Source organism: Triticum aestivum, chromosome 5D, assembly GCF_018294505.1.
Source record: "Triticum aestivum cultivar Chinese Spring chromosome 5D, IWGSC CS RefSeq v2.1, whole genome shotgun sequence".
NCBI lineage: Eukaryota > Viridiplantae > Streptophyta > Magnoliopsida > Poales > Poaceae > Triticum > Triticum aestivum.
Window position 1 is genome coordinate 504296241 of NC_057808.1, and position 72089 is coordinate 504368329.

At 44.9% G+C, this 72089-nt stretch overlaps 2 protein-coding genes and 1 long non-coding RNA gene across 3 annotated transcripts; 2 read left to right on the forward strand and 1 right to left on the reverse strand.

The window, feature by feature from the left end:
• Positions 1 to 14159: 14159 nt before the first annotated feature.
• On the forward strand, positions 14160 to 17624 carry LOC123123250 (SEC12-like protein 1). Its single transcript, XM_044543729.1, has 10 exons — positions 14160 to 14431; positions 14525 to 14631; positions 15107 to 15239; positions 15511 to 15602; positions 15874 to 15973; positions 16077 to 16149; positions 16220 to 16340; positions 16827 to 16946; positions 17174 to 17244; positions 17337 to 17624. Exons 1-10 carry the CDS (start codon positions 14234 to 14236, stop codon positions 17423 to 17425), a joined length of 1104 nt encoding a protein of 367 aa, XP_044399664.1. The 5' UTR covers positions 14160 to 14233; the 3' UTR covers positions 17426 to 17624.
• A 169-nt stretch (positions 17625 to 17793) lies between these two features.
• LOC123123251 (uncharacterized) lies at positions 17794 to 20275 on the reverse strand. The gene is made up of 3 exons (XM_044543730.1): positions 19880 to 20275; positions 18314 to 18571; positions 17794 to 18126 (listed from the first exon to the last, which is right to left on the reverse strand). The coding sequence occupies exons 2-3, from the start codon at positions 18558 to 18560 to the stop codon at positions 18092 to 18094; spliced, it is 282 nt and encodes a 93-aa protein (XP_044399665.1). The 5' UTR covers positions 18561 to 18571; positions 19880 to 20275; the 3' UTR covers positions 17794 to 18091.
• A 305-nt stretch (positions 20276 to 20580) lies between these two features.
• LOC123123252 (uncharacterized) lies at positions 20581 to 23274 on the forward strand. Its single transcript, XR_006460568.1, has 3 exons — positions 20581 to 20920; positions 21003 to 21084; positions 22759 to 23274. It is a non-coding gene; the product is annotated as an uncharacterized lncRNA (long non-coding RNA).
• Positions 23275 to 72089: the final 48815 nt, after the last annotated feature.

The window sequence follows — 72089 nt, forward strand, 5'->3', positions numbered from 1 at the left end:
CTCGTTTTCCTCTCTGCCTTCGTCGCGGTGCACAATATTGACCACTCCTATATGACTAGCCGCTCTATCTACATGCGGGACATCATAGCATCCGGGCCCGCGTGCCATCCACCAAATCACAGCGAGGTGCTACAGTCGAAACTCACCGGTCACCCCGGTGTGGCCGTCATGACCCGTCATATCACAAAACCCACACCTTTACCAGCAGTGGTAAAGTGGCCTCGAAGTTGGACTGGACGAAGCAACCATCATTTCACTGGAACGCTCGTTGAAGCCCTTTCTCCCCTTTCTTGAAGAAACCTCACTCTGGGCTACTCACTTCTGCCATTTTTCTTCTGTACCGACGAAGGAAAGGTGGGCGAATCAGTGATGCTGCTATATTTTCATTCCAAGAATCTTCTTTTTGCGAAGCACCGACCGATTCTCACAACCTATTCTTTTCCCGTTTTCATTGCGATTGTGGTTTCCTTTTGATTGCTTTTTGTTTGTCAGTTCATTGATGGATCCTGGAGCACTAGGCAAAGAGTTGCCGGCGGACAACCCACTGGAGACAGCGATCTCCAGGAAGCGAGCACCGACCAACGAGTTAACCATGTTGGCGGGCCAACCCATGGAGACGAAGAACTCCAAGAAACAAGCACTGGCCAAAGAGTTGACGACGTTGGCAGACGAACTCCTCAAAGAAATTTGGAAGAACAGCAAGGGCCCCACCATGCCTACCCCAGAAACTCTGATGGCCACCTTTGCGCAGCTCAAGGCCGAGTTTGAGGAGATAGTCGCCGTTGAGAAGCAGTATTCCCCTGGCAAGGTGATGGCCCCCATCGAGGACGAGGAGATGGCCCCCGGAGGGATGGGATCCCCCGGTGAGCTGCACAAGGTAAAAAATGAAAGTTGTGGTTTTTGATTATTTGCAATGTGCTTGCTAATATGTTAGGGTTGTGCAGGTGCCGGTGGACGTCCTTGATGATTCCGATGTCGCGGCCCGTCCTGTGGACAATGCCCCAGAGATCGTTTTTGATGTCGCGGTCCGTCCTGTTGGCATCGCCCCGGAGATCGATTCCGATGCCACTGTCCATCCTGTGGACATCGCCCCAGAGATCGATTCTGATGTCGCGGTCAGTCCTGTGGACATCGCCCCAGAGATCGATTCCCATGCCGCTGTCCGTGTTGTGGTCATTGCCCGAGAGATCGATGACAAGAAATAGTTGGTCGCGCTAATCCTTCAGGGTAGTTTGCATTGCCCTGTGTTTAATTACCAGAACGATGCGTGTTATCAAACCATCTTAGGGCTAGTGCACTGTCTTGTGTGGGCGGTACTTGCTACTTTTGTTTGATAGTGAATCATGCGAACCCTCTCCGAGTTATGGAAACAGATGTATCTTCACCAGCTTTTGATGTAGTATATGGCATGCTTAGATGTAAGTTTGAACTATTTATCATATCAGTAGGGCTTATTTGATGATTCTTGGTGTTAGTAGGCTAGCTACTGTGCGAGCTATAGTACTTGCAAAACACTCACCGAAGAGAAATGTTGGGGCTGATGAGCTCGTGGAACACTTATACTGATCCGTCGTCGATCGGCCAATAGCCCAAGCTCCTAAAATTGTAGGTTTAGCGATCGATCAGACAATACTCGACACAGATACATTCAGGCCTCATTTGGTTCATAGGTTAGGAAAATCGTAGCAAAAGTATAGAGACGTACAACAAAAAATCATAGCAATACAGAGACGTCCCTCCGTTTCAAAATAGATGAGTCAACTTTGTACTACTAACTTTGAAACGGAGGGAGTACAGATCCTAGGCGGGCTAGTTTGGCCTAGTGGGTTTTGGTGATATGACGTGGTACAGTGCCGTCCAGTCTTCGCATGTGGTAGCAGTACTACGGGTAGAGTAAGTTTTCTTGAAGAAGCGGAATTCAATGAAGTCATGATGGTTCCTTCGTCCGACTAACTTACAGTGGGAAAGGTTGAGCCTGCGCTACGACCGGGGTGGACCAGGATAATTTTGTGCATGGCAGCTGGACCAGGATGGTCGACGTCCCACATGTCGGCGAATGAAAGTATTCTTTCCGATATAGTGGACGAGCAACGAGTATTCATTGTTTATTTTTGATGAAACCTATTGTATCCACTGTTACGACGGAGGAGTGTGAAACACGGCAGCCCAGTGAACTTGGCATGTGCACCACTCCCTCCTTCCCCATGTAATACTACCATAGTGTCGACTATAAGGTTACAACTTTTTCTCACTTTCTCTCTATCTATTTCCTCTCAAATGTTTTTTACCTTTCTTTTTTTAGACACAATTGTTTTTTATGTCTCTTTTTTAGAATTAGTTTTTTTATACCTAGGAGCACGTGTAGAGACGAGCTCCTACAGATCCCACTCCTTGACCTTGTCAATGCCTCTCTCTCCTCCACATAAGCGGGCTTGTCGAGAAGACAAGAGATGATCTCTTAGCACAATATGTTTCACCATGTTTTTAGGAATAACTAGTTATTTAAGATAAGGCTAAGTGATGATCCATTGTACACATGTTTTTTTGTCATCTCTAAATTACATGCAAGACTTATGATAAGACTATCTTATCAACCATTGTACGTGCCCTTTATAGCCCAGAATTTTACTGGTAGTACTTGCTATCAATGCGGGCAGCTGGCCTCTGAGGGGGGAGCGCGCGCGGGGAGGTGGTGGAGTGGGGGAGGGGTTCTGGTGGGCCAGGGCGGTAAGAAGCAGGCTGGGAAGCGGTGTGGACTCCCGCATGGCCCACCTCACATTATCACCACATATTTCTTAGAGTCCGTGCACGGCGGGCGGGCGATCTCTTCTCCCTCCCCCGTCTCTCTCCTCTCAGCCGACGCCCGCTGAGCGATTAGATTTCGGCTATCGACGGTTTATTCAATTGCAGTCCCACATGTCAGTGAAAATGCAAGACAACGCGTGTCCCCTCTGGTGAGCGGCGTGCGAGCCGGACTGTCGGGGGTGCAACGTGAACGCGACGCGTACGAGTTGTAAGTGTGCCGCCTTCTCCTTTTGAACTTGCAAAGCGTAACATTTTCGTGCGATCGATTGATAGAAATCCAGAACAAAATGACGAGGGCGGTGCTTTCCCGCGCGTTAGGCGGGCTAGTTTGAGTGATATGACGTGCTACAGTGCCGTCCACTTGCTCATTTTTTATGTAAGCAAGAGTCTACACTCTTACGTGGGAGGAGTGCGAAACATGGCGGATCTGATTTTGATCAAGGGATAACTGTTCCCTGCAAAATAATGGAGCACTGTTAGCAATTATAGCATGATAGTTAGGGCATCTCCAGCGCTGGCCCTCAAATTTACACCGGCATCTGTCCGAGGACACTGGTGGATGCCATCCAATGCTGCCCGCATACCTTTCAACAACTATATGAACTAACCAGACGAAATTCGTGCAAACAAAGCAAATTTCAAATTGACCGGATGAAATTTATTACATTTCGAGAACTTTTCCTATAAACTGGACGAAATTCATTACATATTTCGCACAAACCGTACTAAAACCTACTGTAAACCAAACCTAAACGATCGTCGGGCCCCGACCACCATGTCCGGCCTTGAACCCGAGAAAGGCCATTGCCTTTGCCTCCTCCTTATCCGCCTCGATAACCTCCTCCTCCGAAGCACAAGGTTATGTAGATTTCCGCCTCCACGTCGCCGTCAAGCGGCTAATCAGCCGCCGATTTTTATCCCACCAAGCTTGGTGTTGACTGAGTGGAGGAGCGGTGGCCTTCCTGGGACCAGAGTGGTGGCGACCTACCATGTACTACTCTTCCTCGCTGCCAGCTGCGCCCGCGCACGCGCGCCGGCTTCGTGGTCGTGGCGGCGGAGGGCGGCCGGGAGGGAGCCGGCGATCTCCTTCGTCTGCTCCTACGAGAGTACGTCCAAGAGAGCTTTGGAGCGCGCCCGGAGCGGAGCCACCGATGTCCTTCGTCTGCTCCTGCGACAGTACGTCCAAGAGAGCTTTGGAGTGCCTGGGAGCCATGGTTGGAGTGGTGCCAACAGAAGGAAGGGACCGGAGGAGAATGAGTGTGGGTCTTTGGCTATGGCTGGGAGCTGGGGCTCAAGTTAATATAGCGGGCGAATGGCAATGAGCCACGGCAGACGGATGGACGGCTGGCACCGGAGTAGGTTCGTCGGTAGCCGTGGTGTAACGCGGAGCAGTCGCTTGCACCGGGATGCCGCACAGGTGGCGCTCTCTCGGCCGTCGCGCTGCTGCAATGTCGGCGCCAGTGTGAGGGCGCGTCGGGCGTGAATGCGGACGCTGCTTCAGTGACTTAACCGCAGGTGCTTTGTCTCACTGACATGTGGGCCCAACGGGCATCAGGCCCGCATGTCAGTGACACACCAACTGCACCTGCAGTTAAGGCCGGTGAATGCGGCATTGACGTTCTGGAGAGATGGTGATCGTTTCAGGCGGTAAGCGCGCGCTAGCGATGGAAGGGGTTTCGGTAGGCCACGGCGGTCAGACACTGGCGTGGTGGTAAAATGTGAACTCATGGATGACGAGCCTTTGAAGCGTATGCGGCACGTATTGACAACCAGGCGTCCATGCAACCGCTCTTGTCACCAGCTAGCATTTGGCGACCACCATTAGACACCACACAACCATACATAACTTACGAATAATGGACGAATCGATCAGACACACACTCGTGTGCAGTGGCACTATGATCGGTTGCTCACGATAGTACATACTACTCCGCACCATAGTACCCTCTCTAGCTAGGCTGTTTTATAGTTTGTCATTGTGATGGACGATATACATGAGCAAGGCACTGAGTCACGAGTATGACCGTTGGTGTTAAGCCAGGTGAATACATGCTCGGTGTTCGCGGAGGCCTCCAGCAAACGTCTAAACAGTAATGTCACATACGCATAATTTTGGTTTTTATTTCTTTCTCCACTGACAGGTAGGCCCCCATAGATAGATAGATAAAGAACACGAGCTGATGAGGCGCATGCGGACTGTTTGACTGGTCAACCAGACAAATACGGAGCTATACGCTGAGCTAGTGACCGTATAATCAACATATCTCGTATACAATGATCAAAGTGAGCTATCAAGACAAGTTCAATGACCGCCAATGCATTTTACTCGGTAATAAATGACCAGGATTGAAGGGGAATCCAAATTTCCTTCGTCTTCTGTCCTTGAGCTCTTGACAAACCAATGCACTTTACGGTTGTCCGGCCACTCTACCCCAGAGCTGTCACCAAGCGTCGTTCATGCCACCGCGCCGCACACTAACCGGTAAGGAAGCGATGGCATCCCGCCGCGCCGAGTTCCTCGCCGCCCACGACCGCACACAAAATGGTAGGCAAGCGGTGGCTGTTGGGGAACGTAGTAATTTCAAAAAAATTCCTACGCACACGCAAGATCATGGTGATGCATAGCAACGAAAGGGGAGAGTGTTGTCCACGTACCCTCGTAGACCGACAGCGGAAGCATTATCACAACGCGGTTGATGTAGTCGTACGTCTTCACGATCCGACCGATCAAGTACCGAACGTACGGCACCTCCAAGTTCTACACACGTTCAGCTCGATGACGTCCCCCGAACTCCGATCCAGCCGAGTGTTGAGGGAGAGTTTCGTCAGCACGACGGCGTGGTGACGATGATGATGTTCCACCGACGCAGGGCTTCGCCTAAGCTCCGCGGTGGTATTATCGAGATGTAATCTGGTGGAGGGGGGCACCGCACACGGCTAAAATATCGTATATCAAGTGTGTTCTTAGGTGCCCCCCTTGCCCCCGTATATAAAGGAGCAAGGGGGAGGCCGGCTGCCCTAGACGCGCCAAGGAGAGAGGGGGAGTCCTCCTCCTAGTAGGAGTAGGACTCCCCTTTCCTAGTCCTACTAGGAAAGAAGGGGGGAAGGAAAGAGAGGGAGAGGGAGAGGGAAAGGGGGCTGCGCCCCCCTCTCCTAGTCCAACTAGGATTCCCCTTGGGAGGGGGCGCGCCACCTCCTGGCTGCTGCCCTCTCTCTCCCCTCAAGGCCCACTAAGGCCCAATACTTCCCCGGGGGGTTCCGGTAACCCTCCGGCACTCCGGTTTAATCCGAAACTTCTCCGGAACACTTCCGGTGTCCGAATATAGTCATCCAATATATCAATCTTTATGTCTCGACCATTTCGAGACTCCTCGTCATGTCCGTGATCACATCCGGGACTCCTAACAACCTTCGGTACATCAAATCACATAAACTCATAATATAACTGTCATCGTAACTTTAAGCGTGCGGACCCTTTGGGTTCGAGAACTATGTAGACATGACCGAGACACCTCTCCGGTCAATAACCAATAGCGGGACCTGGATGCCCATATTGGCTCCCACATATTCTACAAAGATCTTTATCGGTCAGACCGCATAACAACATACGTTGTTCCCTTTGTCATCGGTATGTTACTTGCCCGAGATTCGATCGTCGGTATCTCGATACCTAGTTCAATCTCGTTACCGGCAAGTCTCTTTACTTGTTCCATAATACATCGTCCCGCAACTAACTCATTAGTCACAATGCTTGCAAGGCTTATAGTGATGTGCATTACCGAGTGGGCCCAGAGATACCTCTCCGACAATCGGAGTGACAAATCCTAATCTCGAAATACGCCAACCCAACAAGTACCTTTGGAGACACCTGTAGAGCACCTTTATAATCACCCAGTTACGTTGTGACGTTTGGTAGCACACAAAGTGTTCCTCCGGTAAACGGGAGTTGCATAATCTCATAGTCAGAGGAACATGTATAAGTCATGAAGAAAGCAATAGGAACATACTAAACGATCGGGTGCTAAGCTAACGTAATGGGTCATGTCAATCACGTCATTCTCCTAATGAGGTGATCTTGTTAATCAAATGACAACTCATGTCTATGGCTAGGAAACATAACCATCTTTGATTAACGAGCTAGTCAAGTAGAGGCATGCTAGTGACACTCTTGTTTGTCTATGTATTCAAACATGTATTATGTTTCCGGTTAATTTTTTTTATACAATTCTAGCATGAATAATAAACATTTATCATGATATAAGGAAATATATAATACTTTATTATTGCCTCTAGGGCATATTTCCTTCAGTCTCCCACTTGCACTAGGGTCAATAATCTAGTTCACATCGCCATGTGATTTAACATCAATAATTCACATCACCATGTGATTAACACCCATAGTTCACATCTCTATGTGACCAACACTCAAAGGGTTTACTAGAGTCAATAATCTAGTTCACATCGCTATGTGATTAACACCAAAAGAGTACTAAGGTGTGATCATGTTTTGATTGTGAGATAATTTTAGTCAACGGGTCTGTCACATTCAGATCTGTAAGTATATTTGCAAATTTCTATGTCTGCAATGCTCTGCATGGAGCTACTCTAGCTAATTGCTCCCACTTTCAATATGTATCTAGACCGAGACTTAGAGTCATCTAGATTAGTGTCAAAACTTGCATCGACGTAACCCTTTACGACGAACCTTTTGTCACTTCCATAATCGAGAAACATGTCCTTATTCCACTAAGGATAATTTTGACCGCTGTCCAGTGATCTACTCCTAGATCAGTATTGTACTCCCTTGCCAAAATCAGTGTAGGGTATACAATAGATCTGGTACACAGCATGGCATACTTTATAGAACCTATGGCCAAGGCATAGGGAATGACTTTCATTCTCTTTCTATCTTCTGTCGTGGTCGGGTTTTGAGTCTTACTCAATTTCACACCTTGTAACACAGGCAAGAACTCTTTCTTTGACCGTTCTATTTTGAACTACTTCAAAATCTTGTTAAGGTATGTACTCATTGAAAAACTTATCAAGCGTCTTCATCTATCTCTATAGATCTTGATGCTCAATATGTAAGCAGCTTCATCGAGGTCTTTCTTTGAAAACTCCTTTCAAACACTTCTTTATGCTTTGCAGAATAATTCTACATTATTTCCGATCAACAATATGTCATTCACATATACTTATCAGAAATGTTGTAGTGCTCCCACTCACTTTCTTGTAAATACAGGCTTCACCGCAAGTCTGTATAAAACTATATCCTTTGATCAACTTATCAAAGCGTATATTCCAACTCCGAGATGCTTGCACCAGTCCATAGATGGATCGCTGGAGCTTGCATATTTTGTTAGCACTTTTAGGATTGACAAAACCTCCTGGTTGCATCATATACAACTCTTCTTTAATAAATCCATTAAGGAATGTAGTTTTGTTTATCCATTTGCCAGATTTCATAAAATGCGGCAATTGCTAACATGATTCAGACAGACTTTAAGCATAGATACGAGTGAGAAACTCTCTCATCGTAGTCAACACCTTGAACTTGTCGAAAACCTTTTGCGACAATTCTAGCTTTGTAGATAGTAACACTACTATCAGCGTCTGTCTTCCTCTTGAAGATCCATTAATCTCAATGGCTCGCCGATCATCGGGCAAGTCAACCAAAGTCCATACTTTGTTCTTCATACATGGATCTTATCTCAGATTTCATGGCCTCAAGCCATTTTGCGGAATCTGGGCTCATCATCGCTTCCTCATAGTTCGTAGGTTTGTCATGGTCTAGTAACATAACCTCCAGAACAGGATTACCGTACCACTCTGGTGCGGATCTTACTCTGGTTTACCTACGAGGTTTGGTAGTAACTTGATCTGAAGTTACATGATCATCATCATTAACTTCCTCACTAATTGGTGTAGGAGTCACAGGAACAGATTTCTGTGATGAACTACTTTCCAATAAGGGAGCAGGTACAGTTACCTCATCAAGTTCTACTTTCCTCCCACTCACTTCTTTCGAGAGAAACTCCTTCTCTGGAAAGGATCCATACTAAGCAACGAATGTCTTGCCTTCGGATCTGTGATAGAAGGTGTACCCAACTGTCTCCTTTGGGTATCCTATGAAGACACATTTCTCCGATTTGGGTTTGAGCTTATCAGGATGAAACTTTTTCACATAAGCATCGCAACCCCAAACTTTAAGAAACGACAACTTTGGTTTCTTGCTAAACCTCAGTTCATAAGGCGTCGTCTCAACGGATTTTGATGGTGCCCTATTTAATGTGAATGTAGCTGTCTCTAATGCATAACCCCAAAAACGATAGTGGTAGATCGGTAAGAGACATCATATATCGCACCATATCTAATAAAGTACGGTTACGATGTTCGGACACACCATTACACTGTGGTGTTCCAGGTGGCGTGAGTAGTGAAACTATTTCACATTGCTTTAACTGAAGGCCAAACTCGTAAGTCAAATATTTTACCTCTGCGATCATATCATAGAAACTTTTATTTTCTTGTTATGATGATTCTCCACTTCACTCTGAAATTCTTTAAACTTTTCAAATGTTTCAGACTTGTGTTTCATCAAGTAGATATACCCATATCTGCTCAAATCATCTGTGAAGGTCAGAAAATAATGATACCTGCTACGAGCCTCAATATTCATCGGACCACATACATCTGTATGTATGATTTCCAACAAATCTGTTGCTCTCTCCATAGTTCCGGAGAACGGCGTTTCAGTCATCTTGCCCATGAGGCACGGTTCGCAAGCATCAAGTGATTCCAAAATCCCATCAGTATGGAGTTTCTTCATGCGCTTTACACCAATATGACCTAAACGGCAGTGCCACAAATAAGTTGCACTATCATTATTAACTTTGCATCTTTTGGCTTCAATATTATGAATATGTGTATCACTACGATCGAGATCCAACAAACCATTTTCGTTGGTGTGTATGACCATAGAAGGTTTTTATTCATGTAAACCGTTTCCATTCCACAGTTGTAAAAGTTCTTCAACTAATGTCCTTAGGTACACATCAATGTCGTTGCCGGGTTGCTTAGGGCCTTGGATGAGAACTGGCATCATAATGAACTTCCGCTTCATGCACATCCAAGGAGGAAGGTTATACATACATAGAGTCATGGGCCAGGTGCTGTGATTGCTACTTTGCTCCCCGAAAGGATTAATGTCATCCGCGCTTAAACCAAACCATACGTTCCTTGGGTCACCTGCAAACTCAGCCCAGTACTTTCTCTCGATTTTTCTCCACTGCGACCCGTCAGCGGGTGCTCCCAACTTCCCGTCTTTCTTACGGTCCTCTCTGTTCCATCGCATCAACTTGGCATGCTCTTCGTTTTTGAACAGACGTTTCAACCGTGGTATTATAGGAGCATACCACATCACCTTCACAGGAACCCTCTTCCTGGGGGGCTCGTCGTCAACATCACCAGGGTCATCTCGTCTGATCTTATACCGCAATGCACCGCATACCAGGCATGCATTCAAATCCTCGTACGCACCGCGGTAGAGGATGCAGTCATTAGGGCATGCATGTATCTTCTGCACCTCCAATCCTAGAGGGCATACGACCTTCTTTGTTGCGTACGTACTGTCCGGAAATTCGTTATCCTTTGGAAGCTTCTTCTTCAATATTTTCAGTAGCTTCTCAAATCATTTGTCAGGCACATCATTCTCTGCCTTCCACTGCAGCAATTCCAGTACGGTACCGAGCTTTGTGTTGCCATCTTCGCAATTGGGGTACAACCCTTTTTGTGATCCTCTAACATGCGATCGAACTTCAGCTTCTCCTTTTGACTTTCGCATTGTGTCCTTGCATCGACAATGACCCGGCGGAGATCATCATCATCGGGCACATCGTCTGGTTACTCTTGATCTTCAGCAGCTTCCCCCGTTGCAGCATCACCGTATTCAGGGGGCACATAGTTTTCATCGTCCTCTTCTTCTTCGTTGTCTTCCATCATAACCCATATTTCTCCGTGCTTCGTCCAAACATTATAGTGTGGCATGAAACCCTTATAAAGCAGGTGGGTGTGAAGGATTTTCCGGTCAGAGTAAGACTTCGTATTCCCACATATAGGGCATGGACAACACATAAAACCATTCTGCTTGTTTTCCTCAGCCACTTCGAGAAAATTATGCAGGCCCTTAATGTACTCGAAGGTGTGTCTGTCACCGTACATCCATTGCCAGTTCATCTGCGTGCATTATATATAATTATGTGTGCCAAAAGTAAGAAAATTAGACAAGTATCTATCTAAAGTAAGAATTGTTTTTCTTTCAGAAAGAAGATAAGAACAAGAGGCTCACCACGGTGGTGCCGGCGACGAGATCGGCGCGGCGATTGACGGCGGTGAAGACGGGGACGGGACGTGACGGACCGCTAAACCTATGCAAATCTCGGGGGAAATGGAGCTTGGAGGTCGAGCTTCGAGAGGAGAAAACTTAACTAGTGTGGCTCGGGCATTTCATCGAACACCTCATGTGCATAGGAGGTGAGCTAGAGCACCCAAATGCCCTCCCCTCGCCGGCCAGAAAAAACAGAGCACTGTGGAGTGCTCTGCTGCGGCGAGGGGGTATAAATAGGCAACTCATTTGTCCCGGTTCGTGGCTGGAATTGGGACTAAAGCTCCCCCTTCTGCCCCGGTTCGAGCCACGAACCGGGACCAATGTATGTGGGCCAGGAGCGAGGCGCATTGGTCACGGTTCGTGCCAGGAACTGGGACAAATGGGTCCAGACGAACCGGGACCAATGCCCACGAGGCCCCGGCCGGCCCCCTAGGCTCACGAACCGGGACGTATGCCCCCATGGGTCCCGGTTCGTAACTGAACCGGGACTAATGGGCTGGCCAGGCCCCAACCAAAGCCCTGTTTTCTACTAGTGAGATGTGTCCAAGAAATGAGAGGCTAGTAAAATGGCGAAAGAAGAACATGTAACTAGGAACCATAGAGCTTTGTGGTGTGTCATGCTTAAGAATTTGAGGCGTTAAGGGAAATTGATGGGAACATCTAGGGATTCGATATTGTTCATGTGCTTCGGCCACTTTCCTCTTTCTCCAGTGATTAGTTGCGTATCAATCTTCAACAGCCCGCTTATCATCTTGATGTGATCATAGTATTTCTTCTGCGGCTGAGTATGTGAATGACTTTAGATCCTCCTTTTGATGTGGCCAACTAGCAAACCTCGCGTGGTGGCACACCCGCGTAATCCAACTCCACCAGTATCTGGATGTACTTCGGATGCCGAGAAAACAAAACATACACTATTTTGTGAGTCAATACATTTTTTGGAGCATTCCGTACATAAAGTTTGATATATCCCCTTTTATGCAATAATTTTTCTTCATACTTGCAAGTCAAACTGGAACAAATATTGTTTTGTAGAACTCTTATTTTAGGTTCAACTAAAGACTCGTTATTGTGACATTCAAACGAGAGGGTTCAGTTTACTAATGATAAGGGGCATATTGCATTTATCCTTCAAAGCAGAGGTTCGTCCTTTGTTGGTAACTCTTGCTATTAATTTAGAAGATCTATACCACATGGTGTGTGGTTAGCAACTTTGGATTTGATGAAATTGGGTTATTGTCTAATTGCTTTGCTGTAGAGTTAGAATAAAAACAAAATCCAACATGAATGGGGAAAAGTTAGAAGACCTAACATCAAGATGGACTAGGAAGATAAAGTGGTAAACATGTATGGTTCAACATAGTGGCAGCGCTACAAACAATAAATTTGGCGGGCCAGGCTAAAGGGGTTCCTAAATTGTTAACCATCATGCCCTAGTTTTACCCTAACATCGAAGCATTTTGGTCCTAGCTGGACTATGCCAATTTCCTAGTGCCCTCCAAAACTTATGGCGATCAGCGACGGGATGACGACTCTGCTAGACCGCCCTTTTCGGCCAAAATAGCCCTACTGGCGGTTATCATGGTGACCGGGCACTTATGATGACTCTGCTAGAGTTGCTCTCAGCGTTTTGCTCTTGGACTAGGCGGACCATGGCCTAGTTTTGCTTGTGTGTAGCTCTGTCGATGCTTCTGCATCATGCTGATCTTGGTTTTTAATTTATGTTTACTACATAATCAGAACTGGAAAGAAAAGAAAATTCATGCATACCTATAAACTCAGTCATGCATAGATTGATCAGATGAAAGAACCCTAATTAACTTTGGAATTTCTTATTCAAATTTATGTGACCGATAATGACTATGATTTTATTGACAAAATATTTTGAATTTGAAGATTTTTTTTCTTTCTAAATTTAGGTTTGCAGTTAACTTCCGAGTCAAATCCTGCAGGGTGGGAGTTTCTACACGATCATACTTTTGTTTAAACCTGTGCGAACTGGGGCTCATAGTTTTAGAAGGGTGCATGCTCACTAATAAAATGTTGGTTTCCATGAAAAAAGTGTTTATAAAGAAATTTTAGCGACTTAACCGTTGCATCGAGGTGGTACAACCACATTGAATACAAAGCCCCTCAAGCATCGAAAATAAGAAAAATGAGACGTTTGTTCAGTAGTGATGTACCTAGCTAGCCTCTCCTTTGGTTCTCTCTAAAGGTGATAATACCCTAGACTGGGCCGGGTTTTGGGCCAGGCTTAAGAAAGCGCATAGTGAAAATCCCGACCTTGGCCCATCCCGGCCCGAAACACATGAACAATGCCATTTGTCAACTAAAATAATATGTTATACTCCCCCCATCCATATTAATTGACGTTGGTTTAGTACAACTAGCATCAAGTTCTATTTTTGAATAAGAATAATATATCTTTGTTCATTTCGGGCTTTTGGGCTGGGCTTTAGACAGAAAAGTCAAGCCCAAGCCCAGCCCGGATGGCGGCCTTTCGGGTTGGGTTTGTCGGGCCATGCTGCCCATGACCAGGTTTAGTTCCTTTCATGTACCACTGCTGTTCCCCTAAAAAAAAATGTACCACTGCTGTAACCAGCTGGTAATGCTCAAAAAACAAAAAACGCTGGTGTCAATCACAAGACTCGGAAAAAAAAACTGGTGTCAATCGCAACAGCACGAATCCGCATCTAGGTGCTCACTCCAGCCTCCAACGCGAGAGCGAGAGACAATGCCAATCACCAGCCGAAATGAGCCCTTCCGGGCGCCGGCGGGACAGGAGGGATGCCAGCTTCAATCATGGCGGACTTTGCAGAGCGCTGAAATCGCCCTGGCGGCGGTGCCGGCCTGAGAATATCCCAGTGTCTGTCCCAAGATGAAACGATTCCCTTCCGTCGCACTCTCCGCCCGTACCAGACTCCTCCAAGGCGCACCCCGGCGGCACGACAAAGTTAACACTACAAGCACCAATTAAGAGCAGGCAGAGCTGGAGAAGCGCGTGCTGGAGTCAAAACTCTCGGCAGCTGTTGGTTGGCTCTGATGGCGAGCAACGGCGACGAGGCTACCGCAGGGGTGGTCGGGAAGGTGACCTGCGCGGCGTGGATAAAGCGGCCGGCCGTGTCCAGCAGCCGCAGTCTCCTCGTGGTGTACGGCCACGGCGCCACTGCCTCGTCCCCGCCGTTCCTCGACCTCCTCGCCTTCGACACCAGGGCGTGCGAGCTCGCCTCCGAGCCCCTGGTGAGCGAGCAGCCCGTGCGCGGGGTTTCGGCGCCTGCTGCTGCTACTGCTGCTACGGCCGTGTCTCTGACAGCGGGTTTAACGATTTTGCAGCTGAGGGTCGTGATGGGCGAGGAGGGAGCCGACGCGGACACGCCGCGCGCCATCGCCGTGCACCCCGCCGGCGACGAGTTCGTCTGCGCCACCGCCAAAGGCTGCAGGTGCGTACGTGCTCGTGGCATCTCTTTCTTGTACAGGTCTAACTGATGGCCAGCTTGGCTTGTACATTTTCATCAGAGCTTTTTATTTTCTTTTCTTGCTGACACTGTCAGGTTTAGAAATTGCTGAAATAAGCTTCCTATGTTTATTTACTATTGCGCCGCAAGTAAATTTACATCATCATTGTTACTAGATCCATTTCAAATGTACACTATCTCTATCATCTGGCAACTGTTCTTGTACATGCTCTGTCCTGCTGCTGCTGTTTTTGTACAATGCTTTGTTCTGCTGCATGATAAATATGTACCGAGAGAATACATTTTATGGCATTCTTCAGGCTTCAGGCTTCTACTGATAGCAGAAATGGAACAGTTTCCTTTTTTTCTTCCTGTACATCAACTACATTTCGATTCACCCTCTTTCACTCATATTCTCAAGTTCATCCGGGATAAGACATTCATTCTATCACATTTGCAGGCTGTTCAAGCTGGTCTATGATGACTTCTGTATCAACCTTGTTTCGAGAGATTCCTCGGCACTCCAATCAGTTGGGCCTCAGCGATGTTTGGCATTCAGTACTGATGGTACCAAGTTTGCTATTGGTGGTGAGGTATCAGGCCATCCCACCTTGCCTTTTCTTTTTCATGCATTTACTGTATACAAATTATCATGTATGCTACTCTTGTTAAATCTCTTTTGTTAAATCTCTTTTGTTCAGAGTTATGTAGCTTTTTCTGTAGGGAAAGTTATGTAACTTCAAGGGTTATTTATGACATGTTGTAATCTGCTGAACTATAAATTTACATTCTGGACTTTAGCTTCTGGAAACCACAAATTTGAGTTCTTAACTAAACTTTCCTATTTTTATTCCACTAAAACAGGATGGACATCTAAGAATATTTCACTGGCCAAGCCTCACTGTGCTTTTAGATGAACCTAAAGCTCATAAATCCTTCAGGGACATGGACATCAGGTGAATGAAACTATGAAAGTAGACGCCTTGTTTTTTAAAGAATGACCTTGCGTTAATTGGCAAATGATTATTACCTCGTGGATCAATAGGATCTGATGAACTGTACATACCAAAGCTGCTGGGTGTGTCTTGATAGTTTACTACAAACTTTTGCACAAGAGATCCTTGTTACTAATTAGGGCAGTTAGCCAATTTCTATTTGTTCATTAAATTACAAAGTAAGCTCTTTTTGGTAGCACATTTAATCCCGAAATGCCTCTTTCTCATGTAGCTTGGATTCAGCGTTTTTAGTATCAACTTCAACTGATGGTTCTGCAAGAATATGGAAGATTGATGAGGGAGCTCCACTCCTAAATCTGACAAGATCTTCGGTATAGTGTGCTAAAATCCATGTACTTTCCCCTTTATAATAACTGAAACTGAATTGCTTATTTGACCATACTGTTCACGATTCTTCCTGTAAATGATTTGCAGGATGAAAGGATTGAGTGTTGCCGCTTTTCTAGGGATGGGAAGAAACCTTTTCTGTTTTGCACACTTGTAAAAGGTAATCACGTCGATAAAGTCAAGAAATGCAACACCAGACAGACTTAATTGAATTTTTATTGATGAAATAGGAAATGATATCGTGACTATGGTTTTGAGCATAAGTAACTGGAAGAGAATTGGATACAAAAGACTCCTGCGAAAGCCCATTTCAACACTTTCAGTTAGCTTGGATGGCAAGTATCTCGCACTGTAAGTGGATGTGGTGGTGCATCTCATGTAATACTGGCTGCGACAGTACTTCTATATTTAGCATTTCTAGGCATACCTGCATCGCCGAAGTCTGAGGTATTCAGAATAGTTTTTACTTTCCAGAATTCAAACAATTTCTGAATCGTCGTTTCTCACACTTCTCAGATACAATCCATCTTGTTCTACATTTCAAAAGATGCAGCATTAGTACCTGGAGTGTGTCCAGTTGACTGAACAACATATTGGTTGGTCACCTCATAATGCCATTATCAGGCTCTGAAACAATCATTTTACTGAAAGGAATCACTTATCCGCTATTGTGCGTACATTTCGTAACAAAAAGAGCTTGTCCGCATGTCATACTACTTGTTCATTGTCCGACTTAATGTGCTTGTCTAGATCTGCTGAGCCTTCCGCGTCGACGCGACATCCTTCTTTTGGCTGTGAAGTGGTACTGACATGGATACATTTTTCATCTTTATCTAGAGGAAGCCGTGATGGCGACTGTTGTGTTGCCGATGTACAGAAGATGCAAGTTTCTCACCTGATCAAGAAGGTCCATCTTGGCTCCCCAATTTCCTCCATTGAATTTTGCCCTACTGAAAGGTAATGGTAACTACTGGTATTTCCTGTTACAAGAAGCGAGACAAACCTGAAATAATCACCGACTGTCTTCCTTTAGCACTGCCAAACTAGTGAAGTAGCAACTAGTTCAGCATTTGTTCATAGTGAAGTCAGAGTTATTCAGCTATTCACTTGGAAGAATCATCACTGGTTTATGGTCCAAGCTTGAATGAAAGAACTGAATGACCTATTGTTTGCTGATGTTGCAGGATTGTGATCTCCACCTCGCATCAATGGGGAGCAGAGATAACGAAGCTCGACGTCCCTGCCGACTGGAGAGGTACACACATACATGTTGCTGTAGATGGTGTTCTTGTATGTTGCACATAAGTATTTACCAAGATTTTCCGGTGTATGCTTTCCGCATTGCAGTTTGGCAAATCTGGCTGGTATTCTTGAGCCTCTTCGTGACGTCGGCGATCCTGTTCTACACGTTCTTCAAGCACACAAACCTGGTGTAACCCCATAGGGTGCACATTTCGGAGCAACGATCCTCTAGTGTCTGAATTCTGATGATCAGAGTCCATGCCTAACATTGATAATGTGCCTTATCCTCTGTTTTTTTTCTGACACAATGGCTCGTCCTCATGAGCCCTTGCATTGTATGACCAAATGGTTTTGTGTCTGAAATGATCATTGTTTTCTAGTATCGAACCCTAAGCAAGCACATTTTTGTAAACCAAGTGTTGAATTCTGTACATCATATACCATGTGCCTCCTGTGCTGTAATCTTTATGACTTCATTTCCACAGAAAATAGTATGCCCATGGCAATTCCACAAAATCAGCAAGTTGTGTTTCCACCTTGACGATGAACGTGCACGCATGTGTAACCAGATAAATCAAAGGCCCTTCCAGCTTACCACGGTTACACATATTCAGATAATTCTTATAAGATGACAAGTAGAGATGTGTTGCTGCCTGGTGTTTTCACCTTGCTTGCCTAATATAAAGTTGAAGCATCACACAGCTTGTACAACCAAACCAGGAACACAGGGACAAGGTTGTGTTTTCAATTAAACTGGGAAACATTGCTTGCTTTCGTCAGCAAGTTAAAACATATTCCAAAACAACAAAAACATGCTTATCTCTGTGATACAACTTAACAGCAACAGAAGGGTCTGAACATCATTTGCCCATTTCCCAGACAACACCGCCATCCTCTGCATGCAGCAATTTAACAAAAAAAGTAAGAGGATGCAAGAAAACACAATCGATGAAGCAAAATAGATATGCATAATGCAATTAATGATTTCCATGGTACAGTCCAAGATCTTGGATTTCCAGATAGATTAGTTTTCTTAAGGTAAGTGGTTCCTCTAGGATCCGGCCATGAAAGACAGGATTTACCTTTGATCTTTTTGTTGATCCAAACCTCAAGCAACATCCCTGCACCAACTCCAGCGGCGCAAACAGCACCGTAGATTGCCAGTGCAGAAGGCAAAGATCGTCGAGGCAGAAAGTAACACTCAGGTACTTGTCTTATTTTCTTCGGAAGGCGCTTCCTAACAACCGGCTGACTTGACTCAGTAACTGCACCACTCACTGTCTTCCAGTCTGCATTCTTCAGCATATCTTTAGAGTCTTCAGTACCCATCCTAAAATTGCCTGTACGCAAATGATAATCAGAATCTGTCACCATACAACATATGAAAGACACTCAAATAATAGCCATTATAATAAAAATACCATGCTCATTTAGATTGATGAAGAATATAAGCAATAGAGCAAAACCTCGGTTAGCACAAATACAGTGGCAAGTTAGTTGGATTAGCCTTTGCCAGTTGCACTAGACATACCGATACAACCAAATTATCAAGTGTACTAAAAGAAATGTGACAAGACTATGTCTTTAGGACATACACCATTTATCCTATCCAAGGGGTTACATGAAATGATGAAAATACCCCTCTACTCGTAAGCACAACTGAAGATGGATTCTTATATACATACAACAGAGAATGTGAATCCTTTCTAATCCCTCAGCAACAGGATTGGTAACCTAACAGCAAACAGAGCTTCAAGCATAATACAGCATTTGAATTGTAGCAGCTTCATCATTTATGAGAAAACACAAATGTTCTCACATGGAAACAACAAAAGATATCAAAATAATACAGTCCATGTTACATGAACACACAGGATTGCAAAGTCTGAAGGGTAAGAAAATCTAGAAAGCAACACACAACAAAACAAATTTTATCAACCTATCCAATCAGTTGCAGAATTTGATTCATCCATGTAGGATCACACCAAGGGTTAATGAACCATTGCCCATTGGGCTACTCGGATGTCTTGGAATTTTTTTCCGGAATACATGTATGCTATAGAGATGCAGCGCTACACTCAGTTCAAAATATTTTTTACTGGAAAATAAATGTGAACAAGTTCTTGTCCTTGCAAATCTCAAGCACCTTACAAAAAACATATTATTAGCTTACAAAAAAACATATTATAGGGAAAGTATTATTCAAATAGTAGATAAAAAAATTCTGCAGATCATCGGAAGTATTTTTTTTCCTGAATTTTCTTTATTACTTCTTTCTTTATGTTTTCTCTAATCAACCAGATAGGAATTTTGAACCCCCCCCAAACCCCCCCTTTTTGGCATTTTTCCTGAGGCAGCTCCCCCCTATACACACCCCCCCCCCCCCCTCCCCCGCTGCCAGGCCATCTCCCTGCCGCTGCCCGTCCCGCCGGGCATACCTTCCACCTATACCTGCGCCCCTGCAACCCTAGACCGTATCTGCCTACACCCACTACCGCACTATACCCTATACTAGACAGTATACTCTACTACCTCCTTGTATTGCTGCTTGGTGATACCCTGGCTGAGGAAAACGCTTATAAATCCGTGGAAATCCCACTAAATCCGCGATGTGGGACTAAAGTTTCCATTTTCCAGGTAGAGCTTACCCGTAGCGGCCGGCCGGCGTCTGCTCCCACTCAACCGCGAGTCCCGCTTCCGTCCGCCGTCGAGGAACCCGTGTCCGGCGTGGGGAGCGACGGCGACGCGCCGATGCGGGAGCCCCGCGCTCCTCCTCCTCCTCCCACGGTGGCCGCCGGCGGTCGTCCCTTCACCTGCTCACTGGCCTCGACTCGAAGTGATCCTATCCTACACTCGCGGTATGGCACGGCAAGGCTGGAAGGGAGGAGGAAGGAAGGGATGCGGCGGAGGAGGCTGCACTCCGGCGAGGGATTTGGGGAAGGAGACAGCCGGAGTTGAGATCGATGCACTTTTTTTTTAGGGAAGATCGATGCACCTCGGCCCATCTGTCTCCCCTATAACACGGCCGTGCAGATTGATGGATATGGGCCCATAGAAAATACGGGCCAGGTACTCCCACTGACGGCCCAGATTACATGTCAAGTGCGCTCGCGTGAAGCCGTGACCGTGAACGAGACGGACCAGGACCGCGTCCCTCTTATAACGGGCGAAACGCAACGGGCGACGGCAGCCGAGATCCGCGGCGGCGGCGCCTCGCCCGGAGAGCCGGGGCAGAGAGGGGTCGTGTCACACCCCACCCATTACATGGTGGTGTATGACAGGTGAGGTCCACCTGCTGCCGTGATGGACTTAGTAGTAGGTGTCCTGCGTGTGTGTGTGTGTGGTGCTTATATGCCCAACCCTCTGTTCTGAACTAGTCATCGAATTAATGAATGAACTGAGCTGCTCCAGCTCCTTCGTTCTCGGTCAATCCCTTTGCCATTTCCTATCTCTATCCTGTGATTCTTTAGCTACTGCTCGGGACATCACAGGTCGGGGATGCTAGGGATGCGGGCGAGCACCGCGGCAGCATCTCTACGGCGGATGGGCACGGAGCCACGGACGCGCACCTCTACGGCGACCCGAACGACGCCGCCATCCCGACGCTCCTCCGCTCCCGCTTCCACGCGCTCAAGCACCCCCTCGCCCTCATCTCTCAGGGCGTCGACGTCGCCCACCTCTCCCCGCAGGTCCGGCTAGCGTCCCCCTCCTCTCGTCTCATCTCACCCGGCGGATTCCGGCGACTGAATTGCGTGTGTGCCTGCGGTGCAGGCAGTCAAGAACGTGGCGGCGAGGTCGCTGAAGCTGAAGAAGCTCGTCTCGTCCACCTCTACCTGCTCCACTAGGCCGAGAGGTAAGCTCAGCCCGCCCCCCCCCCCCCCCCCCCCCCCCGCGCCCTCATCTGCACTCCTCCCTCTGCCTCGTGACAGGTCGCTGCGAAATCCAAATAGATTCATCTGCGATTTCTTCCTTGTGATTCGTCTGCAATCTCCTGTGAAAAACTTCCATCTGCGTTGAGCATAGTGCATGGAGTGAAAAACTCTGACAAAATTAAATTTGGCTGTCGGTAATCCTAGTTCTACTCCCACCTGAACAGACTTGATGTTCTGCACTTGGAGGTTAGATGTTGCAGTTGAGTTGTCTGAAAAAGTCTGAACCATATGCATTGTTTCTCTAGCAAAAAACTGCGCCTGTCCCCAGTATAGTGCAGCGAGCGTCGAGCTTTGCTTTGCTTTGCTTTGTGTGTGTGTGTGCGCGCGCGCGCGCGTGCACGGGAGGCTGATGGCACTGTCCGTGGCTATGGCTAACTACTGAGAATTCGTTAGGCCTCAGTTCTCACATACTAAACAAGAAAGAATTTACGAGCGTCAGTAAGCTCATAACCTCAGAATTATGCCAGTCTTTTTTTTTTTGCGAGGTAGAATTATGCCAGTCTTGTTTGAACTGAATCGACGAGCCTTATAAACTTGTCTGAACTGAACCTGAATCCCAAGTGCTTCCCTCTCCAATCTCTCTCTGGTTTTTTTCTTGGGGAACTTCGATGAGGCGGACGGGTTGTTGAGGTGATCTGTGAGTTGGGTAGGCTGGCGTGTACTTGATTTGGTGGTGTCTCACAGGACTTAGCTCGGTTTCTTGTTTGTTTCGAGTAGGCTTGGTTGTGGTGGTATTTGCAGTCGATAAGTAGTTCTTGCTTCATGAGATTCAGCTTAGTTTCTGTTTTCAAATATGGAGTAGTCTGGACAGAGCATTATATGTTATTTTCCTTTATTTTCAACTTTGGAGTACTTGTAGCAGGGCCGATGATATTTCACATTTAACGAGTGACACAGAGGACAATTAATAGCTCTGATTCGACCGTGGACCTGTGGTGCAGACTGTTCGTCTCTGCTGGTCCGGGTCTAACAATTTAAACTAAAAAGTCTGGATATTGTTTGGATAAACTTAATAACTAACGACGCTTTCATTTTATTGTCGCCCCTAACTGATGAACTATCAGTACTCCTTTCTGTTAACTAGCCAAGAGGTAGAGTTTGTGTCGGTACTTTTGAGTTGTGGCATTCAGTATTAATTGCGAAGAGAGCGCCTTCTCACCAGTGAGGCGGTTCTGCATGGACTATGTTTGGAATTACGTCTTTTGCCTACTGTGTACCACATGGTCAGTTCATCATCGGCTTCCTCGGCTCCGGCAATTTTCGTTTCGCTTACTTTCCTTCCCCCTTCTGAAGTATTATTAACTGGAGCGGTAGGCTATAGAAGTCACTCCAGTCTGAAGTCTGAACCATTGTCCAGTAATGCTTAGGTGATCCCAATATGAATTCAGAATTGAGAAACTGATGCGCTATCAGTAAAATCATTACAACCAACGTGGATTTAAACCGATGATTGCTTATTTAGATTAGCTAATTCTTCTTAGTCTCTCTTTCACAGACATCACATTTTAACCTCGCAACACGGTAAGAGGATTGTTGTCCATTCATCCTTTGCTGAAGACATTGTGATGTTGAATAGTTGAGTTACATTCATATAGGTGCTACTGCAAGGCTGGATTCAATTGGTGAATCCTACACTAGGAGCAGCGTCAGGCCACAACATTTGTGGACCGGGAATGCAAGACGGATCACCTCCATGTGGGCTGTTGTTGCAAGGTCACGATGCTGCACCAAAGCTAACTCAGTAGGAGTAATTTATTCCCGTCCAAATATTTATTATTGATCACTGCTGCTTCATCTGTCTATTCTCATTTAACTATAATATATTTACTGGCCTTTTGAATGTTTGGCTAATTCTTTTTATCTTTTGGGCCTTTACGGGAAGGAAAGATGAATTTAGAAGAGTTAAATTTAGAGTTATTGTAGTGTCTGCCCCGCAAGAACAAAAAGAGAATTAGTGCAGTGTCTCATGTCTGTTGGACCCAATCTAATTGTGCACACTAAATATACATGCATGCTGTAAGACATGGTCACATGGATGATTGGCATCTTTTGACAAAGGCATGTTAATTTACTGGAAAAATGCTACGGCACCTATGACTATGAGCGTAGATGTCCACTCGTGGTTTTGAGGACCAACTTAGGATGTGATCATTAGTGTTGCTTCACACCTGCTTGATATAACATAATGTTTATTGTTACTAAACTGAAAATCGACCTAAGCAATGTTAAGTGGATTTCATGGAATTATTAATAAGAAAATTACATAATCTGATGTAGTATATGTTAATTGATTGTTATTATTTTCGTTGCACCGCATGGGCATTTTGCTAGTCATATTTAAACAACTACAATTTCATATCATTTGATTCTTTTTCCTAAATTCATCTAAAATTTCCCTCCTTCCAATGATACTATTTTTATAAATTTGGAGCCCTTTGCATGTATTGTTTATTGATTGTGTGTTAAAAAAATTCTGGCTAGTAGAAAACCTTATTTTTGGAAGATTCAAGGATGTTCGAGGAGTGACCAAAAACATTGAAGACTTTGCGGAGCGAGGCAAGCAACCTACTTTGATCATGCTAAACCCATATTTGCATTACACACTTAGAATTATTTTTCATGCATAAAGTATTGTTTACTAGTATTGATATGCTAAGTAAAATTAGCTTGGGCTTAGCTTAGCTATGCCCTATGTGCTAGATATTGACACACCCCTTTGACATTCTTAATACCCCTTTTTTCTAACAATAGGACTACACCCATTGGTTACCAACAAATGTGATCTTGAGGAGATAATCAAAGCTATTCGGTGGATTATCAAATTTTAGGTCTAGTTGATGAGCATGATGATTATTAGGAACAATTTGGATTTTGTTAGGTGGTTGTGATCTTGAACCAAATTCCACGATGGATTATGAGATTTTAGGTGGATTTAGTTAGGTGATTGTGTTCCTTAGGAGATAGTAAAAAAATCTTTCATGGATTATGAGATTTTAGGTATAGTTGATGAGCATGATGATTATTATCATATTTATGGATAAACCGTTTTTTAATTTATCTTGGAACAATTTGGATTAAGTAGTTAGTCGTGATGTTGAATTGAGCTCTAGAGTGGATTTAGAGATTTTAGGGGAATTTAACTAGGTGGTTGTGATCCTGGGGAGATAGTCAAGGATATTTGATGGATTATGAGATTTTAAGTCTTGTAGGTAATCAAGATGATTATTATATTCATGGCTAAGCAGTTATTTAACTTGTCTTGAAAAAATTTGGATTTAGTTTATGATTTTGAATCAAAAATCACGATGGATTATGAGATTTTATGTGTATTTAGTTAAGTGATTGTGATCTTGAGGAGATAGTTAAAGATGCTTGGTGAAATATCTGATTTTAGGTCTGGTTGTATTGGTAGATAAGAAGATCATTAATTAATCTTGGAACAATTTGAATTTGGTTATGTCGTTGTGACCTTGAACCGAATTTTATGATGGATTATGAGATTTTAGGTGGATTCAGTTAGACGATTCTAATCTTGAGGAGATAGTCAAAGATGTTTGCTAGATTATAAAACTTTAGGCCTAGTTGATGAGCATGATGATTATTATATTGGTGGATAAACATATTTTTATCTTTGAACAATTTGGATTTAGTTAGGTGATTGTGACCTTGAATCGAATTTCCCGACGGATTATGAGATTTTAAGTGGATTTAGTATAATTTGAATTTGGATAATTGTGAACCCAATTTCAGGATGGATTATGAGATTTAGGTGAATTTAGTTAGGTGATTGTGATCTTGAGGAGGCAATCAAAGATGTTTAGTGGGTTATGAGATTTTAGGTCTAGTTGACGAGCATGATGATTATTATATTGGTCAATTGATGGATAAACAGGTCTTTAATTTGTCATGGAAGAATTTGGATTTAGTTACGTGATTGTGATCTTGACCCAAATTTCACAATGGATTATGAGATTTTAAATGAATTTAGTTAAGTTATTGTGATCTTGAGGAGATAGTCGAAGATGCTCGGTGGATTATGTGATTTTAGGTCTGATTGGTTATTGTGTTGATTGCTATATTGGTGGATAAGCAAATAATTAGTTAACATATTAAAATAATTTGGATTTAGTTAGGTGATTGCGATTTTGAGAAGATAGTCAAAGTTGTTCGATGGACTATGAGATTTTAGATGTATTTAGTTGGGTGATTGTGATCTTGAGAAGATAGTCAAAGTTGTTCATTGGATTATTAGATTTTAGTTCTAGTTGATGAGCATGATGATTATTGTATTGGTGGATAAATAGATCTTTAATCGATCTTAAAACAATTTAGATTTACTTAGGTGATTGTGATCTTGACCCAAGTTTTCATGGTGGATTATGGGATTTTAGATGGATTTAATTAGGTGATTTTAATTTTAAGGTGATAGACAAAGATGCTCAATTGACTATGAGATTTTAGGTCTGATTGGTGATCATGTTAAAGCAACTTTCTCAGCAGATGAGATTTTAGGTGGATTTAGTTAGGTGATTGTGATCTTGAGGAGATAGTCAACGATGCTTGGTGGATTATGCGCATCTTTAATTAGTCTTGAATCAATTTGGATTTAGTTAGGTGATTGTGATTTTGAACCAAACTTTACGATGGATTATGGTATTTTAGGTGGATCTAGTTTGGTGATTGTGATCTTGAAGAGAGAGAGTCAAATATCTTTGATGGATTATAAGATTTTTGGCCTAGTTAATGCGCATGATGATAGTCAAATATCTTCGATGGATTATAAGATTTTAGGCCTAGTTAATGAGCATGATGATATATTGGTGAATAAACAGATTTTTAATTTAGCTTGGAATAATTTTGATTTAGTTGTTAAGCTTCATGCACTAGCCAACACAATCGAAAGTTCGAACTAGTCGACAAGGCTAGGTAACCCACATAAACACATCAACACCACCTTTCACGTATGACGTGGGATGTCAACATGTGGATAGACTCAGAGATATGGATTGAGAGGTTTATACGTGGACAAGACGGGGGCAGGGCAGGAGCAATTTTTAAATAAATTGTGAAAGGCAGACCTTACCTCTGATACTAAATGGCTTCATTCACTAGTCAACTCAACGCAACCAAAAGTCCTAATTGATGGAAAGGGCTGGGTAATTCACATATACACTTCAACATTGGTTAGGAGATTATGGGATTTTAGGTGGATTTAGTTAGGTGACTGTGATCTTAAGGAGATAGTCAAAGATGTTCGGTGAATTATGAGATTATAGGCCTTATTGATAATCAATGTGATTGTTATATTGGTGGATAAACCAATCTCTAATTTATCTTGAAAAAATTGGATTTAGATAGGTGATTGTGATCTTGACCCAAATTTCATGGTGGAATATGAGATTTTAGATGGATTTTGTTATGTGGTTGTGATCTTGAGAAGATAGTCAACGATGCCCAATCGATTATGAGATTTTAGGTCTGGTGGTGATCATGATGATATAAGTGGATAAGCAATCATTAATTAATCTTACTATTTGGATTCATTTAGGTAATTGTGATTTTAAACTAAATTTCACTGTGTATTATGAGATTTTAGGTGGATTTAGTTAGGTGATTGTGATTTTGAAGAGATAGTCAAAGATGTTTGGTGGATTATATGATTTTAGGCCTAGTTGATGAGCATGATTATATTATATTGGTGCATAAACCTATTTGAATTTATGGTGGATTATGAGATTTTAGGTGAATTTTGTTAGATGATTGTGATCTTGAGAAGGTAGTCAAAGTTGTTCGATGCATTATGAGATTTTAGGTCGAGTTGATGAGCTTGATGATTATTGTATTGGTGGATAACAGATCTTTAATTTATTTTGGAACAATTTAGATTTAGGTGATTGTGTTCGTGACCCAAAGTTCACGATCGACTATGGGATTTTAGATGGATTTAGTTAGGTGATAGCGATTTTAAGGAGATAGTCAAAGATGCTCGGTGGAGTATGAGATTTTAGGTCAGGTTGGTGATCATGTTGAAGCAAATTTATGGTAGATGATATTTTAGGTGGATTTAGGTAGGTGACTGTGATCTTGAGGAGACAGTGATTATGAGATTCTAGGTCTGGTAGGTAATCATGATGATTGTTAAGCACATCATTAAATAATCTTGAAACAATTTGAATTTAGTTAGGTGATTGTGAACCAAATTTTACGGTGGATTATGAGATTTTAGATGGATTCAGTTAGGTGATTGTGATCTTGAAGAGATAGTCAAAAATATATTCGTTGGATTTTAAGATTTTAGGCCTTGTTGATTAACATGATGATTATTATATTGGAGGATAAACATATTTTTAATTTATCCTTGAAATAGCTTGGATTTAGTTAGGTGAGTATTGTTGGAGAACGTAGTAATTTCAAAAAAAATTCTACGCACACGCAAGATCATGGTGATGCATAGCAATGAGAGGGGAGAGTGTTGTCCACGTACCCTCGTAGACCGATAGCGGAAGCGTTATCACAACGCGGTTGATGTAGTCGTACGTCTTCACGATCCGACCGATCAAGTACCGAACGTACGGCACCTCCGAGTTCTACACACGTTCAGCTCGATGACGTCCCTCGAACTCCGATCCAGCCGAGTGTTGAGGGAGAGTTTCGTCAGCACGACGGCGTGGTGACGATGATGATGTTCCACCGACGCAGGGCTTCGCCTAAGCTCCGCAACGGTATTATCGAGGTGTAATATGGTGGAGGGGGGCACCGCATACGGCTAAGAGATCTCAAGGATCAATTGTTGTGTTTCTGGGGTGTCCCCTGCCCCTGTATATAAAGGAGCAAGGGAGGAGGAGGCCTGCCCTAGAAGGGGGCGCACCAAGTGTGGAGTCCTACTAGGACTCCCTAGTCCTAGTAGGATTCCACCTCCCATATGGAATAGGAAAAGAGGAAGGGAAAAAGAGAAGGAAGGAAGGGGGCGCCCCCCTTCCCTAGTCCAATTTGGACCAGACCAAGGAGAGGGGTGCGGCCACCCTTGAGGCCCTTTTCCTTCTTTCCCGTATGGCCCAATAAGGCCCAATACGTATTCCCGTAACTCTCCGGTACTCCGAAAAATACCCGAATCACTCGGAACCTTTTCGAAGTCCGAATATAGTCGTCCAATATATCAATCTTTACGTCTCGACCATTTCGAGACTCCTCGTCATGTCCCCGATCTCATCCGGGACTCCGAACTCATTCGGTACATCAACATACATAAACTCATAATAAAACTGTCATCGTAACTTTAAGCGTGCGGACCCTACGGGTTCGAGAACTATGTAGACATGACCGAGACACGTCTCCGGTCAATAACCAATAGCGGGACCTGGATGCCCATATTGGCTCCCACATATTCTACGAAGATCTTTATCGGTCAGACCGCATAACAACATACGTTGTTCCCTTTGTCACCGGTATGTTACTTGCCCGAGATTTGATCGTCGGTATCTCGATACCTAGTTCAATCTCGTTACCGACAAGTCTCTTTACTCGTTCCGTAATATATCATCCCGCAACTAACTCATTAGTCACAATGCTTGCAAGGCTTATAGTGATGTGCATTACCGAGTGGGCCCAGAGATACCTCTCCGACAATCGGAGTGACAAATCCTAATCTCAAAATACGCCAACCCAACAAGTACCTTTGGAGACACCTGTAGAGCACCTTTATAATCACCCATTTACGTTGTGACGTTTAGTAGCACACAAAGTGTTCCTCCGGTAAACGGGAGTTGCATAATCTCATAGTCAGAGGAACATGTATAAGTCATGAAGAAAGCAATAGCAACATACTAAACGATCGGGAGCTAAGCTAACGGAATGGGTCAAGTCAATCACGTCATTCTCCTAATGAGGTGATCTCGTTAATCAAATGACAACTCATGTCTATGGCTAGGAAACATAACCATCTTTGATTAACGAGCTAGTCAAATAGAGGCATACTAGTGACACTCTGTTTGTCTATGTATTCACACATGTATTATGTTTCCGGTTAATACAATTCTAGCATGAATAATAAACATTTATCATGATATAAGGAAATATATAATACTTTATTATTGCCTCTAGGGCATATTTCCTTCAGTCTCCCACTTGCACTAGAGTCAATAATCTAGTTCACATCGCCATGTGATTTAACATCAATAATTCACATCACCATGTGATTAACACCCATAGTTCACATCTCTATGTGACCAACACTCAAAGGGTTTACTAGAGTCAATAATCTAGTTCACATCGCTATGTGATTAACACCCAAAGAGTACTAAGGTGTGATCATGTTTTGATTGTGAGATAATTTTAGTCAACGGGTCTGTCACATTCAGATCCGTAAGTATTTTGCAAATTTCTATGTCTACAATGCTCTGCACGGAGCTACTCTAGCTAATTGCTCCCACTTTCAATATGTATCTAGACCGAGACTTAGAGTCATCTAGATTTAGTGTCAAAACTTGCATCGACGTAACCCTTTACGACGAACCTTTTGTCACTTCCATAATCGAGAAACATTTCCTTATTCCACTAAGGATAATTTTGACCGCTGTCCAGTGATCTACTCCTAGATCACTATTGTACTCCCTTGCCAAAATCAGTGTAGGGTATACAATAGATCTGGTACACAGCATGGCATACTTTATAGAACCTATGGCCAAGGCATAGGGAATGACTTTCATTCTCTTTCTATCTTCTGCCGCGGTCGGGCTTTGAGTCTTTACTCAATTTCACACCTTGTAACACAGGCAAGAACTCTTTCTTTGACTGTTCTATTTTGAACTACTTCAAAATCTTGTTAAGGTATGTACTCATTGAAAAACTTATCAAGCGTCTTCATCTATCTCCATAGATCTTGATGCTCAATATGTAAGCAGCTTCACCGAGGTCTATCTTAGAAAAACTCCTTTCAAACACTCCTTTATGCTTGCAGAATAATTCTACATTATTTCTGATTAACAATATGTCATTCACATATACTTATCAGAAATGCTGTAGTGCTCCCACTCTCTTTCTTGTAAATACAGGCTTCACCGCAAGTCTGTATACAACTATATGCTTTGATCAACTTATCAAAGCATATATTCCAACTCCGAGATGCTTGCACCAGTCCATTGATGGATCGCTGGAGCTTGCATATTTTGTTAGCACTTTTAGGATTGACAAAACCTCCTGGTTGCATCATATACAACTCTTCTTTAATAAATCCATTAAGGAATGCAGTTTTGTTTATCCATTTGCCAGATTTCATAAAATGCGGCAATTGCTAACATGATTCGGACAGACTTAAGCATAGATACGAGTGAGAATCTCTCATCGTAGTCAACATCTTGAACTTGTCGAAAACCTTTTGCGACAATTCTAGCTTTGTAGATAGTGACACTACTATCAGCGTCCGTCTTCCTCTTGAAGATCCATTTAATCTCAATGGCTCGCCGATCATTGGGCAAGTCAATCAAAGTCCATACTTTGTTCTCATATATGGATCTCATCTCAGATTTCATGGCCTCAAGCCATTTTGCGGAATCTGGGCTCATCATCGCTTCCTCATAGTTCGTAGGTTCGTCATGGTCAAATAACATGACCTCCAGAACAGGATTACCATACCACTCTGGTGTGGATCTCACTTTGGTTTTACCTACGAGGTTTGGTAGTAACTTGATCTGAAGTTTATATGATCATCATCATTAACTTCCTCACTAATTGGTGTAGGAGTCACAGTAACAGATTTCTGTGATGAACTACTTTCTAATAAGGGAGCAGGTACAGTTACCTCATCAAGTTCTACTTTCCTCTCACTCACTTCTTTCGAGAGAAAACTCCTTCTCTAGAAAGGATCCATTCTTAGCAACGAATGTCTTGCCTTCGGATCTGTGATAGAAGGTGTACCCAACTGTCTCCTTTGGGTATCCTATGAAGACATATTTCTCCGATTTGGGTTTGAGCTTATCAGGATGAAACTTTTTCACATAAGCATCGCAACCCCAAACTTTAAGAAATGACAACTTTGGTTTCTTGCCAAACCTCAGTTCATAAGGCGTCGTCTCAACGGATTTTGATGGTGCCCTATTTAACGTGAATGTAACTGTCTCTAATGCATAACCCCAAAACGATAGTGGTAAATTGGTAAGAGACATCATAGATTGCACTATATCCAATAAAGTACGGTTATGACGTTCGGACACACCATTACACTGTGGTGTTCCAGGTGGCATGAATTTGTGAAACTATTCCACATTGTTTTAATTGAAGACCAAACTCGTAACTCAAATATTTGTCTCAGCGATCAGATCGTAGAAACCTTATTTTCTTGTCACGATGATTTTCCACTTCACTCTGAAATTCTTTGAACTTTTCAAATGCTTCAGACTTATGTTTCATCAAGTAGATATACCCATATCTGCTCAAATCATCTGTGAAGGTCAGAAAATAATGATACCTGCTACGAGCCTCAATATTCATCGGACCACATACATCTGTATGTATGATTTTCAACAAATCTGTTGCTCTCTCCATAGTTCCGGAGAACGGCGTTTTAGTCATCTTGCCCATGAGGCACGGTTCGCAAGCATCAAGTGGTTCATAATCAAGTGATTCCAAAATCCCATCAGTATGGAGTTTCTTCATGCGCTTTACACCAATATGACCTAAACGGCAGTGCCACAAATAAGTTGCACTATCATTATTAACTTTGCATCTTTTGGCTTCAATATTATGAATATGTGTATCACTACGATCGAGATCCAACAAACCATTTTCGTTGGTGTGTATGACCATAGAAGGTTTTTATTCATGTAAACAGAACAACAATTGTTCTCTAACTTAAATGAATAACCGAATTGCAAAAAACATGATCAAATCATATTCATGCTCAACGCAAACACCAAATAACACTTATTTAGTTTCAACACTAATCTCGAAAGTATAGGGAGTGTGCGATGATGATCATATCAATCTTGGAACTACTTCCAACATACATCGTCACCTCGCCTTTTACTAGTCTCTGTTTATTCTGCAAGTCCCGTTTCAAGTTACTACTCTTTAGCAACTGAACCAGTATCAAATACTGAGGGGTTTCTATAAACACTAGTAAGTACACATCAATAACATGTATATCCAATATATCTTTGTTCACTTTGCCATCCTTCTTATCCACCAAATACTTGGGGTAGTTCCGCTTCCAGTGACCAGACCCTTTGCAGTAGAAGCACTTAGTCTCAGGCTTAGGACCAGACTTAGGCTTCTTCACTTGAGCAGCAACTTGCTTGCCGTTCTTCTTGAAGTTCCCCTTCTTACCTTTGCCCTTTTCTTGAAACTAGTGGTCTCGTCAACCATCAACACTTGATGTTTTTCTTGATTTCTACCTTCGTTGATTTCAGCATCACGAAGAGCTCGGGAATTACTTTCGTCATCCCTTGCATACTATAGTTCATCACGAAGTTCTACTAACTTGGTGATGGTGACTAGAGAATCCTGTCAATCACTATTTTATCTGGAAGATAAACTCCCACTTGATTCAAGCGATTGTAGTATCCAGACAATCTGAGCACATGCTCACTAGTTGAGCGATTCTCCTCCATCTTTTAGCTATAGAACTTGTTGGAGATTTCATATCTCTCAACTCGGGTATTTGCTTGAAATATTAACTTCAACTCCTGAAACATCTCATATGGTCCATGACGTTCAAAACGTCTTTGAAGTCCCGATTCTAAGCCGTTAAGCATGGTGCACTAAACTATCAAGTAGTCATCATATTGAGCTAGCCAAACGTTCATAACATCTGCATCTGCTCCTGCAATAGGTCTGTCACCTAGCGGTGCATCAAGGACATAATTTTTCTGTGCAGCAATGAGGATAATCCTCAGATCATGGATCCAATCCGCATCTTTGCTACTAACATCTTTCAACATAATTTTTCTCTAGGAACATATCAAAAATAAACAGGGAAGCAACAACGCGAGCTATTGATCTACAACATAATTTGCAAAATACTATCAGGACTAAGTTCATGATAAATTTAAGTTCAATTAATCATATTACTTAAGAACTCCCACTTAGATAGACATCCCTCTAATCCTCTAAGTGATCACGTGATCCATATCAACTAAACCATGTCCGATCATCACGTGAGATGGAGTAGTTTTAATGGTGAACATCACTATGTTGATCATATCTACTATATGATCCACGCCCGACCTTTCGGCCTTCGTGTTCCGAGGCCATATCTGTTATATGCTAGGCTCGTCAAGTTTAACCTGAGTATTCCGCGTGTGCAACTGTTTTGCACCCGTTGTATTTGAACGTAGAGCCTATCACACCCGATCATCACGTGGTGTCTCAGCACGAAGAACTTTCGCAACGGTGCATACTCAGGGAGAACACTTATACTTTGATAATTTAGTGAAGGATCATCTTATAATGCTACCGTCAAACAAAGCAAGATAAGATGCATAAAGGATTAACATCACATGCAATCAATATAAGTGATATGATATGGCCATCATCATCTTGTGCTTGTGATCTCCATCTCCGAAGCACCGTGCTTGTGATCTCCATCTCCGAAGCACCGTCATGATCACCATCGTCACCGGCGCGACACCTTGATCTCCATCGTAGTATCGTTGTCGTCTCGCCAACTACTTGCTTTTACGACTATCGCTACCGCTTAGTGATAAAGTAAAACTATTACATGGCGATTGCATCTCATACAATAAAGCGACAACCATATGGCTCCTGCCAGTTGCCGATAACTCGGTTACAAAACATGATCATCTCATACAACAAATTATATCACATCATGTCTTGACCATATCACATCACAACATGCCCTGCAAAAACAAGTTAGACGTCCTCTACTTTGTTGTTGCAAGTTTTACGTGGCTGCTACGGGCTTAACAAGAACCGTTCTTACCTACGCATCAAAACCACAACGATAGTTTGTCAAGTTGGTGCTGTTTTAATCTTCGCAAGGACCGGGCGTAGCCACACTCGGTTCAACTAAAGTGAGAGAGACAGACACCCGCCAGTCACCTTTAAGCAACGAGTGCTCCGAACGGTGAAACCAGTCTCGCGTAAGCGTACGCGTAATGTCGGTTCGGGCCGCTTCATCTCACAATACCGCTGAACGAAAGTATGACATGCTGGTAAGCAATATGACTTATATCGCCCACAACTCACTTGTGTTCTACTCGTGCATAGCATCAACGCATAAAACCTGGCTCGGATGGCACTGCTGGAGAACGTAGTAATTTCAAAAAAATTCCTACGCACACGCAAGATCATGGTGATGCATAGCAACGAGAGGGGAGAGTGTTGTCCACGTACCCTCGTAGACCAATAGCGGAAGCGTTATCACAACACGGTTGATGTAGTCGTACGTCTTCACGATCCGACCGATCAAGTACCGAATGTACGACACCTCCGAGTTCTACACACGTTCAGCTCGATGACGTCCCTCGAACTCCGATCCAGCCGAGTGTTGAGGGAGAGTTTCGTCAGCACGACGGCGTGGTGACGATGATGATGTTCCACCGACGCAGGGCTTCGCCTAAGCTCCGCAACGGTATTATCGAGGTGTCATATGGTGGAGGGGGCACCGCACACGGCTAAGAGATCTCAAGGATCAATTGTTGTGTTTCTGGGGTGCCCCCCGCCCCCGTATATAAAGGAGCAAGGGAGGAGGAGGCCGGCCCTAGGAGGGGGCGCACCAAGTGTGGAGTCCTACTAGGACTCCCTAGTCCTAGTAGGATTCCACCTCCCATATGGAATAGGAAAAGAGGAAGGGAAAAAGAGAAGGAAGGAAGGGGGCGCCCCCCTTCCCTAGTCCAATTTGGACCAGACCAAGGAGAGGGGTGCGGCCACCCTTGAGGCCCTTTTCCTTCTTTCCCGTATGGCCCAATAAGGCCCAATACGTATTCCCGTAACTCTCCGGTACTCCGAAAAATACCCGAATCACTCGGAACCTTTTCGAAGTCCGAATATAGTCGTCCAATATATCAATCTTTACGTCTCGACCATTTCGAGACTCCTCGTCATGTCCCCGATCTCATCCGGGACTCCGAACTCATTCGGTACATCAACATACATAAACTCATAATAAAACTGTCATCGTAACTTTAAGCGTGCGGACCCTACGGGTTCGAGAACTATGTAGACATGACCGAGACACGTCTCCGGTCAATAACCAATAGCGGGACCTGGATGCCCATATTGGCTCCCACATATTCTACGAAGATCTTTATCGGTCAGACCGCATAACAACATACGTTGTTCCCTTTGTCACCGGTATGTTACTTGCCCGAGATTTGATCGTCGGTATCTCGATAGCTAGTTCAATCTCGTTACCGGCAAGTCTCTTTACTCGTTCCGTAATACATCATCCCGCAACTAACTCATTAGTCACAATGCTCTCAAGGCTTGTAGTGATGTGCATTACCGAGTGGGCCCAGAGATACCTCTTCGACAATCGGAGTGACAAATCCTAATCTCAAAATACGCCAACCCAACAAGTACCTTTGGAGACACCTGTAGAGCACCTTTATAATCACCCATTTACGTTGTGACGTTTGGTAGCACACAAAGTGTTCCTCTGGTAAATGGGAGTTGCATAATCTCATAGTCAGAGGAACATGTATAAGCCATGAAGAAAGCAATAGCAACATACTAAACGATCGGGAGCTAAGCTAACGGAATGGGTCAAGTCAATCACGTCATTCTCCTAATGAGGTGATCTTGTTAATCAAATGACAACTCATGTCTATGGCTAGGAAACATAACCATCTTTGATTAACGAGCTAGTCAAGTAGAGGCATACTAGTGACACTCTGTTTGTCTATGTATTCACACGTATTATGTTTCCGGTTAATACAATTTTAGCATGAATAATAAACATTTATCATGATATAAGGAAATATATAATACTTTATTATTGCCTCTAGGGCATATTTCCTTCAAGTATAAGATCATAGGTGGATTTAGTTAGGTAATTGTGATTTTGAAGAGATAGTCAAAGATGTTCAATGGATTATTAGATTTTAGGCCTAGTTGATGAGCATGATGATTATTTTATTGGTGGATAAACAAATTTTTAATTTATCTTTGAAACAATTTGGATTTAGTTAGGTGATTGTGACATTGAACCGAATTTCATGGTGGATTTAGTTAGATGATTGTGATCTTGAGGAGGTAGCCGAAGTTGTTTGGTGGATTATGAGGTTTAGTTGATGAGCTTGATTATAATATTGGTCCATGAACAGATCCTTAATTTATTTGGAACAATTTGGATTTAGTTAGGTGATTGTGATCTTGATCCAAATTTCAAGGTGGGTTATGGGATTTTAGATGGATTTACTTAGGTGATTGTGATTTTATGGAGATAGTCAAAGATGCTCGATGGATTATGAGATTTTAGGTCTGGTTGGTGATCATGTTGAAGCAAATTTCACGGTAGATGAGATTTTAGGTGGATTTAGTTAGGTGATTGTGATCTTGAAGAGATACTCAAAGATCCGGTCGATTATGAGATTCTATGTCTGGTAAGGTAATCATGACGATTGCTATATTCGTGGATACATCATTACTTGATCTTGAAACAATTTGGATTTAGTAAGGTGATTGTGATTTTGAACCAAATTTCACAGGATTATGAGATTTTAGGTGGATTCAGTTAGGTGATTGTGATTTTGAAGAGATAGTCAAATATGTTTGGTGGATTATAAAAGTTTGAGCGTTGTTGATTAACATGATGATTATTATATTGGTGGATAAACAGATTTTTAATTTATCTTGAAACAATTTGGATTTAGTTAGGTGATTATAAGATTTGAGACGGATTTAGTTAGGTAATTGTGATTTTGAAGAGATAGTCAAAGATGTTCAATGGATTATAAGATTTCTGGCGTAGTTGATGTGCATGATGATTATTGTAGTGGTGCATAAACAGAATTTTAATTTATCTTGGGATAATTTGGATTTAGTTAGGTGATTGTGACACTTAACTGAATTTCATGGTGGACTATGAGATTTTAGATGGATTTAGTTAGATGATTGTGATCTTGAGGAGGTACTCAAATATGTTCGGTGGATTTGAGATTTTAGGCCTAGTTGATGATCATGATGATTATTATATTGATGGATAAATTGATTTTTAATTTATCTTGAAATAATTTGGATTTAGTTAGGTGATTGTGATCTTGAAGAAAAGGTTTGTGGAAAGTTTTCTTAAATGGTATGTGGAAAGTTACAAGTCTTTTCAGAGTACAAGAGAAGGATATAGTCAAAAATGTTCGATGGATTATATTTGTGATATTATTTGTGGAAGGTTTTCGAGCATTACCAATGACCTCGGTGTTGAAGAAAGATAAGAAGTTTGAATGGATGTCCAAGTGTCAAGAGAGCTTTCGAGAATTCAAGAAGAGGTTAACCAACGTTTCGTTCTTAGCCACCACGGACATCCATAAGAGTTTTGAAGTTACTGTGAGGCATCTAAGCATGGACTCCGTTCTGTCTTGATGCAAGAAGAGTCATAGCCTATCTATCAAGGCAACTGCATCCTCATGAAGAGAACTACCCTAACAATGATTTGGATCTAGCAGCAGTAGTGCTTGCTCTTAAGACATGACATCGTTACTTCATAGGTAATCTCTTCAGATCTACACGGATTGCAAGAGCTTTACGTTTGTGTTTTGCCAGACGGACTTGAACATGAGACTAAGATGGGTTGATTTAATCGACCACTATGACTTTGGTATCTGTTACCACCCTGATAAGGCCAACATCGCCGTGGATACCATCAGTAGGAAGCCATGTCCCTTGCCAGTGCTACATTAAGGCTTCGAGAAATTTTGCGTACAGCTAGTCAGTAGTTGCTATCTCGCTAACTTCGAGATTAGACCCACTTAAATCAAGAAGCATAGAAGAAATCAAGAAAATGATCAAGGGAGAACCCTGGATTGTCAGAAGACGAGCGAGGAGTTCTTTGGTTTGGGGTCACATCTGTGTACCTAACCAAGAAGGTATGAACAAGTGGAATCTATAAGAAACTCGTGGCACCACTTTATTCCATCCACCTAGGGAGTACCCAAGTTATACCAGGACCAAAAGGAGTTCTTTTGGATGGAATGGAGTTTGCTATAGCCCCGTTACTTACCAATGTCAAGTCAAGGCCATGATTCTATTTGAGTCATAATTGACCATTTGCCTAAGCTTGCCATCCTCAACCAATTAAGACTTAACACCAAACATTTGCGAGCCAACTGGCTGATAGCAACCTCTTCCAGATCTTAACTCTCCACAAAGTTCTCAAGAAGGTTGTTATAGATAAAGGTACCAAGTTTACCTTCAGAGCTTGGAGAGACCTAAGAAGCTATGGAAATCAAGTAATCCATCAAACGCGGCCTCTGCAAAGACAACCACCGAGCTATCGACCCCCACCCCTATCCAACTTACCATGAGATCTCAATTTCTTGTCCTTGCTAATGCTATATGTCAGAAGCCGCACCATCGATTACCTCTGTTCTTGAAGACATAGTCAAAGATGTTCGGTGGATTATGAGATTTTAGGTCTAATAGGTGAGTATGATGATTATTATATAGTTGGATAAAATAATCTTTAATTAATCTTCGACAATTTGAATTTAGTTAGGTGATTGTGATACTGGACCAAATTTCACTATGGATTATGAGATTTTAGGTGGATTTAGGTAGGTGATTGTGATCTTGAGGAGATGGTCAAATAAGTTCGTCCGATTATGAGATTTTAGGTCTAGTAGATGAGCAGGATGATTATTATGTTGGTGGATAAACAACTTTTTAATTAATCTTGGAATAATTTGAATTTAGTTAGGTGATTGTGATCTTGAACCAATTTTCATTTTTGATCAAGGGAATATATTAATATTGTGAAGATAACAATTGCACCCTGCCTTTGCACCAACCAGATATCGAAAGACATTAAGGATGTACACAACCAAGAACTAAATAAAAAAGAGAGAAATATAAAACAAAGACCGTGTCGTAGTGATGAAATACTCGTAATCGCAACAGTCTAACCACCATCGAAGATAACACCCGGACCGCAAAAGAGGTTCTCCAAAAGTGACACCTCCAAGAAGGAAACAATGCACAAGCGTTGGATCTTGAGTTTTCACCCTAGATTTCCATGGCCATTGCCAGGTACAACCAATGAAGGCCAGACCTTGGGCTTTCACCTGGGAAATTATGGCTCGGTACTCAAGAAGCACCACCTGTGTTGCCGTCCCCTCCTGCCAAGGCTGCTGCTGCAAGTCCTTAACACCCGACACACAGAAAAACATGTGCCGCAAGTCTTCATCGCAACCGAAACTCCTCTCCGCCATTACAAGCCTCCGATCGCAGCCACCATGACTTTCTTCATCACTGTCTATGCCATGGAAATCTATATTTAGGCATGTCCCATGGCACTGGCAACACAGTGAAGCTTCGCGCCACGCCCTCATGAAGCCTCTCTGGCCGAAGAGAAGGGCGCGCCTGACCGGATCAATTTCGATCTAGATATCCAGTGGTGCCATGCGCCACTAGCGGAGATCTTTAAGAGGAAGACCGAAACTCGTCGACGTCCAGATCGAGGAGGCCAGCATGAAGCATATCTACAATTTGGAAAGTCGAAGAACAAAAGGGCCAACCACCTTTATTCAAGCCAAGCCAGTAGCCCCCACGCCACCAACCGTCTGTAGAGGAGAATACGAAACAGACCACTGCCGACCTCGCTAGATCCGACGCAGATTAGACACGAAAGGGCCCGCACCGCCGCCTCCCGGGGACAACAACTGTCTGGCCAATGCTCGATATGGCCGCCGCAACCTGCCGGCCTAGATCGGGCCGGGTCCGCTGTCGCCACCGCACGCCATGGCTGTAGCGCCTCAAATGGCGCAGCCGAGGACCGGCCTCGCCCGATCCGCCCTCCCCCAGCGCTGCCACCGCCGCGCCTTTTCCACAAACCACCATCCGCACGCGCTCGCCACCATGCATATTCGCCCCGATGCACCTTCGCTGCGTGCATCCTTAGCCCCCCGCCTTCGGCGAGACGGGCACCACCGCCGCCACCGACACCGACGGTGGCGGCGGCAACCAGGGGGATCGGCCTAAGGGTGGTGTTGGCTAGGGTTCGAGGGAGCCTCCGATGCCGCCCAAGCGGGGGCGACATGGGAGGCGTGGTTATGGTGGACCGAACTTAAAAAGAATCTTCATGATAGATTATGACAGATGAAACAGAATCTTCAGCAACCAAAATGGATGTTAAAAAGCACATTTTTTTGATAAAGGGTGACGGTGTCCTGGCATAGGGGTCATTCACGACGTCGATTCCTGGCCTGGTGGGCTTGGCTGACGACCCCTAGGTCAGTTTCATCTGGGGCCACGTTGGCGGCCCTTGACGATTATATGTAAGACTCTGGAAGACTTGTAGTACAAGCCAAAGATACCATAGCCGGGGAGACCCTACCTCCACCGATGTAGCCGACTAGGACCTGTAACCCTAGGACCCCCAGTGTGTATAAGCCGGGGGACCGAGCTGGTCGATAGAACATAATATAATCCCTTGGTGTTCACTTGTACTTTGTACACACCCCAATCACAATATATGAGAGCAGGAGTTGGGTATTACCTCGATCATGAGAGCCCGAACCTGGGTAAAAGCTCGGCTGCTCTTACCATCTAGCCTAACCGCCTAGCCAGGATACCCTACCAAGGGATCTGCCGGAATCGTCTCCGATAGTGGTGGCCCATGTTGTCCCTGCTAGGTGAGCTTAAAGGCTTGATGGATGTTCAAATCGGATCTGGCGCAATCGCTAGGTGAGCTTAGAGGCTTGATGGATGTTCAAATCGGATCTGGCGCAATCTACGTGCTGGGATAGATGTTCATCTTCGGCGCCGCCACCTTCATCGCCGACTCAACTAGCCACTTGGCCAGATCGAGAATTTTGCTTCAGGATGATTCATCAGATTCAGCAATCTGGAGAACACCGTGGATTCCGGCAGGGAGTTGGTTTTCCAGGGTTTGGTGTCATGCTTGATCCAGGAACAACAGAAAGTCGAATTTTTCGCCCACCCACCACCCATCTGATCGCAAATATCAAAGATCTCACCTAGGTGCCTAATGGCGCCACCGAAGAGATGGAAGACCTAGAGGAGGTCAGCGAGTCTGCGGACAGTCGGCCGCTAGCCGCGGTGTCCTTATGCCCGTGGCAGGCGACCTCCATCCAGGAGTGCTACATGGTAGACACGCCACGTGACAGCCAAGACATCGAGGAGAATCCCGATTACAGGTCGAGAGACGAGAGCCCGCCGCGATAGGACAAGAAGGCACCTCGGTCCCCTAGCGAGTTTAGCAACCGCGATCTTCAAGCACTTAACATAACTCTGGGCAGTCTGCATCATGATCATGCCCGGCACAGGATATTGAACTCAGCAGTCAAGGTGGCCAGGGACTGTTAGCAGCAAGCCATGCTCATGATGTGCGTGCGTGTGTGTGTCAGTTAGATGGACGCGCGGGGTGTGGCCGGGCGCCGGAACCAGTGGCGTCCCGTTGGCGTACGTGCGCGGCGGGCGCCGGAGCTGAGGAGTGCGGGGCGGGCGTTGCGTGGGCAGCGTCTAGTTGCATGCATGGCTGAGTTAGTTAGCACGTAGTTGTAGTAGCTAGGCTGTTAGGAGTGGCCGGTGGAGCTGGCCGCGTCGCGCGCATAGCGCGCGTCGTGCGCATGGCCGGTTCGCTCGCTGCATGCAGCGGAGAGCTAGCTAGGAGGAAACGTGAGGCCTGCGTCGCTGTGCGTCTACAAAGCCACGACTGCCAGTGTGTATTTTTGTGTGCTGAGTTCGTGCTTAGGAAGGAAATACTAGCGGCCGTTAGTGCGGCCGGCGGCGTACGTGCGCTGGGGCAAAAATCTTGCTGTGTGCTTCTTGTTCTTCCACCTCCTTTCTTCTACGTCCGTGCGAGAGAGAGTGAGAGCTCCGGTGAGAGGCAAGGCGAGGCTACGGCAACAACAGGGACCAACAACGCCTGGCCTAGAGAGCTCAAGAGTTCGACAATGCCTGCAAGCAGCTCCATGCTTATGAGCAAGAACTCAAAGCTATCCCAACGAAACATAAACCACCCTTGCCTTGAGTGGTAGGCTACGAATGTTGGCCTTGGTCCCGACGTCGACGCAGCGATCCGCTGTTTACTTTCCAGCGGAACAACGGACGACGAACTAGCTACTGCCGATTTCTTTCCGGGCGATACGCTAGTGTAGAACTCACAAGTAGTTCGATTGCTCTGGCTGGCTAGACAACAATCACGTACGAAGTACTAGTTGCCGGGAACACACACGAAACACACGCGGCGACTTGATGGCTACAGGGCCGTATCGGTCCTGCTGATTTTTATTACTTTGCGATCTGATCTTTACAGGGGGAACCACGTACAGGTATATATAACACTACCTATCTACCTATACACAGCCGACTCGGCCTGGGCTACGAGTCCGTGCCGGACTCAGATGCCTAATCGTGATTATCTCTAACAATCACCCCCCTAAGCACGATGTCCTCACTTCACAGCTTTGACACCGATCCTTCCCCGCATCTCCGTGAACTTCTGCCGCCCCAAAGACTTGGTCAGGATATCTGCAAGCTGGTCGTCGGTGCAAACATAGTTGACTTCAATCTTGCTTTCTTCCACGCACTCCCGTATGTAGTGATACCGTATGTCGATGTGCTTCGTCCTATCATGATGCACTGGATTCTTACATAGGGCAATCGCAGACTTGTTATCAACATTGAGCACCACACTCTCTGCTTCCTTATCTGTGAGGTCACCGAGTAGCCTTCCTAGCCACACCCCTTGACCCGCCGCGGTCGCAGCTGCAATATACTCCGCTTCGCATGATGATAATGCGACCACCTTTTGCTTTTGTGATAGCCAAGTCACTATGCTCTCGCCCAAGAAATATGCCACTCCCGAGGTACTTTTACGGTCGTCCACATCTCCTGCCAGGTCGCTATCACTATAGCCAAGTAGCTCCACCATCTCCTTCTTCTCTCTCAAATAGACACAACCGAAGTTTGTTGTCCCTTTGATGTACCTGAGTATATGTTTGACAGCTGCCCAATGTTCAGTCGTGGGCGCTTCCATGAAGCGACTCACTATGCCAACGGAATAGGCCAAGTCCGGTCGTGTATTCACAAGATACCTTAGGCTTCCGACCACACTTCTATACTCCGTTGCATCAACCGCAGAGGCTTCACTCCTTTTGCTAAGTTTCAGTCGAGGCTCCATTGGAACAAAACTTGGGTTGCAATCCTCCATGCTACAGCTTTCAAGTATCTTCTTTGCATATGCCTCCTGGCATAGTGTGATCCCTTCCGGCTTTTGATGTACCTCGATCCCGAGGTAGTAAGTCAAGAGCCCTAGATCACTCACCTTGAATAGCTCCTTCATCTGTAGCTTGAATCGAGCAATCTCCTCTTCGTCTGCTCCAGTTATCAAGAGATCATCAACATAGATGCCCACTAAGAGATCATCAACGACAGAAGTTCGTGAAGTTGCGGCGAAGGATCAGAGTCCAAGCTGTAAAGTGAGGACATCGTGTTTAGGGGGTGATTGTTGGAATTAACCACGAGTCCAGTCCGGCTCGGGCTTGGAACAACTCCCGTGTAGGTATAGGATTAGTAGTAGCCAGGTTAGCTGCTATATATACTTACATATACCCTGTAATCTCTACATCGAACTTAGATCAAAGCAATAAGATAATCAGGAACGACACGTTCCTGTTGCCATCAAACCAGCGTCCAGTGTTCTCGCGTGTGTGCGTTGTGTCGGCGGCGTGTACGTATGTCCATGCATGTACTAGTTACTAGCTAGCTACGTACCGGAGAATCGATCCAGCTGTGTGTGTGCCTGTTTATTGCCTACGTGTGTATCTCCAGGAAGAAGACAGCTTGTGCGTACGTGTGAGCGACGGCCGAAAGCACAGGTCGCCGAATCGCGTTGTACAAAGTACGCCGGAAAGTACTCGGCGTACGGGACTGTGCCAACAACGAAGACATTGAGAAAGCCGCGGAGCCCAGCGCGTCCTCTCACTGCACGCTGTTAAAGAATCTGCACGCCACTGCCCAGGAGCTAGGCAGAGTTAGACTCCCCCGTGGGCACCTGGACAGGAAGTGGTGGGAGATCGGCATGGATGCGCTGAACATAGCGCGCACCAGCAGAAAACTTATGCCCAGTCCAAGAGCCGGATCACAACTTCTGGCGATCTGGCCAGCACGACCTCCTGGCGTACTGACAAGTCCAAGTTCCGTTACCAAGATTGCCATCAGCCTCCGACCGACGAGGGGGCTCCTCAGACGATTTACTAGCCCAAGTCTGCTTGGGGGCACACCACACGGCCTGATGTGCCACATGGTTCGCCCCCATACGAGACCTCAGGAAGAGATCAACTCGGCTGCGTGTCCAAGCTGCGCACAGACACCAGCCGACCTTCACCAAGAATGATCAGGCAACTGGCCTAAACGATGCACATTATACCATAGATGCCATCCAATCAGCAGCGGTGGGTCCATCTACGATGTATCCGCCCTGCTTCGCGGATAAAGATCATTGTTCATCCCTTCCCGTCAAACTTCAAGATCGCCAATTGTGACAAATACGACGGTAACACCTTGCATCCTTGCAATCCAGGTTGCTAACGGGGATGACTACCATGTAGTGAAGCATCTTCCCTTCATGCTGAAAGGATTAGCACGAGTCTGGCTTCATACACTGCCTCCCGGTTCGATCAGAAGCTGGGAGGACCTTCAGCTTGAGTTCATGGCGAACTTCCGAGGTACATACGTCTGCCGGCCGAGGCCAGCGACCCAAGCATCATGAAGCAAGGGAAGAATGAATCAGTAAGTAGCTATTGGACTGATTCCTGGAAAAGACAAACGAGATCATTGACTGCAAAGAAGCCGAAGCCACCGCTACTTTTAAGCACGACACCGATGATGAGTCCCTCTCCAGGGGCTTTGGTCACTTAAAACCCCCGGGCCGTCCAATACGAAGGACGGGAATGGGAAGTTTAGGCGCAACCGCGGGAACAAGTGTCAGGCCGGCGGTGGCAAGAAGAGGCGGTTTCAAGGAAAGAAGGGCGATGGCGGCAACTCGACCTTGAATAAGATCCTGGATCGACCCTGCGACATCCATGGTCGGAAGAAGGACGGTGACCCTCCCACAACCCACACAAACCAGAACTGCTGGGTCCACAAGAATGCCGTGCAGTATGGCAAGGGCAATGCCGACAAGCCAAATCCTTGCAATAATGATGACGAGGATGACCCGCAGCTCGAGAAAGGTAACGACAGTCAGAAGCAGTTCCCACTGCAAATAAAGCATGTGAACATGATTTATCCATCTCACACCTCCTTGGAAAAAGAGCGGAAGTGTGCCCTCCGCGAGGTATATGCCGTGGAGCTCGCTGAGCCAAAGCACAACCCTTTGTCAGAAATTCTCATCACCTTTGATCGACGTGACCATCCGACCAACGTCCCATATGGACTATGGTGGACCTGCCGCATTCGTTCTGGACACAGTTGTTGATGGTTTCCACCTCACCAAGGTCCTGATGGATGGCGGCAACAACTTGAACCTCATCTATGCTGAAACCTTGAAGAAGATGCAGTTTGACGAGTCGCGCATTAGACAGTCAGGACCAAGTTCAAGGGTATCATCCCGGGCATGGAGGACCGTTGTATCGGAAGGGTCACCTCTAGTAACTATAGTTTGGAGCCCTTAAGCTTCGACATAGTAGCCTTTAGAAGCGGTTACCACACCCTCCTAGGTCAGACCTTCATTCAACACTCCACCACATTATGCTTACTTGAAGCTCAAATGTCGGGCCCTAACAGTGTCATCACCATCTACGGGTACATCGAGCGGTCTCTGAAGACTGAGCAGGCCACGTTGGCGCTGGCAGCCAAAGCAGTTGCTGAAGCCTTGGCAGCCGAGGAGCTTGCCGACATGCGGTCCAAGGTCGACAAGGACAAAATTATACTCACCAAGCGCACCAAGTCGACGTTCTTCCGGCCCGGCCAGGACATCCAAAAGTTCCAGGTGCACCCTGAGGATCCGACCACGACGGCCTCGATGGGATGGTCGGCTGGGCACTTTTATTAACTCAGAATGTGGGATCAAGCGGATACAATCACACTGAGCGACACTCAGCCTTTGCATAGAGAGGATACAAACAAGTTCAAGAAAGAGATTAAATAACTAAATCCACATGTTGGCAGCAGTAAATGCTCATTGATATAAATGAAAAGCAGAGCCAAAATCAAAAGCCCATGTATTGTAGCTACACAGCCCAAGCCAGTGAAAACCATTAACTTGTAGCAAATTGCATTGAAGAAGAGGCCAGAAAAGGCCAAGATAGGTTTTAGAACTACGAAAACAACTTTCAAAGTAACTAATGAAAAAATATAAATAGGTATATACAAGTCAGAATCAACATCTTGGTTTTGCTTCATCTTATCTCTACTGAACCTGATAACATGATGCAGTGATGCTGCAGCCACCCTCATGAGAAGTATCATATGTATATTTGATCAATTCAGAAGTAATTTGAGATAGTTGTCGAAGATAATTTCAGTTAACAACTTCAGAAGATCTCCTGGCTACTTTGCTAAAGGTTCACTGTGCTACCTTTTAAAAATGAGAATTTTGTTCATGATCTCAGCAAAGTAAATACAGTAATAAAACAAATCATTTTAGTAGTCACTGGTCACTAATAACACCAAAAGAAGTTAAGAGGAACTGCAGCAAAGAGCAGTGTTTCTGATATATCATACTATTAAAAAGAATATCTTCATGATGTTTTCAACTGATAGAGCGCAGAAAAAATGGAGTAAGAAAGTAGGAATATGTTCTCAATTTTATCTTAGTACAACCACTCACAGAAAAAAAAAATCAGGACTTCTAATCTGCCAGCAAGTTTCATCTTGCTAACAGACGAATACCATTTTAGGCATTTTGGTTTGCATTTGATGAGTACTGTCAGACTGAAAGTAATGCACATGATACTTATTTTGCAGTCTGCACCATGCAGATGAATGTAAATCCAAATTAAGTTTTTTAAGTGAGGAATTAATATTATTTTCATGTGCACTAAATTATCTGATTGTGCATCCTCATGATGAATTAATTGCATAACCTGAGCCTACAACGTCATAAACTCATGTAATTCTGCTCATAACATCAGAAAATGATATATGAATTTTATTTGTTGTTTCTTTCATTCCATAGTTGCTAAATCAGTTGCTTGACCATTTTACCACCATGCAATTAGGCTTCATGAGTTTTATCTATCGACTATATACGTTGAAACTAATTATGTTGGAATTGCAACAGGTACACCTTCAAAGATCATCTTCAAAAGCATGAGGACACTGAAGAGAGTGCCGACCGCACCAAAAAGAACCTTGCAGTAACCCGGGCTCTTGCGTCAAAAGTACTCGTCAACACCAATGTTCACCTAGTTTCAATGGATATGCCGGTGACCTTCGGCATCGCCACCGCCTCCGGCTTATGCTGGCAACCCAGCAGCGAATTTTGAGCACTTCAAAGCCCTGCCTAATCACCGTCATTGCAGAAGAGCGTACCTCAGAACCATTGGCTCTCACTGCCAAGGTGAATTCCAATGACACAGTGCTTGGCCTAGGCCTAAACCTCCTGAACAGACTCCATAGCGATCAGAGTGCAGGGCTCACTTTCAAGTTCCACTTTGAACGCGCCGAGGGCTTAGAGTAAAACAACAGATTCTTGTACATTCTCACTTCAGATACGGTTAACATGAGAGATAAAACAACTCTGAATCTGAGGAGCAATGGAAGTCGAATCAGCAACTAGCTGCGGCCTGTAGCTTGTTCACCACTATCAGACAATCTGAAGCCAGATTCACCACTCCTTCTGACAGATCAAAATGCAGACCTTGATGTAACCGCTATTGCTTCAGCCAGTTCTGGGATGGTGACCCCTTGATGGTCAAAGTGAACCAGGACATCACCACCCCCACACCCATCATTTGATCATCAATGAAACACTGCAGCATCAATCAACATTACTAGTCACCATCTTGGCACTGACGATGATGGCTCACACCTAGATGTAGACACCGGGGACATAAGGCGCTGTTGGATGATATCAATATGAGCCTCCTGATCTTATGCACAACCCTTCATGGTACAGGACCGCCTTCGCTGTTCCGAACCTCGTTGCGTGCGTCCCATGGGAACCGACACATAACGGCAATAGCAGTGGATGTTTCTTCTTTTTGACTAGAGTTGTTTTGACAGTAACTAACATGCTTTGGATTATGAGGTGATGAATGGTTCAGGTCACTATATGTTGCGGTTCTAGGATACTTTGAGCGCCTCAAAGCATTGGTTTGTCGATATATTGCTGTTAGGCATGCAAATGTGCCAGATTAAGTAAGGAAAAAAAAAGGCAACTTACCTCAAAATCGTATGCTGAAAAATCTGTGTTGCTCTCAAGCAAGGCGTTCTGCAAAAATGCAGCGGTTGTGGGCATGTCAGACTAGTGATTTGATCTTCAGCAGACTGAAAGGAATGTTGCAATCTTTCTTGGGTCCTGAAGATGGTAAGCAGTTGCACTGTCGCCTCAGCTATTGTTTCTGTTTCTCGGGAGTATCGATCATATATATTCGGAGACCTGACGTCGTGGGCACATCACCTTTACCTGATGATCTGAGATGCCAATTGTGCCAAGCCTAAGTGTGAAGGTAACATTTGTCTGCACGCCCGGTTTCGAATGTTACTTTTGCTGATGCTGTGGAGTAACATGATAAATTGTACATTTTTTTACGCCGTTTTGTTCTATTCTTCCTCAAGTTTTAGGTTGATCGTTTCGTTGAGGTGATGGCAGTCTTGTGTTACAAAATGCGTGACAGAATCTGCAACAGCAGAAACATCATGTTGTACATGACCTGAGCGGTGGCTCCTGCTGCTAGATGGTGATGTTACGTAATGGCATGAGATTACCGTGGGAGGCGGTAAATGAAGAGGTTCTACCTGTCACTTTATATCATGGCTAGAGTTGCTCTGACACTGTGTGCTTTTGATTATTACTCCCTCCGTAAAGAAATATAAGAGCGTTACAGAGGGAGTATAAGGTAATTACCGAATGGTTCAACTCACCACATCTTGCGGTTGTACTCCTTGGTCCAAGTTGGCGGATACTTTGAGCGCCTCAAGACAGTGGTTGGTCGATATACCGCTGTCATGTTAGGCATTAAAATATACTCCCTCCGTAAACTAATATAAGAGCGTAGTGATCTAAACGCTCTTAGTGATCCAAACGCTCTTATATTAGTTTACGAAGGGAGTACCAGATATATAAGCGAGAAAAGGAAGGTAAGTGTGCACTGAACCTCAAAATTATGCAGCAGCAACAGTTTTCAGGAACTGGAACAAGGAGTAAATTTTACCAAGAATTGTCGGTTTTTGATGTGTTTCTGTGGAGCATCGAATGTAAATAGAGTTTGGGAGAGCTGACGTCGCCGGCACATCAGCTTTACCTCATGATCCGATGCCCAGTTTGCCAAGCCTGAAAGCAACATTTGTCTGGGCGAGCGAGATCTGTGTGGTGTGTGGTGATGCAGTCAGAGTCAGGTCAGCAACGGCGGCGAGTGTGACCATTCGCCTCTCTGAGCAATCGGAGCGAGATCTGAGTGTTGAGTCAGGAGACAGGGACCGTCCTGCTTTGACTGCTACTGCTGTTGCACTGGTGTTCTCTCTTTCTGGTCACTGCTTTTCGTGTGTGGACACGGCGGACTAGTGAGCAGCATCGCACCAGTGCATAAGTTTGAAATACTAGAAGTAAAGCATGAGCTTCTGCATCAGCTACAGAGAGGGCAGAGGGAATAGAGGCCTGCACTTTGATACATGCATGCAGAGAGGTACGGCGTTTTGGCACAAATGTACGTGAATTCCAACACTTTGTAGCATGAGATTGCGAAAGAGAAGAAGATGAAGCAAATTGCTGCAGGGCGATGTTTACCGGCAGTGTCGGTCTGCTCCATTAAACAGAGATGGTACCTGCAAAACATTAGACTGGCAGGGGAAGGAGGTGCCTGCGCAAAGAGCTAGAGCGTGAGCGCGATAAGCAGCATTAGCAGTATCCTGACAGAAGGAACAAAAATCCGCATTGATGGCTCCTCCTCTGCACCTCAAGGACAATCCTCACCAGCCGTCGGCCAGAGCTGCTTCGCCCTGGACCGGGAAGAAAGAACTAAACAAGGGAGGGCATTCAATTCCGTGCAGGCTACGCGGCGATAGACCACGGGTGGGGCTCGAGGTAGAGATTGACGAGACAAAAGGACAAATCAGCGCTCAGCTCGTCAAATCAAATCAAATGACGTCGCGTCGGTGAGATGGGACTGCCCGTGCGCGTCCCACCTTAACCCACCTGATCCCACTACTTATTGGTGGGAATGATTGGGTAACCCACCAAAAATTACGTTGGTTAACTGGGTGTAAGTGGGAATCCAGCATCCCACTTAAAAAATGCAAACTCTAGCAAACCTACTCTCCGACGTTCACTTCGTACTCCTGGTAAGCAGCGCCTCCACCTGCCCTCTGGCTCTTCTTGGTCCTCTTCATGGCAATACGCACTTCTGCCTTGCGCCGTCCACCTCGGACATGTGCAGCAGCTCGGCAACTACCTCTGGCCGCCCTGCAACGATGCCATAGCCTCGCTGACGCCGTCGCCTGCCATGCTAGGGAATCACGCCATCTTCCAGCCCCCGGAGACGCCCCGACGGTGCCCCACAGCCTCGTCCCCAACCTGTTGTCCTCGGCATCATACTCCATCTGGACGTCGCCGCGGCCGTGCGCCTCCGAGTTGCCCACAACATGCTCTGCAAATGAATTGACGACCAGACACAACGCTCCTCATCTCTTTTTTCTCTCTCTCAACAAAACAAAACCCCCTACTGGCGATCCTCTTCTCGGCTTCTCCCGCCGGCCACCAACAAACATCCATAAATTACTTGGCTCGCCGCCGGCATGCTGGGCCTCCTGACGCTGCTGTGTTTCTCGTCTGTCCGTCTGTTTTTCCCGTTGCCTCTGCCGCCATCCAAGCCTAGAAGGGCCTCTCTCGCCCGGCTGGCGGCCTCAAATCACGGTTGTTCTTCCTTTTCTCTTTATGAAAAACTGCTGCTGTAAACTCAGCACCTCCGCGAGCACCGACGCCAACTGCGTCTTCCCCGTCTGCGATCTCGGCATGGACATGCTTTTATGGGCGTCGGGGGAGGAGGGGCAAGGTGTGAGGCAGTGGTGCGAGGAGTAGCCGGCAGAAGGTATGGCGGCGAAGTGGAGCGCCGCCGCCTGGAATTTGTGCACTGGGACGGCTTGCTCTATTGATTTTAATCTAGGCACTCAAGGATGAAGTAATAAGTGGGTCATGGTGGGTTCCCAACGGGCTAATAGGGCTAGCCCACTTAATATTTTTTTCTATCCAATGGGAGTCCACTAATGCACTTTAAATGGGATGGGATGATTAGTCCCACTTAATTCCACTAGCGCACCATGTCTTCTCCATGTCTTGTTTCAAACTCCCAAGAGGTTTGTGTGAACATTTGAATATGCTGATTAAATTCTGGTGGGGGACAAAGGAGGGGAAACGGAAACCGCACTGGGTCTCTTGGAAAACAATGACACAACCAAAAGGCATGGGAGGTCTTGGTTTCAAAGATTTCGAGCTTTTTAATCTATCCATGTTGGCAAGGCAAGCATGGCGACTGCTGCAGCATCCGGAATCTCTAAGTGCGCGTGTGCTGAAAAGCGTTTATTTCCCAAACTCTGACATCTTGCAAGCGGTGCTGGGAAGCCACCCAAGCCAGGTTTGGCGCGCCATCATAGAGGGAAGAGATATATTGAAACAAGGTTTGATCAAGCGGACTGGCAATGGTGCAGATACAAATATATGGACGCAAAACTGGTTACCTAGAGAGGAGATGATGCGGCCATATGGATCCATCACACCTAACCCTCCCACTATGGTATCTGAGCTCATAACTAGTGTAACCGCGTCCTGGAATAAACAGCTTATCCAAACAACCTTTATGCCGATGGATGCACAGGTTATACTTGGAATACCCTTGTGCACACGGAACGTCGACGACTTTTGGTCTTGGCACTACGAAAAGCATGGGTCTTTTTCTGTGAAATCAGCATATAACATGCTCGTCGCTACAAGGAACCGAAGAGAGGCATGGCTTGAGAAAGTCCCAGGATCATCCAGCTCCAGGGCCGAGGAGGGGGTTTGGAAAACCTTATGGAAAACTGCAGTTCCAGGAAAAGTACGGATGTTTTTATGGAGATTGTCGAAACACTCGCTTCCGACTAATGATGTTCGCGCTCATCGTCATATGGTCGACTCTCCACAGTGCGGCCTGTGCGGAGTCCGCGACTCCTGGTGTCATTCGCTCTTGGAATGCACGTCGTCTAGAAGCGTTTGGGCTCTCATGGATGAGGAGACTACACATAAAATCATAGAAACATCGGAGCCCGAGGCAAAGCAGTGGTTATTCACACTAATGGAGCTGCTATCTCATGAGGATTTCGTGTTGGTTGCAGTGACTCTTTGGGCCATTTGACACTCAAGGCGTAAGGCGCTCCATGAAGCTATATTCCAAAGTCCCCACGCGACTCATGGATTCATCACAAGGTTTATAGCCGACCTTGGCATTGTCAATGAGAAAAATCAAAGAGGGGCGGCGACAGTCGTCACACGCGATCACGTGCATACACGTCCAGCGAAGCCACCAACAGGACACTTCAAGATACATGTGGATGCCGGAGTGGCAGGTAGAAGAGGAGGATCAGCTGCGGCAATTTGCAGAGATGAAGAAGGAAATTACATGGGGAGCTCAGCCCTTGTTGTCGAAGGGGTCACGGACCCAGCCTCCCTTGAAGCGATGGCATGCCGGGAGGCCTTGGCCCTGGCAGAGGATCTTGGAATCCAAAACCTGGTGGTGGCCTCGGATTGCCAACAGGTAGTATCTGACATCAACAAAAACGCTAGGGGAATGTATGGAGCGATTGTCAGCGAGATTAATCTCAGAGCACCTCCATTGCACTGTACTTTTGTTTTTGAGAGTCGTGTTGTCAATGTTGAAGCACATCGGTTAGCGAAGTTTTCTTTTTCTAGAGGTCCAGGACGCCACGTCTGGTTTGGTGCTTCTCATGATGTCAGATGTATCCCACTCCATGTGGAATTTCATGAATAAAGTTGGTTTTTACCCTTAAAAAAAAAACTTAATTCCACCTCCACCTGTAGCGTGAGTGTGAGGCAAGCGCGCCGCCCGGCTTTGCATTGAACGCCTGCCGTCCCGCTGCCGCCAACTACAGCACTACGTACGTAGCTTCCTTCCTGCCCATGACACAAACGCATCTCTCTTGTGTTTTCGTTTTCAATCAACACTGATCACCTTTAAATTGGTAGTAGTAGTAGACATTGTGTCGTGCCTCTAGATCGACAAGAGGTTTACAATACAGTACTACTCTGTTTCTATCAGGGAGGGGGCCTGTGATTTCAGCTGGTGACGCCTGCCTGCTTGATTTGATCTGCTGCTAGGTTTGCAATTAGGCACCGCATCATGTAAAGTCAGAGTGAGGCTGCTGGCTTGCCAAGATTTGTTCGCCATCAGCTGGAGAGACTAGTTCCATCCACAATCCGCATGCGTGTATACAAACGGATCCAAGCAGAATCTTCTCTTCTTTCGATCGCTCGTGATCGTGCGGCGCCCATCTCTTCTCCCGTCGCCCAGCTAGTTGCCGTCCTAATCGTGTTTGCCACGCCGAAATGCAACTCCCTTTCAGCGTGTATGCCTCAGAAAACAAAAATTGTGTCCACATTCAGTAGGGCTCTCTCTTCCGAAGATTACAGTCAGTAACGACGACGTTTTCGTACGCGAGAGCGACGTACGCAACCATCTATTCTCTCTCGGTTTCACAAAGATTTTCTTCAGCCCAAATTTCAGTCACCTTTTTCTTTCCTTTATTTAAGATTGGACTTGACGACTCCTTTCTAGTCTAGTGCAAAAGTGTGCACGAAAATGGATGTCCAAGACCAAGACACCTAAAAAAAGAATGAGATATCATGATCATACATTGAACTAGCTAGCGGCGACATCTATCTGAACTTTGGATGACAAGTACACGCACGAAGAATCTCACTCAACATGGATGGACCCAAACCTCTGACTATGTGTTGTGTGGTGTGTGCGATGGGACTCGAAGATGAGGAGAGATTGGTCGAGGTCACGTCTCAGGTCGACCTCCCCTGCCAATAAGACGAAACGCACCACAAAAAGTCCACAGCTTAGCTCTCCTGCCTTAAATGACTTGAGTGACTTGATGCTATGCGCCGAAATCGCGCAAAATTTGGATGAGGGCAACCAAACGGGACAAATGAAATGATGCATGCATGCGCGTCCATATGAGATAAGTCTCAGGCTCTCACCTGGTTATAGTTTCTTTCGTCTTTCTTCTTCGTAGAAATTTGTTCTTTGGAGCCTAGTTATTAGGGTCAGCTCATAGATTTTCTCTCTTCTTTCCTTTCCTCTAGAAGCTGTGATGAGTGCCTTGACTCTTGATGGTGACAATGGCAAGCAACTTGGCAATACGCAGTGTCATATTAGCTTTCATCTATGTCGTAGATCCACGCATATATTCGAATGTACGTAATTTCTAAGGTTAGCTCTTGGGTCCATCCCTGTTGGACTTGGTGCACATTGCTTTCTCCGGTCGCATGCAATGCACCTCATGTGTGAATTTGGATTTGGAGTTTAGATAGGGTATCTTGTAGCACGCCGCCACGAGCTATATGTCGATGACCCCTTCGCAAAAGTGCATACAGAGACGTATGTCAAAGAGGAGAAGCTAAGTTTAATGCCATACATAATGAACCGCTTAATTATACCACTACACCGCGCCCAAGTTAAGAACCGAATCTATTAAGGACTAACTTCGTCTCCGTCGTCGACTAAAGTCAAAACACATGCACACGACAGCATCACAGAATGAGATATCGTGGAGAAGTACGTAGCACCAACGTCCACTTGAACTCGAGATGATAACTACGTGCAGGTGCATGGGAGATTCTCAACATGGACCGAAATCTGACTTTGCTCTTCTGGGGGTTGATTTTGTGTGCACAAGGAGAGGATGAGATGAGAGATTGGTCGATCGAGCGAGGTCATCTCACATATGTACGCCGACGTACCGAAGAAAACGAAACGCTCACAGCATCTACAGTCGGCGCTCTAAACGCGCCTCAAACGTCCGGATGAACGGCTCGGTCACTGACAGGTCACGAAAAAGCGATCTAAGGGACTTTTTAAACGGGCCTCAAACAGCCGGGTTGACTGACACCCCTTATATTCAGCCCAAATATGCGGCAGATGTGCGCCTCCGCCATGTCGGACTGACGATGTGGTCCCACACGGATTCGCCCGGAAACCTGGCGGTCTGACGGACGTCGCCTCTGGTGGGGGGTGTGAACGCCACGTGGCGTAGCTCTGGCTCGTCGCCCAAAGCCAAATCCGGCTATTTAAGATGGCCGACGTCCCCCAACCCTAGCCACATCCACCTCCTCCCTCTCTGCGCCGCTAACCCGTGCCCGTCCACCACCTCTCTCCCACTCCCTCACTCTTCCCATGCCGTTCGGCATCGCCATGCATGGTTCGGCAAAAGAAGACCACCTATGCTATGCATAGGCCGGAGCACCGGTTCCAGATTGAGCAGGAGATCCGGGCAAGGTGCGCCGCATGCATCGCGTTCGGCTTGCCTCCGGATTCGCCGGAGCAGAAGGAGGAGGAGCAGCCAGAGGCGGAGGAGGAAAAGGAGCACCAGCCGGCTCCGATGGAGGTAGCGGATCCGGAGGAGGACGAGCTGGCGCCCGCTCCGGCTCCGGGCTTCAATATGGAGGACACGGAGGCGGAGTTCGCGGTCGCCCAAACGGCCGAGATGACGGAGCAGCAGGCCATCATGGAGTCTATCGAGGATGAGACCTATGTGGAGGCCAACCGAAAGTTTATCCGGCAGAAACGGGCGGCGACCGATGCGCTCTTCAACGAGGTCGAAGCGGAGATGGATGTGGAGGCCGACGCAGAGAAGCCGGAGTTGCGGCTGCCGCCCATGTATCCGGAGCCGGGCATGGAGATAGTTGACATCTCCGACGAGGATTATGGTAGTATAGGTTATTTAATCTACGTACTACGTGGATTTCATTATTTGCATGCTTTTGTATAGATTTAACATTTCTAGTATAAGGTATCCGGATGTAGATGAGCCAATTTAAGGCGTGACGGGTAACAGTGCGCGGACACTTCCAGACAGTCGCAGATGCTCACAACAAAGCCCTAAAACGTAGCTTTCAGGCCTTAAGTGACTCAGAGCTGTTTGATACTCCCTCCGTCCGAAAATACTTGTCATTAAAATGGACAAAAAAGAATGTATCTAAAACTAAAATATATCTAGATACATCTTTTTTATTTATTTTGATGATAAATATTTCCGGACGAAGGGAGTACTAGATTTGGAGTGTCTGGAGTTTCAGGATTTCGTCGAAGACAAACTAAGCTCTGCATGCGTTTCCATTTGAGATAGTCTCAGGTTATTTCTTCCGTCTTTCTTTCTGCTAAAGAATAAGCCTTTTGTTCTAGACTAGTTAGGCCAGCCCCTAACAATATATGTACTCCTTTCGAATATCCCACGATGCCATCTTTATCGAATTCTCGTACCCAAGAAAGTGTGTTCTGCGTAGCTACTGGAGTGGATAAATATGAACATGTACCACCTTTCTTTACCTCCTTTCCACCCCAACTTGCATGGAAACTTATGACTTGCGCTCAAAGATCATTCCTTTCTTTGTCCCAACGATTTTCATGCACAATATCCCTCGAGGCGTTCATATCCACGTACATTGACTTGGGAGTCAAACGACAAGGTTACGCTACGAGTGTAAAGTAAACAGGAGCTGCGATAAGTGCCTTGACTCTTGATGGCGACAATGGCAAGCAACTTGGCAATAATACAGTGTCATGTCAGCTTTCATCTATGTCGTCGATCCGCACGTATATTCGAATTTAGTACTTTCTCCATTCCGAATTACTTGTTGTAGGTATGGATGTATCTAGATGTATTTTAGTTCTAGATGTATCCATTTCTGCGACGAGTAATTTGGAACGGAGGGAGTACTGTATAACTCTAAGGTTAGCCCTTGGGTCCATTCCAGTTGGACTTGGTGCACATCGCTTTCTCCGTTTCGATCGCATGCAATGCACCTCATGTGTGAATTTGGATTTGGAGCTTTTAGAGATATATAGTAGTATCTTGTAGCTCGCGCCCACGAACCATATGCTCGACGACCCCTTTGCAAAAGTGCATGCAGAACGTATTCAAAGAGAGAAGGTAAGTTGATGGACCGGAACGTTTGGTTCCTGTGTGTATATACACCTTATATGAAAAAATAAATTAGCAATTTAACAAAAAGTAAATAAAAATGAAAATATTTTTAAATAAACTTGACCTTCTATTATACTCCCTTCGCTCCTAAATGTAAGTCTTTGTAGAGATTCCACCATAGACCACATACGAATGTATATAGATGCATTTTAGAGTATGATTCATTCATTTTGTTCCGTATGTAGTCCATAATGAAATCTTTCCAAAGACATATATTTAGGAACGGAGGGAGTACTTGTGAGAAAAATTTCACAGAAATAAAATCACCCTTTGACTCCTTTTCAAAAAAGATAATTTTTCGGTCAAAATAGTGTGAATAGTGACATATAATACTCTTGCCCTGAAGTCAATGTTGGTTTTTTTCTTGAAAATTTATATACTAGTGCAAAACAAAGTCAAGTTTAATCTAAAAATACTTTTGAACTATTGTGACTTTTTGTTTTAATTATTAAAAAAATTCCATATAGGGTGTATATACAACCAGGAACCAAAGTGTATTTCCCGTAAGTTGATCCCATACATAATGTGGTGTCATCGTCACTCGTTTGAATGTAATTCCTCCTTTCTGGCTTAATTATATCACTACAACACGGCCTAGTTTAAGAACCGAATCTACGAAGGACTGGCTTTCTCTTGGCCTTTGACTAATGACAAGGCACATGCACACGACATCATCACGTAGTGAGATTCTGTGGAGAAGTACGTAGCACCAACACCCACTTGAACTCGAGATGATAACTACGTACACGGAGATTCTTAACGTGGTCCGAAATCTGACTTTGCTCTTTTTGGGGTTGATGATTTTATGTGTACGGGGAGAGGATCAGATGAGAGATTGGTCACCTCACGTATGTAATCCGACGTGTTGAAGAAAAAGAAACGCTCGCCAAAGCCCCAACACGTAGCTTTCAGGCCTTAAATGTCTCGAGCTGCTTGATACTACTCCCTCCGTCCGAAAATACTTGTCGGAGGAACGAATGCATCTAGACGTATTTTAGTTCTAGATACATCAATTTTTATGCATTTCTCCGACAAGTATTTCCGGACGGAGGGAGTAGATTTGTAGTGTCTGGAGTTTCAGGATTTCAAGATTTCGTCCATTTGAGATAGTCTGAGATTATTGTTTCTTCCAGGGGCGGAGCTGGGCCCCGGGCACCCAGGGCCTAGGCCCGGGCGTGGAAAAAATATCAACCTATTACCTATATAGGTTTTTTTTATCAAAAGGGGTTTCCCCCCACCCCACTTTCATAGAAAAACGGGGCAAAGCAAGTCACAGAGACTGTTTACAAGCGATCGGGTTTACCAGAGGTGGCAAACCAGAGAAGAAAAACGCAGCCTATATCGCTAAAGCGCTAAAGTCAAACCATATCATGAAAACAGCTAAGGAGAGAGACCAGTGCCACGCAGGGCAACATCAAAGACCATCAGTCAAGCAAAATAGCAAGTTCCTACCTATATACGAGTAGGTTTTTCTACAGGCCCGGGGTGCAGCCCAGTAAAAGGAAGGAGGCCCAAAGCCTGATTGGCTGGCTCACCAAATATCAGTTCCCACCAGCCCACCAGCGATCCACCTTCCACGAACGCACGAGCACGGGACCCACCCCACGGCCAAATTCGCTTGCAGGACGCACGCACACGGGACGCTCGGCGACTTGATCCAGCGCTCGCGCCGCCGGGCCGCCGTCATCCTTGACTCCTCGTCCAGGCTGTCGCCGACGCACGCCGCAATGGCGCCGCCCAACCCCCTACTTTCCCAGGCAGGCCCTGGCGACCTGCTCCCGGCCACCACCCTCCTGTTCACTCCCTGCTCCGCTGCTCCTGTGCTCTGTTCGCCCGCGCCGCTCCTAGCCACCGCGCGCAAGATCGGCTTTGGTCTACTGCCTGCTTGACTTCCGCTGCTAATGGCTGACGTTGGTATTTTTGAACTAGAAATAATCTGTGTGTGTATTCAGTGATGTATCCCAAGTATCCATGTTATTGTTGAACTCAAATTGACGTAATTGCGAGTTCTAGTTCATATATTGTAAAAAAAAGAAGGTGAAGAGATTTTTTTTTTTCACCCATGTCCGCAAGAGGGTTTCTATCATTTCAGATTTGTATCAATGATAATTGTTTCACTTGATGTTTATGCCTTCTCTTATGAAATTTTCCTTTTGATGTCTTGAAGGTGTTGGCTCTTCTTCCAGCCTTGATGAGGTTATGAGAGACACTATGAAGCATACCATTGATTTGGTAATCTTTTGTATCACGTACCCCTTTTTTTAAGTTTTTGTCTATGTTGTTGTATGTCAAGCATTGAGTTTAAATTATAAATTATTCATGCAATTTAGCCACATTTTGTATGGGGTGTCTTTTGTGGTAGCTAGCTATATCCTTATGGATATTAAGTTTTTTCCCTCGCGGCGAAAAATAAAATTTAGGCCCAGGGCTTGCTCCAATCCTGGCTCCGCCACTGGTTTCTTCCGTCTTTCTTCTTCTAAAGAATAAGCTAGACTAGTTAGGCCAGCCCCCAACAATATATGCACTCCTTTCGAGTATCCCACGATTTCATCTTTATCGAATTCTCGTACCCAAGAAAGTGTGTTTTGCGTGGCTACTGGAGTAGATACATATGAACATGTACCGCCTTTTTTACCTCCTTTCCACCCCAAACTTTCATGGAAACTTATGACTTGCACTCAAAGATCATTCCTTTCTTTGTCCCAACGGTCGTCATGCGCAATATCCCTCGTGGCGTTGATATCCACGTACTCCTCATGTTTGGTGAGGGACGCCATGCATCATGCATGCATGCATGGATGAGTTTTCTCGCTGGTGGACGACATGGGAGTCAAACGACGATTAAGGGTGCCTATCCACGCGCGCAAAGTGTGCAAAAAGGAGCTGCGATGAATGACGACACTGGCGAGCGACTATAGATGTTTTCATAGTACCTTCACGCCAGGAACAACTATAGATATTTTCATAGTACCTTCACACGAAATATTACTACTCAATTTGCCACTGAATTCACACCATATTTCCTAGTAGTATGTTGATAAAGCCCTTTTTTTGACTTAATCATCATCCAGATGTGACACGTAGGAACAAGCACCTTCTCCCAAAAAAGCGAAATAGATCCCGAGCTATATTTTCTAGTATGTCGATAAAGCCCTTTGACTTAATCATGCATGAGCTTTCTCTCAGGCGTGGACGTGTGGCGCGTTGGGTCGGGAGTCAAACGACGGATAAGGGTGCGGGTGCATGCGTGCAAACAGGAGCTGAAATGAGCGTTTTTATGGTGACAACACTGCCAAGCAACTTGGCAAAATATAGTAGCATACCACTACTCGTAGTTTTCAGGCCACCAACAACTATAGATATTTTCACAGGACCTTGCGCGCGCAAAAAATATTGCTACTCAATTTACAGAAGGAAAGCGGAGGCTAAACTGTCGCGTGGGGCCACATTGCACGTGACACCTCCAATGGCCTCTCCAGCCAAGCCACCACAATCTTCTGCTCCATCGGTCGTATCATCGTCTGTATTCATGTCCAAGGGATCACAAAGAATGAGATGTGGATGCCGGAGTGGAGGTCGGCCCTCACCAGATTAGGTCGTGATAAACTCTTCCACTACATTTCGAGGCATGAGTCATCGTCGCCATACGGTGACAACCAAGATGCGAAAAAGGCATCACGCTGCTAGTCGACCAAATCCCCACCCTAGAAACTGCTGGCTGGAATAGGGTCAGATTCACATGCACCACACCGCCCCTACAACCATGGTGACATGAGAACAAGCAATAGGCACGGGTCGCTGCCCCGGAGTTCGGGCTCCTCTTGAGCGTGTGTCATCTAGGGTCGTCATCGATCCCGTGTCAAAGGGCTCCCCGCGGCGAGGAGACAGCGCGCCCCGCCGCCGTTGTCGGCCTGGCTGGCTTAGCTTGCCGGCTTCCTTCGACAGTAGTGAGGAAGGCCGGAGATGGGACGAGGTGTTAGTGTAATCTTGATTAGTTATAGGTTTAAGCTAATCACGGTCAGTGTGAGTCCGCATGTGAGTCAAGTAGTAGTCGGCTTAGGAGATTACGAGTCCAGGTTTGGTAGTCTTGGATGTGTCCGTGCGTCTAGTTTTTGGAGTCCAAAAGCAATACGTGTAGTTTTAGGTTTAATATATAATCCAATTAGGTTTGAGTTTGCCTGAGTCTTGGTTGAACGTGTATATATACACGGGCAGGCCGTGGATATTGTAACAACGTGGGTTGAGAAAAAGGAGAAATAAAGAAAAAAGAACAAGGCATGACAGATGCCGTTGGCTAAAAGTTTTTGAGCGTGCGTGTTCGTCTACTTTGATGTGATCGATCCTGTGGGCGAGTTCCAACACGAGGGTGGCGACAACTTGGGTTGGGCCTGAGCCACCCCCTTAAGAGCAACGCTGGGCATTCTTTTTTTATTTCTAATTTCCTAGCTAAACCAATCATATAGAAGTTCATCTCTTCTATCTTATTTATCTTTAACATGCAGCATGTCCACCTCATCGCATATGCCACCTCTCATTTAAAGTCCATATGTAAACCATCCACACATCATCAAGCGCATAAATCAACTTTCTACTTTTCATCACGTGTGCGCCCTCCACATCATCAAGCCCCCATACAACTATTCAACTTTCCACTTTCTACCAGACACAAGCCCTCCACATCATCAAAGAACATGAATACCCTCCAAATCATTATTTTTATTTTTATTTTTCAACACTAAATAATTGAACTTGAATGTCACAAGGAATATAACATGCATCCACTCTTCATTTACCTTTAGGTTATATTCTAATTTTCCTTTTGATAAATTCATTGCTAAAAGTTTCCCTCAGTAGCGCGGGGCGTTATCTAGTTTACGATATTGATGATGGGCATGGACGAAAAATATAATGAATCATGTATCTCCCATATGTCCATATGTGAGTCTGGTCATACGGCATCCTAGATCATAGAAAACAGTACAATAATAATTTTAATTATTTCGATGCAAACAACATTTAGGTGCACACGGATGATGAAGTTAAATTTCTAAGATGTGATGGGACTAACGACATCAATGCATTACAAACTGATTTAAGATCAGACTTGGATATTTCTCGTCAAACATGTTAACAAATTGTTTTTGTAACCAGTGAGTAACACCCTATTTTGTAATTTACCATTCAACTTTGCTGTCATGGTGGTTATGTGTAGAACGAGGGGTGCAAAATCGTAGTTAATAGTGTACTAGAGGTGGTAAAATGAAAGCAAGCATGTGCTATTTTGGAATTGCTAAAATGCAAAATGTCAAAATATGTTTGAAGATTTAGTCAATTTTTAATTCTCAAAACAATCTTTCGCCCTGCTTTATAGATAGTCAACTTTTAATTCAATGGTGTTTTAGTCACTTTTATAAAATTTCGGGCATCTTTGTAATGTTTTGGTCACTTTTTTATTTATTTCTGCTATTATTTTTTGCTTATCTATTTAGTTTACACATTTTCTTCTGCTTATTTTTTAACTTTCATGCTTCTTATATTTACCGCTATATTACTTTACAGTCACCTGAACAGAGCCCCTTGGTACACGAGATAAAAATTTGAGGATTACCCACTTGGCCACTGCACTGTTCGATTTTGCTGAGCAGCAGTGACCCACTGAACTGTAGCCGTTTGTAACGAACCTCGTGGAGTTATTCGCCGAACGGCATGCACATGCCATACGGTGACCACAGATGAATCCGTTACCATCACGGGCTTAATTAACAGCTACAGTACCACTAATTAACTGTCACTAGTCAGTAGATTTATTAGGAGTTTAGGACTGTGTGTACGTTCCCAGCTGGAGCTTGGAGTAATTAGCACTCGCCCGGGCTCCAACAATGCAAGGGAACCGTGAAAGGGACGGCCATGTCAGTTTCCTAATTAGTAAGAGAAGACAGTGCCACTCATATGGTTGCTTAGTTTAGTCTTATTAATGCCATTAGTCCTTGTTGTGTACGTAGTGGTTATAGTCTGCGTCCCATTCCTTAATCATTAGCTAAACAGTTGATTAACATGGGATTAACCAGCGGATGCCTCAGTAGACATCGCCACTTCAGTTGGAGGAAGCAGACAGAATTCCGATCCCACATGGCACACTTTTTTTTTTGAACGGGGACATGGCACACTTGTATCCTTGTATTTCGTGCAAGGAGCACTTCTTTTTCCTGCTAGGCCTATTACCGAAGTTGGAACTGCCCTAGTCCTTGACGCATTTGGCCGATTGTTTAGCATAGACAAGATGAGTTCTTGTGCGTCGCTCCGTCTGATGGTTCTTGGTTTATCGTCCAAGGTGGAGTCGGAGTCACTTGCGCGGGGAGAAGTGACGATGACGCTTTGCTGGCAAACTCGACGATGTTTGTCTTTTCGGCGGTGTGTGCGTCTTGTGGGTAACCAAGTCAGCTATGGTGCATTATTTGATTGGCACATTGTAAATCTTTTTGCTTGGCTTTTTCGTAAATTAACTAGCAACAATCTTGTATCTTTTTTTTTTAATGAGTCGGGTCCTAAGATGCCGATTTTCGAAAATGAAGTAAGAAATAACAAGACTTCAACATTGCAAATGTCGATATTTTATGAATGTGATGAAATTTGACTCATGATGATAGAATATAGTCTAGCAGAAGATAACCTCCGGTCGCCGGCCGCCGGACGACCAGCTCGTCCGGTCGGGCTGTTCAGATGAGCATCGGTCAGCGGGCACGTCACTTGCACGCACGCCATGGCCGACAAGGAAGCCTCACTCTGCATCGCGTGCTCCTCCAGAATCCTCGGCGGGACAGCACAGGAGACCTGCCACGTCGCACCAGAGAAGAGGTGTACACACTACTACTGTACTCTGTTGGGAAGGGAGCCCTATCATTTCAGGTGGAGGTGGAGGTGGAGGTGGAGGTGGCGGTGCCTGCCTGATTTGATATGTTACTGTTAGGTTTGTGATTAGGCACTACTGAATCATCTCATGTGATATTGCTGCAAAGATTTGTTACCACCCACGCATGGACAATCCGCATTATATGCAAACAAACAGAGGCATCATCTTCTCTTCTTTTGATCCCTCGTGGTCGTGAGGCGCCTCACAAAAAAAATTGCGTCCGGTTTTCAGTGGGACTCTTCTGAAGTTGTTTTTTGAAACAAGTAAAAGATTTGCCATTTTCATTGATTAAGAAGAAGAGAATTATCCGGTTAATTAGAGGAAAACGAACGAAAACCTAGATTACAAACCTTACATGGAGCATACACGGACGACCTGGCCACAAGCAAGATCACGGCACAACCAAACGACACAACATCGAGAGGTAGCACTGCACAACTCCAAACAGTCGACCGCAGCAACGAGGACATGACAGCTCCGGTTAGTACCATTTTCGTACGCGAGACTTACGTGCAACCATCTGTTCTCTCTAGCCTAGATTTTTAGTTACTGCAAATTCCGAGTAGTACCTTTTTCCTTTTTGTTTGGACTTAATTTGTGGCGATTGATTGCTTTCTTCGATTTAGTCGTATCGCCTGCACCAGATGTGTGAATTTGGAATACGCGATGTTTTGTAATACTGATATCTTGTGGCCAGCCGCCATGGGCCATGCGAACATTGACGACTCCTTCCTAGTGCAAATTAAAGTGCACGCAAAAATGAATGTGCAAGACCAAGACACCTACAAAACGAATGAGATACCATGATCATACTGTGAACTACTCCCTTCATTTCTAAATATAAATCTTTTTAGAGATTCTACTACAAACTACGTACAGATGTATGTAGGCATATTTTAAAGCGTAGATTCACTCATTTTGCTCTGTGTGTAGTCCATAGTGAAATCTTTAAAAGACTTGTATTTAGGGACGGGAGGGAGTACTAGCTAGCAGCAACCAACATCTATATACTATCTGAACTATGGATGACAATTACATGCATGAAGAATCTGACCGAAACATGATTTTGGTCTTTTGGGTGGTGTGTACGATCTACGATGGGACTCGAAGATCAGGACAGATTGGTCGAGGTCACCTCAGGGGGACGACGTGCCAATGAGACGAAACGCGCGCCCAAACTTAGCTCTCCGGCCTTAAATGGCTCGATGCGCTACTGATCGATACGGCCTGCTATATATGTACGGAATTCCAAAGTTTGGATGAGGACGACGAAACGGGACAGACGAGGTGATGCATGCATGCGTGTCCATCTCATAGAGTCTCAGCTGGTCATAGTTTCTTTCGTCTTTCTTCTTCACAAAATTTTCTTCTTCTTCCGAGCTTAGTTGGGTCAGCTCTTAGATTTCTCTCTCTTCTTTCTCCTAGATGAACCCCCACAACGGATTAAATATGACATCATACAAAGCGATCCTCATCAAATTCTCGTACCCAGCTAGAAAAGTGCGTCATGTACACAAACATGCTACGATATTTTTTGCCCCACAACTTGCATGGAAATGTATGACTTGCACTCAAAGATTGTTCTTTTGTCCCAACAATGGTCGTGAAATCCGATGTCGATGCTTAAATTAATGAGACACGCCATGCGCGAGTTGCCGCCTAGCGCATTGACTTGGGAGTCAAACGATCGACAAGGCTATGCTACGCATGCACGCGCAACAAGTGCGTAAAGTAAACATGAGCTGTGATAAGTGCCTCGACTCTTGACGGCAAGGACAACGGCAGACAACTTGGCAATATGCGGTGTCATGTTAGATTTCATCTATTTCTTCGTCGATCCACACATACTATATTCGAGTTTATGTAATTCTAAGGTTAGCCCTTCGGCGCATTCCGGTTGGACTTGGTGCACATCGCTTTCTCCTTTTTCAACCGCATGCAATGCACCTCATGTGTGAATTTGGATTTGGAGCTTTTAGAGATATAGCAGTATCTTGTAGCACGCCGCCACGAGTCATACTTCGCAAAAGTGCATACAGAGACGGATGTCAAAGAGGAGAAGCTAAGTTGATCCCACATACATAATGTGGTGTCACCGTCAGTCGTTTGAGTGTAATTCCTCCTTTCTCGCTTAATTACTCCTATATGACTACAATGCGGCCAAGTTTAAGAACCGAATCTATGAAGGGCTAGCGTTTTCTCCGCCGTCGACTGAAGTCAAGGCACATGCGCACGACATCAACACAGAGTGAGATGCTTGGGCTATATATGCATCCGTGTCCATTTGAGTTTATAATTTCTTTCGTCTTTCTTCTGGTTGAGAATATCTTGTTTGCTCTAGACTAGTTAGGCCAGCCACCAACAAATAATATGTGTACGACAGAATATCCCACAAAGCCATCTTTATCGAATTCTCGTACTCTTACCCAAGAAAGTGTGTTCTGCGTGGCTGCTGGAGTGTATACATATGAACATGTGCCACATTTCTCTACCTCCTTTCCACCCCAACTTGCGTGGAAACTTATGACTTGCACTCAAAGATTGTCCCTTTCTTTGTCCCAACGATCTTCATGCAATCTCTCGTCCATGAGTCTTCTCTCAGGACACGGTGGCGCATTGAACCGGGAGTCAAACGGCGGACAAGCTTGCGCGCAAAGTGCGCAAACATGAGATGAGATGAGTGCTTCGATGGCGACACTGGCAAGCAACTTGGTGATATACCGTGTCATAGTTTTCACGCCGGCAACCACTATATATTCTAGTGTGTTGATAAAGCTCTTTTTGACTTAATCGTCATCCAAATGTGACATATAGGAACAAGCACCTCCTATTTCCTAGTACTATGTTGATAAAGCTCTTTGACTTAATCATCATCCAGATGTGACATATTGAAAAGAAACACCTCCTCTCAAAACAGTGAAATAGATCCCGACCTATATCGAGCTCTTTTTCTAAGAAATCTAAAATATTATTCTAGGACCAAAAATAGTTATGAAAAAATTGTGCATGAAATAATTATGAATTGGATTCTCTGGTTACACAAAGTGCATAGCTGCATTGCGGATGCTTGCATATGGCACGGCCACAGTGATTCGTGGGACGAGTACCTCCGAATATTTGAGAGCACATACGGAGATGCCATGTTCAGATTTGCTACTGCGGTGGTCGAGGTGTTTGGACCTCAGTACTTAATAGAACCATGTTAAGAAGCCCACCATCATTCTTGAAGCAGATGCATCACATGACCTCTAGATTTGACACGCTTTCTTTGGCATATCTGTGTCTCACAGTGACATCAATGTGTTGCAGTGGTCTCCATTGTTTGCCAGGTTGATTGAAGGACAAGCTCCTCCGTGCAACTACACTATCAATGGGCATGAGTACGATATGAGCCACTATCTGGTTGACAGTATCTATACTCCATGGGCAACCTTCGTCAAGATCATCTCTGAGCCAGTTGGTTAGAAAAGAGCCCACTTTTTTCAAAGACAAGGAGCTAGAAAGGACGTGACGAGGGCATTTGGAATGCTCCAAGCCTATTTTGCAGTTGTTCGTGGACCTGCTAAATAATGGGAACCGGAGACTTTGTGGGAGGTAAATACATGTTGTGTAATCATGCAAGATGATCGTGGAGGATGAGGGTGAAGATGTTGCCGAAGGTCTGGAATTTTGGAACATGGGTGAGCCTAGCCAACTCCACTAAGAATCCAATCACGTTTGGTGAGTTTGTCCAAGTAAATTAAAAAAATCGCCATCGAGCAACTCTAGGAAGATGTGATGAGGCATCTGTGGGCGGTTAAAGGGGACTCCTTGAAAATATGTGCTAGTTGAATTCAAGTTTGAACGATTTTATTTCAAAACTTAGTTGGATTGTAATATTTAAGTTAGAACTAATGTCGCATTTGAATAGTTGTACTTGCTCCGGACTTCGGAAAAAATAGAGACGGGCGTTTAGGAGACAGGGTTGGATGACCAGCTCCCACATCATGAGGGTTGGCATTGGAGATGCCCTAAAAGTCGGATGTCAAAGAGGACAAAATAAGTTGATCCATACGTAAGGGCATCTCCAACACTGACCTTCAAACCACACACATCAGTCTGGACCAAGCTGTCCGGACATGTTTTGCCATCCAACACGGTTCCCCATCCGTTCGCGGACTGGTCTGGACGTCCGTTTTCCCTTAATTTCGAGACAAACTCATGGTGGGGGGCTTTGCGGGAATTCGGACACCAGCCACATAGGACTCCGAAGCCCCCGGCCCACTGCAATCCCCCTCCCGGTCCCCTTTTTTCCACTCCAATCTTGCCCCCTTCCGTTCATCCGTAGCCTCATCGTCCGACGCCGCCGCTTTACCTCTTCGGTCGCCGCCCAGTCATCCTCAGACGTCCGCAGACCCCCACCCACGCGCCTTCTCGCCTTGGACTACGCCATTGTCTACCCAAGAATCCCTCTGCACCGCTGCCGACGCCATCCATGGCGGACACCATGCCCGATACGTCCTTGGTCAAATGGCATTGAGCTTTTATTTTGAACTTCTTGTTGTTTTCTAGAGAAGCATGATGACGGGGTACTCGGTGATCGAGAATGAGTTGTTGTGAGATGCGTGGTCGGCCGTCTTTGTGGACTTTTTAGGCATGAACAAGGGCCCGGACTTTTGGCAAAGCTTGCATGCTTCGTTTCATGAGAGAAAGAACTTCGCGTCTTACGACATGCACATCATCCATGAATGCAATGTGAAGTCACAAACGCATCGGTGGTACACCATTTGCAACTCCGTCATGAAGTTTTGCGCCACAACTAAAAGAGTGGAGAAAATGTGGCCATTAGGCTCGTTAACCATGAAGATCGTAAGTTACTCTACATGCTAGTTAATTCATTCATTCACTCAATATTGCTCTATGCGTTGTATAGCCTGCACACGTTGCCATGGTATACTACATGACCTAAGACAGGGCATTCACGCGCATACATTGTTGGATGAAACTCAAGCGCCAGTTTGTGTGGGACGACATGTGACGGTTCTGACTCTAGTATCGTTGAATTTGGAATAGATTATTTCAAAAAAAATTGTTAAACATCCGGTTATCTCGTTGAATTTGAACTATTGTTGTACTAGTGATATTTGCATGCTATTTATGAAATTCTATAATTACTTTTGAGTGTTGCGAGTTTGGTTTAGTTAAACGGACGAAAAATCGTCTGTTATGTAAATTATGTCTGAACTTTTTGAATTTCATCGTGTTTGATGAAATTCTTTCGGTTTGTTGAATTTCGTTTTAAAATGTATGCGGGAATGGTTGAATAGTCGGCTCCCACATCACGGACTGGTCCTGACCGGCCTACAAATGGATACGGTGGCCGATTTAAGAGTTAGAGTTGGAGATGCCCTATTGTGGGTGTCACTGTCGGTCGTTTGAGTGTAATTCCTCCATTCTCGCTTCACTATCACAACACCACGGCAGCACAAAATTGAGGGTTGGACTGCTACCTTTTTTTCCTCCGCCGCCGACTAAAGTCTATGCACGTGCACCACGCAATCACCGAACGAGATATACTGGAGAAGTAGCTGGTAGCAACGCCCACTTGAACTCGTGATGATAGCTACGTACACGGGAGATTCTCTACGTGGACCGAAATCTGACTTTGCTCTTTTGGGGGTTTATTTTGTGTGTGTGTGTGTGTGTGTGTGTGTGTGACTTTTTTTTTTTGGCAAACTGAATCCCTCAAAGAGGGCTTATCTATGAGTATTCATTAACAACCTAAGCAATGTACAGGTAGGAGTTTTCCAAGGGGAAAAAGTTATGGCTTTCAGAGCCATATTGATTTTACATCTAGAAACCTTGCAGCAAACATGTAGGAGATGATCTAACAGATAAAGCTTTCTTTGCTAGATTATGAGCAATCAGATTTTGAGATCTAGGACTAGGAATATGGTAGACACTAGAGTTGAGATCAGCAGTATTGTTGAAAAAAATCTGCAAGCACTGGCCTAATCTTCCAGTGTCCAGCTTTCTCCTGTAGATTTCTTGCTTCCGCTGCTTCCACTAAAGTCCTGCAATCCGAATAAAAAGAAAAGTGCTCCAACCTATTCCCTCCGTTCCAAATTACTCGTCGCAGAAATGGATGTATCTAGAACTAAAATACATCTAGATACATCCATATCTGCAACAAGTAATTCGGAACGGAGGGAGTAATAATTTGACAGCCGATGCAGCAAAGCAAAAGAGCCATTGCTTCAGCCTGCAAAACAGATTGCACATTTGTAGCAGTCGCTTGAATGAATATGATATGCTTGGTGATGTGCGTGTGACTGGGTGTGAGAGAGGATCAGATGCATGAGAGATTGGTCGAGCGAGGTCACCTCACGTATATGTACGCCGATCGACGTGCCAAAGAAAATGAGACGCTCACGTATATGATATGCTTTCCTGCCTTAAATGACTCGAATTGCTTGATAGTAGCAGATTTGTGCTAGGAATTTCAGGATTTCGTCGAGGACAAACGTGGCTGCTGGAGTGGATACATATGAACATGTACCACTTTCTTTACCCCCTTTCCACCCCAACTTGCGTGGAAACTTATGGCTTGCACTCAAGGATTGTTCTGTTCCTTTCTCTGTCCCAACGATCTTCATGCTATTCCTAGTGTCGTCGGCATCCACTCCTCATGTTTGGTTAGGCACGCGTGCATGCATGAGTTTTCTCTGGCGCATTGACTCGGCAGTCAAACCACGGATAAAGGATGCGCAAGGTGTTTAAACAGGAGCTGCGTCAAGTCTTTTGATTGCGACACGGAAGCAACCTGGCGGTAGTGTCAAAATTTCACGCAAGCAACCACTATAGATATTTTCATATGTAGCACCTTTGCAAACAAAAAGTGTTGCTACTCAATTTACAAAACGAACGCACACTATATCTTCTAGTATGTCGATAAAGCTCTTTTTGACTTAATCATCATCCAGATGTGACGACTCAATCATCATCCAGATGTGACACGTAGGAACAACCACCTTCTCGCAAAAAAAGTCAAATGGATCCCGAGTTATATTTTCTACTCCTATGTCCATAAATCCCTTTGACTCAATCATCATCCAGATGTGACATGTGGGAAACTAGCACCTTCTCCCGAAAAAGCGAGATATATCCCGAGCTATATGGGGTCCTCTTTTATAAAAAGAAATATCTAAAAGTATTATTTTGGGAACAAAAATAATTATGAAAAAATTGTACATGTAGTGCTACTTATAGATGTGTAGTATGTGTGTATGATTGTTCATCAACGCACATAGACTGTGTAGTCACTTGACTACACAGCTCTTTGGAAAAAAAGGTAATACAACAAGTATAAATCATGCAGAAAAACAAAAAAATATGTACATTTGACTACACAATTTTGAAGTGAGCACACATGATTTTATTTCTGGCACCGCCACTGGACGTATATATGTTTTTGCCTATGGT

Excerpts from the sequence above, each read along its gene's own strand:
- LOC123123250 (XM_044543729.1), top strand. The coding sequence starts at position 14,234 with ATGGCGAGCAACGGCGACGAGGCTACCGCAGGGGTGGTCGGGAAGGTG. Across the intron at positions 14,632-15,106 it reads GCCACCGCCAAAGGCTGCAG|GCTGTTCAAGCTGGTCTATG; the intron begins GTGCGTACGTGC and ends TCACATTTGCAG. Across the intron at positions 16,341-16,826 it reads GATGGCAAGTATCTCGCACT|AGGAAGCCGTGATGGCGACT; the intron begins GTAAGTGGATGT and ends ATCTTTATCTAG.
- LOC123123251 (XM_044543730.1), bottom strand. The coding sequence starts at position 18,560 with ATGGGTACTGAAGACTCTAAAGATATGCTGAAGAATGCAGACTGGAAG. Across the intron at positions 18,127-18,313 it reads GATCAACAAAAAGATCAAAG|AGGATGGCGGTGTTGTCTGG; the intron begins GTAAATCCTGTC and ends TGCTGCATGCAG.